We start from the raw sequence: 68,779 nt of genomic DNA, 5'->3' as shown, positions 1-68,779 counted from the left end.
TTCAAAACTTAAAGCCAATTCCAAGCTGCAGACTGTTCTTCCTGCAGAACTCTGCTTTGAGTTCTGCCAGCCTATTGGCTAGTGGAATTCCATTTTTCTTAGAACCATCTTTGTCTCTAGGGAAGTCTTCTTGTTCAGAGTGTGGCTTAAGTGCTGTATAAGATGCCAGTTTTGGGGATAGGCAGCTCAGTGTGAGACAAGGATCTGTTTTATGAAAATTCCTGAGGTATAGACATAGCCAGCCTCCCAGTGAAGTGGGTTGCACAATTTGGAATTCTCAGCCAAGAGTTCTTCACTGTCTTCTCAATTTTTGTATATATATATTCCTAGGAATAATAAATCAAATTAGGTTTAACTGGGGGTATTTTTCTGCCCAATCTTCCTTCCCCCCCTTAGCAGATGACATCAAGCCATGCCCACGATGCAGTGCTTACATTATCAAGATGAATGATGGAAGCTGTAATCATATGACCTGTGCAGTGTGTGGTTGTGAATTCTGTTGGCTTTGTATGAAAGAGATCTCAGACTTGCATTACCTCAGGTGAGATGGGAAATGTGTCCATTGCTTTATCATCTTCTTCTTTTAATGATTTGGGGAAAAGGATGTCAAAGGGACACAGTTGTCTGTCCTCTCATTACAGTATAAGGAAGCTGTAAAAAGTTCTTCTAAAGCACTCCTGTGACCACGCTTTTCTTCAGTTCCAGCAACTTCCAGGGACGATTTTTTTTTTTTTAAAGATTTTTTCTTTATTTATCTGACAGAGATCACAAGTAGGCAGAGAGGCAGGCAGAGAGAGAGGAGGAAGCAGGCTCCCTGCAGAGCAGAAAGCCCGATGTGGGGCTCTATCCCAGGACCCTGGGATCATGACCTGAGCCGAAGGCAGAGGCTTAACCCACTGAACCACCCAGGTGCCCCCAGGGACTATTTTTATTGCCTTCCAGATAGAGTTCAGTTTCCTGAGCATGGCTTTGCCACATTCTGGCCCTAATGTCCTTTTCTAGCTTTTTCCATGTGTTTTTATACATGCTATATTCCAGTAACCTGGGCTTGCTATTTGCTCTGTCTCCTCTGGCTATCTTTCTTGTTCATGTTCTTCCATTTGCCCAGAATGCTTTCTGATCACATCACCCTCCCAGCAACCCCCTTTTATCTCAACCTGTTCAGTTCTTATTTACCCTTCAGGGACCACCCAAATGCCATTTCATCTATGATGTCTTCCCCAGCTTTTTCTGCCTCATTCTTCTGTATTGGCATTCCTTAAATGTTTCATTATAAACATCACTACTTTTACTTCATATACATGTCTAATTTTGCTAAACTGTATAAGTTTATTAAGGTCAGAGTTACCTTTTACAGTTCCTTGCATGTAATGGCTTTACAAAGAATTCAGAGTGAATATTAAAATATTGTCCTGAAGGAGTTAATATTTACAAACAACATTCATTGTGTAGATGAAACATTTTCATTTCCAATATAGCAAACAGTAGTTACTTACACTGTACTGATTATTGGGGACACGGGTGTGTAAGACATGATCCTTTCTTTCAAAATTGCTTATCCTATCTAGTAGAGAACACAGGACAAAGGGAGTGAGCAAAAATGGTTGAACACGGAAGGACGGAGTATAAAAGTAGCCAAACTCAAAGAGAATGAAACTGACATAAAGGGTATGACAAAGTGTTTTTATATATTTCCCCAGGAACATGGTTAACACTATCTATTGGATATGGATAGGACACAAGCCAAGAAACTATTCATATCTGTTCATTAGCTGCAGGGCATAGCACTTTTGAATGAGATGTCAAGTGTGTAGGTTGTGCAGGATCCCAAGTAGTATATGTATTAGTCAAGGAAGCTGCATCAGGGATGCCTGGGTGGCTCCAGTCTTTAAGCTTCTGCCTTCAGCTCAGGTCATGATCTCAGGGTCTTGGGATTGAACCCCATATTGGGTTCCCTGCTCAGCAGGAAGCCTGCTTCTTCCTCTCCCACTCCCCCTGCCTGTGTTCCCTCTCTCGCTGTGTCTCTATCAAATAAATACAATTTTATAAAATTATAATTTCACAGGCTGCACCTCATGACAGCTACTATTTTTTTTTATTTAAATATTTTTTTAAAAAATTATTTGGCAGAGAAAGAGGGATCACAAGTAGGCAGAGAGGCAGGCAGAGAGAGAGAGGGAGGGGGAAGCAGACTCCCCACTGAGCAGAGAGCCCGATGCGGGACCCTGAGATCATGACCTGAGCTGAAGGCGGAGGCTTAACCCACTGAGCCACCCGGGCGCCCCTCAAATAAATAAAATCTTTTAAAAAGCTGCATCACTGTTGGGTTAGGGAGGACAGAGTTCAGTAGCAGAGAAAGGAAAATAGGTTTCAAGCCTGGAAGCCTAGCTTTACAAACAAAAAGTGAAGGGCCCAAAGCTCTAATAATCAGACCTTGTCTTTTTCTCCCTTTCATGTAATATATTCATTTTCTATAACCTCTGGTAACTGTTAATCATTCTTATTGGAAAAGAAGGTTTTTGCTCTTATCAAGCCCTCTGGTGACAACAGCTGCATTTATAATATCGATACTAACTTGAGCACGTGTCCTCTGCAGCCCCTCTGGATGCACATTCTGGGGCAAGAAGCCATGGAGCCGTAAGAAGAAAATCCTTTGGCAGCTGGGAACACTGATTGGTGCTCCAGTGGGGATTTCCCTCATTGCTGGCATTGCCATTCCTGCCATGGTCATCGGCATTCCTGTTTATGTTGGCAGGAAGGTAAGACGTGCTGAGTTCTGTGGGTGTTCTGTCCCCAGGTTTGTTGGTAAAGTTTTGAAGGAAATAGGGAGGAGTTTATATTTCAGAGCTTCCTGAAAACCAGCTGGTTCTTAGATAAAAATAACCTTAATTTCGTAAATGGATTTTCATAAACCCAAGAGATCTAAAAGTTCTTATTATCATCCTGGGCCTGGTTTGTCTCAGTGACTTAAAGGTGAAGTACTTTCCTCACAATCCTGAGTTACTTTGTCTCTCCTTGGATTAACTTTTTCTGTATTAGTTTATGTCACCCTGGTCTGAGTTAGGTTAAAATTTGAGAAAGATAGCCTCTTGGTGGGTAGGGGATATATTTTAATATAGTTAGAATATTCACTTCTCTTTTTCTACCTTGGCAAAAAATTGATACCCTAACCTACTGACCTGGATTTTCTTTCTTATTCTTAGATTCACAGCAGGTATGAGGGAAGGAAAACCTCCAAACATAAGAGGAATTTGGCTATCACAGGAGGAGTGACTTTGTCCGTCATTGCATCGCCAGTTATTGCGGCAGTTAGTGTGGGTAAGCTAGCCCGCACCGCGACTCTTCTCCTTCCTGCCCTCTCTCCCACCACACCCCCTACCTACCCAGCTTTCTGACTGTAGCAGTTTAGCCAGCTGGCCAGATGTATCACCTTGGAGACTCCTACATTTTATGCCAAACCCACCTTGAGGGCTAACTCTTTTAGGCACTATTATTAGGATTATCAGCCACACTAAATTGTCAGAGTTTGGGGTCTTTCAGTCCTAAATTAGTGCTTAGAACTCTCTGGCTCAGAGAAAATGCTAAATTAAAGAATATTACTTTAAGGCCTAGTTTTCACCTTTTATCTTCCTTCCCTATTTGTTGGGGAACCCATAAAATAAAATTACTTTTATTTTGATTTGTTTAATGCCTCACAGTATTTTGGAAGGCATGAGGATTTGTTTTAGAATAAGAATATTATAACTAACATTTATTAAGGCTCTCCATGTACCAGGAGCAGTTCTGAATGTTTTGCATGTATTAATTCATTTAATCCTCATAGCAGTATGGTTGTAATAGAAAGGTGCTATAATTTGCTCAAGGTCACTTAGCTGGTACATGAATCAAGGCAATCTGACTTCAGAGCCTGTGCTCTTAACAGCTAAGTCATTCTGCCTCCACAGCAGTAAGATTTTGGAATTAACATTCTGGGGGGATCCTAAACCCCAGGAATCACTTACTTAATGTTTGAGTATTGATTGGTTCTTGGATTAGCATGTCCGTAGTAAGTAGAAGAGGGAAAGTGAAAGCAGCATATACTCACTGTGGTGGGAACCGTACATACCTTCTCTTTTGATCATTGACAATCCTGGGAAGATACATGAGATTATACAGCTAGTGAATTGGAGCCAGGATTCTAATCCAGGCCTTTTCTAATTCCCAAGTCCAGTCACATTCTGTTAGACCCAGCTGCCTCTTTAGAATAGCCATCGTCTGTCCCTGCCCCCACCCCCCCCACCCCCCCCCCACCCCCAGCCATCTTCTATCTTTCTTTGGCCCTTTATAAAGTGGTTTGTCTGTGCTCAGGCTGGGAAGGAGAATTTAGGGCAGTGACCTGCTGACTTGTTTTCTTCTCCTCCCCCAGGTATTGGCGTCCCCATTATGCTGGCTTATGTCTATGGGGTTGTGCCCATTTCCCTCTGTCGTGGAGGTGGCTGTGGAGTTAGCACAGCAAACGGAAAGGGGGTGAAAATTGAGTTTGATGAAGATGATGGTCCAATCACAGGTAAAGGGAGGTTTTAAATTTCCCTTTGAATTTATGGGGCAGAAAATTCAGTAGATTTGAGCACATTTTACAGCGAGATTGTCATTGGATTACTTTGGATAATGAGCTTTGTAGGGGGTAAAGTATTTTTAGCTTTTCATTTCTTTGTTCCAAAGTTATTAGGTTAATTCCTCTGGTACTTGGCTCTGTGTGGCAGGTACAAACTAGTAGGATTCCAAGTAACTCCAAGTATGCTGGTAATAGTAGTGATAATAATAAAGTCTTATATCTGTACAGTACTTTATAATTTTCAGAGGACTTTACACAGTTATTATCTCACCTGGTTTTTACAATAGCTCTCTGAATAGGGAGGGCAGGGGCTATTATTATCCCCATTTAATGGGAACTTCTTTAAGCTTTTGTCTCAACATCTGTTAAATGGGTTTAAGAGCTTCTGCAGAGCTGGAACTGGAACAAGTCTTCCAGCTTCTTTTTCTGTTTTCGAGACTTCCACTTTGATGTTTGCACTTTACCATATTAACTAAGCTAGGGCACCCAGAGTCCCACAGGTTTTTGAAGCACCCTACTAGAATCAACACCTAATATGACTTAAACATGTTTTGAAATCTTCATGTTTGATTAGATGGCATCTACGGTAAAATGGACAGAATAGTGGACTTGGAATCAATCAAAAGTGTAGATTCGTGGGACCAGGCATGACTTGGACATGTCATTTAGTTCTAAGCTTTTGTTTTCTCCTCTAAAATTAGGACTGTTACTGTGTAGTTATTGGGAAGATTAAATATTAACAATATGTTAAAACACCTGATATGTGGTAGCTGCATATAGTAGCTGTTCATTAAGTGAGTAAATGAGTATTTTTCTGCATGAATATTCTCCACTCTGAAGAACCATTACAGGAAAATAATAGAAAATAATAGACTCTATTTATTTGTCTTATCTTGAATTGAAATGTTTGGTTCCATCCCCAGTGGCTGATGCCTGGCGAGCCCTCAAGAATCCCAGCATTGGGGAAAGCAGCATTGAAGGCTTGACTAGTGTACTGAGCACCAGTGGAAGCCCTACAGATGGACTTAGTGTTATGCAGGGTCCATACAGCGAGACAGCCAGCTTTGCGGCCCTCTCAGGGGGCACTCTGAGTGGTGGCATTCTTTCCAGTGGCAAGGGAAAATATAGCAGGTAAGCAAAGAGATAATTTCTGACAGAACCAGTTGGAATGATAAGAAATAACATACCTGTATTGAGCCATTTCTCTGTGCTAGGCACATCTCCTATATCATCTCATGTTGATGTAGTCATCAGTGGTTTGGTTTTTTGTTGTTGTGTTTTTTGGTTTTAATTTTATAATGAGAAAATAGGCTCAAAACCTATACAACCTTCACTGTTCTTTCCAAACTGCACCACAGTGGCTCCATATAAAGAGCAACCCTGACTTCAGGTCTTCCCTCTACTGCATTAGGTTGCTTGCTTCGGGAAGAGAAAGCATGCATTTTTGTAGAATTCCCAAGGCTGTGCTGCCCATTAGGCTTGTCATTGACTTTCAATTGAACAGCGTTTATACTGTATCTTGTTGGCTAATTAGTGCTGTGATCCTTATTACCTTCTTATTCTTATTCCCATTTGATAGATAAGGAAAATCAATTCTATGAATTTGTGCTGAGAAACTGTTTTAAGTTTTTGTTTTTGTTTCTTTTTAAAGATTTTATTTATTTATTTGACAGAGATTACAAGTAGGCAAGAGAGGCAGGCAGGGAGAGAGAGGAGGAAGCAGGCTGTCCACGAGCAGAGAGCACAATGTGGGCCTCGATCCCAGGACCCTGGGATCATGAAAGCAGAGGCTTTAACCCACTGAGCCACCCAGGCGCCCCAGAGAAACTGTTAAGTTTTATGATTAAAAATGTTACAACTTGCTCAGTCATTTTACCAGTTAGATAAACCAGAATATATTCAGAGGAGTATAACATGTGTTATATGAGAAGCAGTTAGTTGAATAAAGAGAGACCTGCAGGTAGTGCAAAACGAGGTAGGGAAGTAGGAGAAATCGTTGCCTTCAGATATCTGAAGGACTTTGAACAGAAAGAAAGGCTTCTGACTCATGCCAAGAGGTAGATTAAGACAACTTGGCAGAAACTAGAGGGAAACTTAATTTTGTTTCAATATAGAGAATAAAAGAAATCTATATAAAAGTCCAAAGAAGGGTTGGATTACTTTAGAAGATACTGAGCTGCCTCTCCTTGGAAGTGTTTAAAGTAAGACCAGATGGCCATTTGGCTATTAGAAGGAGTCAAGCAACAGATGACAGATGGACTGGATCCCACAACTGAGTGCCTGTCAGTCACCTGGGAGCCTCTTAAAAATAAATTTCATGGTCTTATCCCAGAATTAATAACTTGAATCTCCTGGAGTAGGACCTAGGGGTCTGTGTTTTGAAAAGGTTCCCCAGGTGATTCTGGCAGAGTCGTTGCACAGGCTAGCATCAGGGAAGCACTTAAGTGATGGTGTTTGTGAAAGCTTCTTCCAATTCTGAGATTCTTTGGAAGAGCTAAAACTAGAACCCAGGTCTCTGATTCAACACACTTTGCATTGCACTGCCTCACTTTCTGGGGTCGTGGCACATTTTTGGGTGTCTTGAGGCTGGAGTTGCAGAGTGAAAGTGCAGGCAGTAGGACAGGGGTTGCTCGAATGTGCAGCTGAAGGCTGCTGCTGACCTGTTTGTGTCTCATAACTCTGGTCATCTCTTGTTAGGGGATCCCACCACCACATGCCAGAGAATTCACTGCTGGGCTTTCTTAAAATCATCACCCTTGTAAATAAGCAGACAGACATAATTGGAGACTGACTTGCTGAGACTGCAGCTTAGCCAGTCCAGCTGTTCCAGTTCTGTGAAAGCCTTTTAAAGGAAGTGGATGAGTCAGATGGGTTTGACTATGAAACCTATTAAGAGGAAATACTTAGGTGTGCAGCAAACTGGTGTTAGAGCCAAAGAGGGAAATAGTTACGGGTTCTCACCTTTGACACACCATTGGGAAAGTTTGCTGCTATTGTGGAAGGTGGGATCCTCTATGTCCTTTAATCTTGTAGCCTGGGGGTAATTTTGCTAAGTGTTTTGAGTTCCTGTATGCAAGACACAGAGGGTAAAGTGTGAATGAGATGTGGTCTCTCCTTTTTTTGGAGCTCACAGATGATTGAGAGGAAGATGTATAAATTGATTTAATAAATAGGTAGATGCTGTGGGAGCATTTAACAAGAAATGACTGGTTTGCTGGGAGAGTGAGGGGGATGATACTTCCTTTGTCGTTAAGGACTGAATATGAGTTTGTCACACAGAGAAAAGAAACCTCCACAGAGAGGGAAGAGCATGTGCAAAGTCATGGAAGTAAATAACATATATAGGTGCGTAAGGAAAGAAAGAATTCAGAGTGATTATGATTTGAGACCTGTAGTGAGAGTTGGAACTGGAAGAGAGCTTGGAGGCAGATCAGGAAGCCAGGAGAGGACTGTTAGAGTGATCGGGGCTTTGTCCACATTGGCACTGATCTAGAAGGTGTTGGAGTTGGACTTAGGGCTGCTGGAGAGAGAAACCAAATGCAGTTTTCCAGGCAGGAGATGTTCAGCGCCTAAAGTTAAGTAGCAGCAATGGGGATAGAAAGGAGGGGACGATTTCAGTAGCTATTCAAGAGAGAAACCGTGTGGGCATCTATTTGAGCTATTTGGCAATTAGAGAAGATCAGATCCACTCAATTTGCAAGAGAATAATAGAAGAGATGCGAGCCAGGAAGCAGACTGTCTCGGAATACCCAGGTCTCGTATTAACTTGAACGTCCCCTCTTTACACAGGTTAGAAGTCCAAGCCGATGTCCAAAAGGAAATTTTCCCCAAAGACACAGCCAGTCTTGGTGCAATTAGTGACAACGCAAGTACTCGTGCTATGGCCGGTTCCATAATCAGTTCCTACAACCCACAGGACAGGTATGTGCACAGTCAGAGATGCCCAGGAGAGGTTACAGTTTGTGGTTGGGTCCTAGGCCTTCAGAAGCTCAATGCCTCATGTTAGAGCTGTGTGTACCATGAGATGGGATATATAGTGTGTACCCCAAGTTCCCTGTCAGGTTCTTTTATAGGAGTGTTTGGGATCTCTTGATTGATTCTTCTTGTTAGCACTTGATTTTTAGATGTTTCTTTCTTCCTTTTCTTCCCTCCCCCCCATTTTTTGGGTCTTTTTTGGCTATTGTATAATTATTCTCATGAAACTTGAGCTAGGTTGCTGTTCAGTGATGTCTGTGGGTCGGTGGCTTTTGCTCTCATGTCACCCTTTGCCTGATGTGACTCCTGTCACCTAGTTCTCTTTATTTTTGAGAAGCTGTGTAACTGATAGGGTGTGATTGCAGCACTCCCTCCTGGAGAGGTTCTGGTTTCTTCTAATTGTGACACAGTAGTAAAACACTACAAATCTTCTTTCTCTTTTGTATTTTGAGTAAGATAGTGTGAGGGTCCAACCCTTAGTTGAATTTTGAAAGCTCTTTTTTGCTGTGTAAAGACATTGGCAGAGGTGTGTGTGTTCTTAATCATCAAAAGGAGTCTAGTTCTTCTTCATCTTATTTGAGAGTTAGGTTAACTTTTTATTTTTGCTAAAAGTGAACTTTAGTTTACAGTTTACCTATGTTTTGGACTTCCTAATCCTGAACCCACAAACTGCTTGTACCCACAGGTATAGCATGACCCATACATGACTCAGCAAAGTGGATTTTGTCTCCACAGAGACTGCAACAATATGGAAATCCAAGTGGACATTGAAGCCAAACCAAGCCACTATCAGCTGGTGAGTGGAAGCAGCACAGAGGACTCGCTCCATGTTCACGCTCAGATGGCAGAGAATGAAGAAGAAGGTAGTGGTCGTGGTGGCAGTGGCAGCAATGAAGAGGATCCCTCCTGCAAACACCAAAACTGTGAACAGAAAGACTGCGTGGCCAGCAAAGTTTGGGACATCAGCCTGGCCCAGCCCGAGAGCATCCGCAGTGACCTGGAGAGCTCTGATACACAGTCAGACGATGTGCCAGACATCACCTCAGATGAGTGTGGCTCCCCTCGCTCCCATACGGCAGCCTGCCCCTCAACTCCCAGAGCCCAAGGTGCACCGAGCCCAAGTGCCCATATGAACCTCTCTGCCCCAGCCGAGGGGAAGACTGTCTTGAAGCCAGAAGGTGCAGAAGCCAGAGTATGAAGTGGAATGAATGCTCCTGTTCTGAGAAGCACACTTGTTGTAACTGCATCTTTTGGAATCTTTTTTTGGGGAGGCGGGGATTTATGTATTTTATTTCAAAGATTCTCTGGTCACAGGTTTTCCCCAGGGAAATTCTGAGAAATTTGCAATTTCTTACCAGAAAAAAACATGGAGATTTTTCCCCTTAGTCCTACCCCCCACCCTCTCCCTCCTGTTTTTAGTTTTAATTTATTGGTTAAACTGATGGTGGCAATCCGTGAGGTGTGTCAAAGAGTGTACAGATGTATGTGTGTATATTGTATGTATGCTAACATATTACTGAAGGACACATTTTAATAAAGATTTCTGTCTTAATTCAACTCAATCTCATTTTCCTTGGCTTGGATAGTCCTCCAGAGCCAAGTATTTGAATAGACCACTTACGTTTTTAACAGTCTCTAGACCAGAGTTTTCCCAGTCCCAGGAAAGGATTATATTCTAATTAGACTGCAGTGGAGTCCTTTATGAACCCAGGGCTCCTAGGCTGCCAGGAAGCAAAGGTAGCTTGTTTTGGACTGGGCTATCAGACTAAAGAATTAGCTGAGTCAGCCATGTGGAGAAACCGTAGATTCCAGTGAACCTTGTTTGCCCTCTAGAGGCAGCTGTGTAGTTTTGCTGTTAAAGCTTTATTCTCCTCATTGTAGTCCCTGGTAGAAATGTGCTTTGTTGGGGGGAAAGGAGGTGGCTGTTCCAGTGGCTCTTCAGAGAGATCCTAGGGAATGGTGCAGGGTTACAAGTTGGGGACAGAGTATTCTTACTTGCATAATCACTAAGCAATAACCCAGGTGTTTGTTATATTCTTCAGTACGCATTCCCTGTTCCAAAAATCTTTCTCTGTTTTGCCAATGTAGTTTAAGTAAGGGCCTAAGGAATCTGACTGAAATTTGTAATGAAAGGAGAAAGGAGACATGCCATCAGAATCTCAACCTTTAATTTTATCTGTTCTTATAAATTCATCAGAATTGAGCTAAGTTAGTATTACTTGGGATTTGGGCTCTGTCTAGAATAATGACCTTAGCAAGAAAGCTCATACATAGTGTAGCAGAAAAACTAAAAGATTCATGAAACCTGATGTAAGATTCTAAATCTGGCAGTAATTTTGTGACTGTGAATCAATATCTCTCTCATGCTCCTGATTTCCCACTCTTAAACAGTATTTAAGGAGCTTCCAATGCCAGACTTTTCTAGCACCTTAGCCCTGGGCCCAGAGGAAGAGTTGCAAACATCCTTTCCCTGAGGACCAGATGGCTCTCTGTTTCCTTTCACAGATGCACCTGCTCCTTGTCTTGCTGACCTGTGCTTTACCACAATGAGGAGGATGAGTCTGGACAACAACTTGGAAGATCCTTGTCTCTTGGGCACTGCAGCTAGACTGAGCACATTTCCCTGCACATGGAACAGGAGATGCTCTTAGTGGACTTCGGGTCAGTGGAAGAAAATGCCCTAATGTCCTTGTGTGAAAAAGGGAACCTGTTGGAGAAAAGGGCAGTCACTCTGAAAATCCCTGAAACATAAATAACTCAAGATTACAATTCTCTTGAAGGCTCACCGGAACAGCAGTTAACTTGGATAAAAGCAAAGAAGTCTTTCGGAGGGACAAGAGTTGGCAGCCAAACCTGTGTTGTTATCTCGGCTCCACTTCTTCCCATTGTGAGACTTGCTTCTGATCGGCTTTCACTTAGCCAACATAGGGGAAACAGTCCTTAACTATGGCGTCGTAAAGTGACATGGTGTACTGAAATGCTTTTGGTGAAGACCCGTTGTTTTTTTCCTCCTGCAGGAATAAGAAGAAATAAGGGAGATTATGGGTGTCCTCTAAGAAAAGCCCAGAACTTTAGACCAGAGGCTATGAAAAACTAAGCTTATTCTAATCCTTTGCAACTCTCTTGTTGTAGAGCCTAGAAAATTAGCAAGGATGAAAAAGCCCTTTGGCGCCACCTGGAGGACACCATGAGTAATACATTGGAAAAGTTCTCCCTTTAGAAAGTGGGGAAAGTAACTTCCTCTTTGTACAGCATTCATTCATTTTGAAATGCCGACATTTCAAGTGTGGAATGCAGCAAAGAAGAAAACATGAAATTATCGTCCCCATGGAACTTACACTGTAGTGGGGAAAGCCCATCAGATCTATAGCCTGGATGAGGATAAGTGCACTGAAGAAAACAAAGCGGGGAGAGGGGAGAGAGAATGGTAGATGGTGCTACTTCAGATGGTAGTATAGGCTTTTCATAATTTTATCAGAGTCCTAAGGGGATTGGGAAAGGACCAAGTGAATATCTAGGGGAAGAACATACCAGACAGCAAGAATAGAGTGCAAAGGTTCTTTGGTGGAACATACTTAGTCTGATTAAAACACACGAACACACACACAGCTTAGAGACCTGTATGGCTAGGGATGCAACTCAGAGGCCAGGCAGAAGGTAATCTTCAAAGCCAGACAGATGGGATGCTTGCAGTCAACTTTCAAAGGAGCTAAAACTTGGGGGGTGGGGGGAGGGGCAGGTGGGTCTGGTCACCAGTCCTGCTTGGATGGGCTAATGTAAAGAAATTCATGGATACGGTAAATGGGTACTTACTCACTCTGACCCTCCCTAATATTATTGTACTAGTACTTTTTATTTTTATTTAGTATTTATTGTACTCGAGAGGCTGGAAAGCTAAACATGTCTTAAACTTCCTTAAACCAAGATTCTGAATATAGTTTAAGTTTTGCCAATTAAATGAGCAAACAAGATGTGGAAGAAGAAGGGATCGAGGGATCATCTTCAGCTACTTTGACTGATTGCTACTGCAAGGATATTCCAGGATCTTTCCATAGTGTTTTGAAGGAAGGGCTTCCTGATCCATAAATAACAGTGATGTGTGTTCTTGTCGTCAGCCTGTGGTGGCCTCCTGATGCCTCATGTGGATGGTCGCAGACTTAACAGCTACCAGGGTGGACCAATCAGTTTTTCCTGGAAGTCCAGCCCAGAGCCCACTTGCTCAGGCTTTCCAATGCTTACAGGCACCTATTTTACTTGTACTGAATCATTTTCTACTTAAAATTAGGTAGAGGGGTTTTGCTTCCTACAACTACGGAATGCTGATAACAGTATTTGGTTCCAAAAATGGCTATAGGCAATACGCCCTCAAAGACGGGACTCCTAGATTAGTTATGACTTAGTTGGATTTGAAGGAAATGATAAAATTGCCATTGGGAAGAAGTAGACAAAGATTACTTACATTTATGGTCACTTGAAATGTCTTTCGGAGAACTTTGGCAGATCAAATGGCTGCCACTATCGATCGTCATGTAAGAAATGAGGGCCTAGATGGTGGCGGCTATGCTAAAGAAGTAAAGGAAAGGGGTGGGCGCCATCTGACTTGGTTTCAGCTTCGGTCATGATCTCAGGATCTTGAGATTGAGCCCCACATTGGGTCTGTGCTCAGCTGCAGAGTCTGCTTTGGATTCTCTCTCCCTCTCCCACTGCCCCTCCATTTCTCTCTCTCTCTCTCTCTCTCACGTGTGCACACACACACGGGTGCACTTGTACACATGTGCTCTCAAATAATTTTTTTTTAAGATTATTTATTTATTTATTTGACAGATCACAAGTAGGCAGAGAAGCAGGCAGAGAGAGGAGGAAGCAGGCTCCCAGCTGAGCAGAGAGCCCGATGTGGGGCTCGATCCCAGAACCCTGGGATCGGGACCTGAGCTGAAGGCAGAGGCTTTAACCCACTAAGCCACCCACGTGCCCCTCAAATAAGAATTTTATTTAAGTAAAGGAAAGAAAACCAAAGGCTCAAGCCATGTATGGGAGAGCCCCAGAAGAATTTTTTTTTTTTTTTTTAAGATTTTATTTGAGAAAGATCACAAGTAGAGAGAGAGGAAGAAGCAGAAACAGGCTCCCTGCTGAGCAGAGAGCCCAATGCAGGGCTTGATCCCAGGAGCCTGGGATCATGACCTGAGCAGAGGCAGAGGCTTTAACCCACTGAGCCACCAGGTGCCCCCCAGAAGAATTTCATCTCTTGCAACTGCAAGGCTGATGTACACAAAAATCAGAAGGAGATTCTGGGTTATAGAATTCCAACATAAGTTAAATTCATAGCCTTATCATGTCTCATGTGAAAATCACAGCATTGTTTGGGAGAGAGTGGGACCCTGAAATGAGAAATGGGGACATTTCAATGGATTTGGATAAACTCCAGTGTTCTGAATCCAGATTCCACTTATCTTCTCACCAGCAGAAACAGCCTTTCTTCCCCTCACTGATATGACTGGTCCTGTCTTACTTGGAGACCCTCGGATACTTGTCTTGAAAGGGAAAGACAGTTCTTATGTCCCACCCACTACCCTATATTGCACCAGATCTGTAACTAGAGTCTAATCCCAGTATGTTTTTGGAAGCAAACACAAAGTGTGATCTGAGAGATGTCTTACAGAAGAATTGTCAGGTTTTGTTAATTTGAATCAGCAGAAGCCTGGATCTTAAAATTTTAAATTAGACCAGAAAAAAAGAACATTATTTTCATTTGGGTTGCATTTATTAATATGGAAATTCTAGAGATACTGAATTCAATATGTTGGCTTTAGCAGCTAAGAGTGTTTCTTAGCTAAGAAACACTCTTAGCTGGTCGGTTAGATAAAGCCTGGACTGAACAGTGGTCTACACTCAAATTGAAATGCCATACATTCCTCAGTATGGCATTAGAAGATGAACCCAAAAACGTGAAGATAAAAATATTGATGCAGATTTATCATATGTGTGACTTGCTCATCTAATTTTTCCCTCCAGAATTGCTCAGAGGGTATTTCTTTCCCCAAGGAATTGGAAAGTACACAGATAAGGGAAACACTTTGCCTGGGAAAATGCTGTAGTTTATGTCCTCCATAGGCTGGGAATGAAACTCAGAGATGCTGCTGTTGAAACGGAATCCCCTGTATCAGAGGGGATGATGGGATCCTGGAGTGGCAGGGGGGAAAGGGCAGTACCAAGGCAGCAGAGCCAGGATGATGGTCCTATTTGTTTTGTATAACCCAAAGCAAGACTCCAGATCTGGCAAAAAAAGAGACCTGTTTTGAGTCACCAAAATGGAGAGTTATGAACTCTCACTAAATTCTCAGACCAGCAGAAACAGGGGTGCTTAGTACCCTGGAGGGAGCATCCAACAATATCACCATAACTACAATTGTAAACCTTTTGGTCCTCCCTAAAGGAATCTTAAGGCATTTATCCATGTTCCTGTGCTTAGGGAAATGGAAATATCCAGGCCTTTAGGGAATACTTAGGAACAAGCCCCATGCTAGCAGTAATCCTAAGAAGCCTAAAAGGTCTTTGTGGTCCACTAGTTAGAATAGAGGTTTATGAGGTGTTATGGGTTGAATTGTGTCCTCCAAAATGTACGTGTTGGGAGTCCTAACCCCTAACACCTCAGAACGTGACCTTATTTAGAAAGAAGGGCACTGCAGAAGTAATTGCATTAATAGGTCATATTGGGGTAGGGTAGGTCCTTAGACTAATATGATTGCCTATATGTAAAAGGGTATAAAAAGAAACATTTGGACACAGAGACACAAAAACAGAGAATGCCATGTGAAGGTGAAGCCAGAGATCAGGAGATGCCACAGAGGCTCAACAAACCACCAGAAACTAGAGGAGAAGCCTAGAACAGATTGTACCTCACAGCCCCTCAGAAGGAACCAAACCCACCAACCCACCTTGATTTCAGATTTCTAGCCCAGTCGGTTTGTGGTGTTTAAGCCACCCAGTTTCTGGTACTTGTTATATCTTGCAAACTAATAACATGGGGATCGAGTAATTTAAAAGGAATTTTGGCCCAGATCTATTTCACATATCCATCTTGTGGTTATTTCCCAGTTCCGGAAGGTGCAGTTGTAACAGACATACTTGGCAACTGGCAGAATCTCCGCATTGACTTCTAGAGTTAAAGCTATTGTGGTAAGAAGAACAAACGAAAGCCCCTGGAACTGTCCTTCCCCCGCAGAATCATAATTCAAAAGCAGAAAGTGCATCCCTGAGGGTATGCTGGATATCCCTGCCCCCATCAAAGACTGAGAAATTCAGGAACTGCTTGATCTCTATCTTAGCGACATGTAAAGTATTTGTTTGCCCTGTACAGGACTTGACTTGCAGCTGTTATTTCAGATACAATCTCTTCATGAAGCTGGTCAGCACCTGCCCCAGCACCTCGGACAGTGACCTGGAAGCGGCTTTCTTCTCTAGCACTATGAGCAGGAAGCAGCACACGCAGATGACTTTCACCTGCCAAGGTCAACAGTCCATCTTACTGGCCTGCATCTGGGTCATATGACCTCTCCAGCTCTGTTGAAATCTCATCCGTAGGCACTTAAATCATCTCATTTCCCAGAACACCACTCTTCATGTGATAACATCGTGTTTTGGGACCTAATTCAAGTAGCAAGTGTCTAAATGCCTTGGTAAAACACATGTGTTCTAGAGGCTAGGAGATAATCCCTGTGGAGATTAGGGGCCCTTCCACCTCCATGAAGTTTTTAGGAATCCAGAGCAGTAGCCAGGAGCATGGTAGGTTATCTACAGTGAAAGACAAAACTATTGCACTGTTCACTGGCCACCACTGAGAAAAATCCTGAGAATTCAATCTCTTGATATTGGAGGTAAGCTACCACATTTGGTTATGCTGTGTTGACCTGCTTACCAAGTAACTCATACAGATACTGACTTTGACGGGCCAAGGAAAAGAGAATGGTCACCAGTTGGAAAAGGCTGCAATGTAACCGGTTTGGGTTTTCTGACCCAGGAGGTCTAGTGGTGTCCAAAGTCCCTGGGCAAATGAGTGTACACATACACATACACTCCCAGCAAACTTCCATAAAAGAACCATAGCACTGGGGGATGCCTAGGTGGCTCAGTTAAGCAATTGCCTTCAGCTCAGGTCATGATCCTGGAGCCCCGGGATTGAGTCCCACATTGGGCTCCCAGCTCCATGGGGAGTCTTCTCCTTCTGACCTCCTCCCCTCTCATGCTCTCTCTCTCTCTTTCTCTCTCTCTCTCAATTAATTAAATAAATAAATAGAACCATAGCACTGAGCCTTAAGATTTTGAAGTCATGCTAATTTTTTTTAAAAGATTTTATTTATTCATTTGACAGAGAAATCACAAGTAGATGGAGAGGCAGGCTCTCCGCCGAGCAGAGAGCCCGATGCGGGACTCAATCCCAGGACTCTGAGATCACGACCTGAGCCGAAGGCAGCGGCTTAACCCACTGAGCCACCCAGGCGCCCTAAAGTCATGCTAATTTTGACAATGCCTATTTTTTAAGGTGTTTTTTTAAAAAATTTCATTTATTTGACAGAGAGAGATCACAAGTAGGCAGAGAGGCAGGCAGAGAGAGAGAGAGATGGGAAGCAGGCTCCCTGCTGAGCAGAGAGCCCGATGCGGGGCTCCATCCCAGGACCCTGAGATCATGACCTAAGCGAAGGCAGAGGCTTAAACCCACGGAGCCACCCAGGCATCCCCCCAAAGGCAGACACTAAATGACTGAGCCACCCAGGGTCCCCAACCAATGCCTATCCTTTTAAGAAGCTCATGTTGACTTACTTCTGAGCCCTGTTCCATGCTCTGGGGGTACTAACTACACACTTACTAGCAGATCAGATCTCTCCCATCCCTGAGAACACCGGGATTTTCCTCACTGGAAAAGACACACATTCAAAATATGGATTGCTTCCATGAATGTCAGACCTAATATATTCACAAAGAAACGTTAAATTTCAATTATTATGAAACTAAAGGCATTTCTCCCCCTTTCCATTACTCTAAGTTCGATTGTAAATTTGACTGTGCATTCACAGTGGTTAAAAGGATAGACTCCAGAGTCAGAATGCCTGGATAGACATTTCTAACGCCATCATTTTAAGTAGCTTATGACCTTGGGCATACCATTCAACCTCTTGATCTCATTTTCATCATTTGGGACTGTGAGGATTAAGTGAATACATGTACCAGTGCCTAGCTTGTAGCTAGTGCTACATGTATTAGATAATACTATTTTCATTTACCATCATCCATGTACTTACAAAACCATATTCATCGTGTAGTGTTCCACACACTGCCTCTCATCGGTGAGCTAAGTAATCTAGGGCCAATGCGGCTAAGTCCTGTGGCCCCAGAGAACAGTCAAACGGCTTACTGAAGAACACTGGGAAACAACCTCTTGTGACGGGAAGTTCCATCCCACAGTATGAGGTATATGCTCTGAAACAGTGGCCACTATATGTTCTGCTGCTTGTTTCTGCAACTTTGGTCTTTGCTAGTTGAAAAGTCTCCACACCCAGGGGCGCCTGGGTAGCTCAGGCAGTTGAGCATCTGACTGTTGATTTCGGCTCACATCATGATCAATCTCAGGGTCAGAGGATCAAGCACCCCACATTGGGCTCTACACTGGGCATGGAGCCAGCTTAAGATTCTCTCTCACTCTCCCTCTGCCCCTTCCCTGCTTGTTCTCTCTCTCTCTCCCTCTGTCTCAAAAAAAAAAAAAAAGAGCCTCAGTACCCAGAGGAGAAATACTTCCACCAGCACACACAACGAGTCCTTTGGACCAACATTTTCCCTGGTATTATAAGATATGTTGTTGTTGCTAGCTTGATCGTGTAATCCTTTAGTTGTTGAGGTAGAATTCTGACTCAGCTAGGATGAACATCACCCAGAGGTGGATACATGACTAATGTGACTTTGGATATCTCCTTTTAGGGAGTATGTTTAGATCCCTAAAAGGCCAAACTAGCATAGATATGGCAAACTGGCCATCAGCATCTCTCCCAATCTCTTCCTCATACTGCCAAAGCTGAAAAGTTAAACACTATTTCCCAGAAACCCTTGCGGTTAACATTCTGCACACAAATTAGGGTCTACAAATTGCATCCATTTATATAAGAGTTGGGAGGAGAAAGTCAAGTCAAGGTCACCTCCCAGCTATGTGGTTATTGCTTTGTGTTCCTGGCAACCTTGGGTTACTCTTCAGCAGCATTCTGGGGTGCAGTCATTACTCCATGAGGTTGAAAAGCAGCAGTGATGGGGAGGGAGGAAAGCAAAGGGGGGGGGAGGCGGAGTGGGGGGGCAGGGAGCAGGGCTTCTGAGCCTGAGATTGAAGCCACAAAGGTGTGTGTGTGTTTGTGTTTTAACCATCCCTTCACCATTTTTTAAAAAGATTTTATTTATTTACTTATTTGACAGAGATCACAAGTAGGCAGAGAGGCAGGCAGAGAGAGAGGAGGAAGCAGGCTCCCCGCTGAGCAGAGAGCCCGATATGGGGCTCGATCCCAGGACCCCGGGATCATGACCTGAGCCGAAGGCAGAGGCTTTAACCCACTGAGCTACCCAGGCGCCCCTCCCTTCACCATTTTAAACTGTACAACTCCGCAAAAAATAAACTGTCCAACTCAGGATTTTAAATATATTCATAAAATTGTGCAACCATCACTACTATCTAATTCCAAAACATTTCCATCACCCTCATAGGAATCAGTAGTAGTCAGTTCCAGTTCCCTCATCTCCCCAGCCCAGCTCCGGCAACCACTAATCTATGACCTTGTCTGCTCTGGACATTCTGGACATTCTGTATGAATGGAATCATACAATAGATTACCTTTCGTGTCTGGCCTCTTTCCCTTGACACAAGGTTTACAAGGCCCATCCATGTTGTAGCATGTGTCCAAACATCATTCCTTTATGGCTGCATAATACTCCATTGTATTTTGTCCAGATATACCATATTTTGTTCACCCATTCATCAGTTGATGGACATGTAAATTCTTTCCACTTTTTGGCTACTGTGACCAATGCTGCTATGAATAATGGTGTATGAAAATCTGTTCAAGTCCCCGTTTTCAATTCTTTTGGGTCTATATCCAGACACGGAATTGCTGCATCATATGGAAATTCTATGTTTAATTTTTTAAAAGATTTTATTTACTTATTTGGCAGAGAGAGACACAGCGGGAGAGGGAACACAAGCAGGGAGAGTAGGAGAGGGAGAAGCAGGCTTCCCGCTGAGCAAGGAGCCCAATGTGGGGCTGGATCCCAGGACCCTGGGACCATGACCTGAGCCAAGGGCAGACGCTTAACAACTGAGCCACCCAGGTGCCCCTCTATATTTAACTTTTTGAGGAACCACCATCCTGTTTCCACAGAGGCTATATCATTTTATCCACCAGCAGTATACAAGGGTTTCAGTTCCTCCACATCCCTGCCAATCCTTGATACTATCTATGTTTTGTAGCCATCCCAGTGGGCATGAAGCGGTATGCCGTTACAGTTTGTGCTTCTCTAATGACTAATAATGTTGAGCATCTTTTCCCTTACTCCTTGGCTGTTTGTAGGTTTTATTTGAAGAAATACCTATTCAGATCCCTTGCTTATTTTTAAATTGGGTCATTTGTCTTTTGTATCGAGTCAAAAGAACTTTTTATATATTCTGGTTAAAATTCCCTTAACTGACAAATTCTTTCTTCCATTCCGTGGACTGTCTTTTCCCTTGGTACGTTCTTCAGTACGAGGATTCTAGGGGTGGCCTCCTGACTCATCACCTTCCTGATTGTGGCCAGAGCTGCTCTGGGGTCTTGTTCTAAGAGTCACTCCGGGAGGTTCATCCCAGAACCCGCTCCTCCAGCCCTTCCAACTATTTCTTTCAACATAGGATTTCCTGTATTAAGTCCTTTTCTGCTTGAACTAATTAGGGCCGTTTATGTGTCCTGTGACTGAACCCTGACTGATAAAGAGCATACCTTGAAACCTTTCAGCAAGGATAGGACGTGGCATTTTGCTAGAGCTGATGGGAAACCACGCTATAACAATAATACAATCCTGGAAAGTCAGATTTGGAAGCGTCTTTGAAAATCCACTGGTCCAACCCTTTCATTTGCCAAATGGAGAAGGAAATTGAGATGCAATGAGGAAGACATGCAAGCCATGAGGCTGAGTGCCCACAGTTCCCGCAGCTTCTGCCGCAGCCGGTGAACCTGAGCTGATCTTGCTCCACGACATCTGTGATCTAGGTCACATAAATCCAGCCCTCCCAACCTTCCTGCAGCTGATTGGACACAGGATTTGGGCCCAAGCCAAATGTCGCCATGAACAACCTAGATGTGACAGGAACCAACCACGGGTGTGAGACTGCCCAGTATGGGGGACACGAGTGCTAAAGGACACCCAGAGAACATCACCATGTCATTGTCCCTGTTCTCCAGGGACCTCAGGGGCTGCTGATGTGTCTTCCCTGCCAACCTCACTTCCTCCCTGTCCTGTCCCTCGCCCCCATTACTGAAAGTCAGCTGAGCCTGGCTCTTCCTTGCCCACTTCTTCCTTGGCCACTGGTTTTCTGGGGATCACAGCTAGATTTAAAAAAAAAAAAAAAAAAAAAAAAGCAGGCCACAGATGCAGATCTGGAATTACAGATCTTGTGCTCTTTCAACTTAGACAAGACAGTGCAACATGCGAGTGGGTGCTTCCTGAGTGCTGGGGGAGTGGAAGAGGCTGCTGGCTCGGGGGGAGGGGGGTTGAATTCTGAAGCCTGAGTTGTCATCAGAAAGATCCAGCAAGGGCAGGATAACGGCCCCTCATCTTAGCCCTCACTGGAGATGCTGCTTCTCTTTTCTTCTATGGGTTTGCCATTGCGAGTGGCTTGGGAAAGAGTTCTAGGTCACCTACCGCTTGGCCATTTCTGAGCCCCTGCCTTTGAGGAAGTTCATTCGTTGTTCACTGTATGCAGACAGGGGCCCTGCTCAGACTCTCTGCTTGGACATTGAAACTGACACCCAGAGGCAGACCCAGGCCACAGGGTTGGGAAATCACCGAGTCAAAATGGCACCGGAAACCAAAGATGTGAATGAGGGGAGGATTGGTCTTTCTCTTCTCATAAACCTTTCACTGATGAGAGCCCTGAAAGGAGCAACCAGAGAAGGGGGAAGGGGAGCCCGGAGGGAACAAAACACCGGAAGCCGAGTTGGGGGAGAAGTCCGGGAAGGAAAGCCTGGTGAGCTGACGTGTGGAATGGGTCAAGCTGCCCGAGAACTGGGTTTGTCAGATGGGCAGTAATGGCTAACTTCAGACAGAGCAATTTCAGGAGACAGCAGCAGTAGAGAACGAGTTTCATTCAGCTGAGGTGTGAGTGGACAGGAAGGAGGTAGAGATGGTAGACAATTCTCTCCTAAGAAGGGGAGATATTTTAGGAGAGACTCGTGCATGTTTGGAGTCTCAGGAGGAAACAGGGAGAGAAAGGAAGCGATTTCATGGCTCTCTGCCACTAGAAGCCAGAGAGACAAAATCAGGCACAGGCAGAGGGGTTGGCTGTGGACACAGAAGGGGCCCCTCCCCTCTCAGCTTGGAGGGACATGAAGACAACCATGAGATTTAACGTCCCTCCCAAAGGGGGTAATCTTCACTCTGAGAAGATATACAATGCCTACGACAGAACAGATGGCTGATAAATAAATACCAGGACTTCCTACCCCCCCCCCCCCGCTGTGCCGCTTCAGTCCTCTGAGGCCACATGTGACGTCATTTGGGGCTGTTCCAAGGCTAAAGAACACAGCCAGCGCTGGAGAAATGCAAGGCAATCCCAAACTTTTCTGGAATTTCAGAGGGTAGAGGGTGCTTTCTCCCGAGGCTCCTAAGTTGGGAAGACGTTAAGGAAGTGTGGATCTCTTCCACTATGGGGACACACTTCCTGACACTGAAACCACACAGAGAAAGGCAGAACTGAGAAGTGGAAGGCAAGAGACAGGGACACTGTGGGAAGACACCAGACAACATCGTTTTAGGGCTTGGATCAAACCATGCCTAAAGCCCCTGAACTTTCCCATACCATAATCCAACAAATACTTCCCCTTTCTCAAAAGCCCATTTCTGTTAGGCTTCTGTCACCTATACCTGAAGGAAGAGGGGTGATGACCCCTGACTCACAGAACTGGTAGGATTGAGGTGGGGTACAGACAGTGAGGTTTTCCTCATCCCAGTCCACGAGTCAGCATGCCCTGCAATACCACTGCGCTTGAAACTCAGATCCCGTATCTAACACAGGTGGGAGCTTAGAGACTTGGTAGAAATCTGTCACGAGGTTGTGTGTGTCAGATGTTTTCCCAAGCCTTTCATTTGGAGTCAAAGACACAAATTTTGCAGCCAGAATAATGAATAATAAAAGCTAATATTTCTGAGGCGCCTGGGTGGCTCAGTGGGTTAAAGCCTCTGCCTTCGACCCAGATCATAATCCCAGGGTCCTGGGATCAAGCCCTGCATGGGGCTCTCTGCTCAGCAGGGAGCCTGCTTCCCCCTCTCTCTCTGCCTACTTGTGATCTCTGTCAAATAAATAAATAAAATCTTTAAAAAAAAAAAAAAGCTAATATTTCTGAGGCACCCCTCCTATGCCAGGCTCTAAGAGCTTTACACAAAAGAATTAACCAAATCTTCGCAGTAACACGAAGAAGTAGGTACCACTGTTACTCTCCCATTTTACGTTTGAGAATCTGAGACACACAGCAATTTGCCCAAGGTCACGAAGCTAGACAGGCGAGAGCTACCATTTGAATTCAGGTAGCCTGACCCCTGATGGTGCGTGCCCACGGCTTTGCCAAGACAGACTGCCTGTGGCCAGCACTGGCTGATGGTCACATGCTTTGCAGGATTGAAAAAGCCTGTCTCTTCAGGTCAAAGCTAACGTGAGTGGGAACAAAGGCAGGAAGGCAGGAAACATAACGCCGCCCAAGCCCTTCCTGCCTGTCCCCCGTAACAGGACAGTTCCCCGAGGTACCCAAGGTAAAGAGCCTTCCCCTGGAATGCAGCCTCGTGGTCAGAGCTGACCCCAAGGCAGAGGTGAAGAGAGAGGCCCTGGGCTGAGGATTGGGAGGTCCTGTTGCTGACAGACGCTCCCCCCATACCCCCACCCCCCCTTCCACCCCCATCAAGATTCAGACACCATAGTTCAGGGTTCTTTTGACTTGGTTCTTAGTAGAGTTATCCAAACATGAACACTTAGAAACCTCCCGCATCTTCTAAGGGAGGGGTTTTCCCCCAAGAAACCCAAATCCAGGCACAAGGAAGCCTGCAGTGATCACCCCAGTGCAATGTCTTGGTTCCCAACAACACTAACAGGATGTCTTCAAAATCCTTCTAAGAGGTGGCCATGAAGTTACAAGAATAGGGGAGACCTGGGGCGCCTGGGTGTCTCAGTCATTAAGCGCCTGCCTCTGGCTCAGGTCATGTTCCCAGGGTCCTGGGATGGAGCCCCACATCCGGCTCTCTGCTCAGTGGGAGCCTGCTTCTCCCTCACCCACTCCCCTGGCTTGTGTTCCTTCTCTCTCTTTGTGTCTCTGTCAAATAAATAAAATCTTAAAAAAAAAAAAAAATAGGGGCTACCCCCACTAACAGGGCACAGCCGACAGACTTGGCTTCACTCTACCAAGGCAGGGCATCCTTGCTGTTCTCCCCAAGATGCAACACACACCACTGACCATTGGGTGCTATTTTGTCTCCCCTCCTTTTCCAGGTAGGAGTGTTTATTCAGAATTACCTTGTGTTTCCTCCACCAGTGCACCACGGTATCATGTATGCGGCTGATTCACATTATTGTTTATCTTTAACAATACCTAATAAACATCTAAAACAAAACAAGTGTTTCCCAAACGTCTTGGTCTCAAGATCCCCGGGACGCCTGGGTGGCTCAGTTGGTTAAGCAGCTGCCTTCGGCTCGGGTCATGATCCCAGCGTCCTGGGATCGAGTCCTACATCGGGCTCCTTGCTCCGCGGGGAGCCTGCTTCTCCCTCTGACTCTGCCTGCCACTCTGTCTGCCTCTGCTCGCTCTTGCTCGCTCTCTCTCTGACAAATAAATAAATAAAATCTTAAAAAAAAAAAAAAAAAAAAAGATTCCCTTACACTCTGAAAAATTGAAGACCTGAAAAAGCTTTTGATTATATGGGTTACAATACTGATGTTTGCCATATTTGAATTAAAGTTAAGAGTTTTAGAGACACCTGGGTGGCTTAGTGGGTTAAGTGCCTGCCTTTGGCTCAGGTCATGAACCCAGGGTCGGAGGATCCCTGCTCAGTGGGGAGTCTGCTTCTCCCTCTGCCTACCGCTCCCCCTGCTTGTGCTCTCCCTCGCCCTCTCTAACAAATAGGTAAATAAAAACTTTTTAAAAAACCATAAAAAGGGGTGTCTGGGTGGCTCAGTGGGTTAAACCTCCGCCTTCGGCTCAGGTCATGATCCCAGGGTCTTGGGATCGAGCCCAGCATAGGGCTTTCTGCTCAGCAGGGAGCCTGCTTTCTCCTCTCTCTCTCTCTCTCTGCCTGCCTCTCTGCCTGTGATCTCTGTCTGTCAAATAAACAAATAAAATCCTTAAAAAAAAAAAATGTCTGGTTTCATAAAAGGCAGCTAGACTCCCATATCTGCTTCTTTATTCAATCTGTTGAGATATGTTGTTTTAGTTGAAGTATCTGAACAAAATTCCGCCTCATACAGATATAAAAATGGAAAAAGGAGGATTATTTTTAAAAGCCTATTCAGATAACTGTGGAGATTCCTCTTTTTTTCTTTTTTTTTAAGAGAAGAAAACGAACACAGTCCCCACTACCATAAATCATGTAACCAAGTCTCCCACATTTGAGGAAATGAAAAAGGTCAGCAACACCCAGAGTGCGATGGGTGGGTCTAGAACTGGGAAACGCACCTGCATGATCATGCTTTTCCCCTGCCGGGGAAGTCTGTGGATAGTTCTTTTTGATATTCTATCAAAACTTAACACATGATAGTTCGGTAAAATTTAGTTTCAGGGTGGAACCTGAAACCAGTCAATCTTTCATTAAATTAAAATACATTGGTCCATCTTCCACTTTGAATGCATCTTTTTTTTTTTTTTAAGATTTTATTTATTTATTTGACAGACAAGAGATCACAAGTAGGCAGAGAGGCAGGCGCGGGGGTGGGGGATGGAGGAAGCAGGCTCCCCACTGAGCAGAGAGCCCCATGCAGGGCCGATCCCAGGACCCGGAGATCGTGACCTGAGCCGAAGGGAGAGGCTTTAACCCGCAGAGCCACCCAGGCACCCTTGAATGCATCTTTTATCTAGGAATGATTTTGTAACACTTGGAACATAGGGTTCAGTGAGCTCTTCTCCACAGATCTTCCAAATGTCCACATGTTATTATACAATATTTTTAAAAGTCGTATTTGTTAATGTCACTGTTGATCTTATCAAAGTCTTTAAGTGTTAGGAAGCTATTAAGCTCACAGGGGTGGATACAAATATTCCCAAAGGCTGATTTTCACTCAAAAACTGAAATTTTATTATTATTTTTATTATTTTTTTTAAAGATTTTATTTATTTACTTGACAGAGAGAGATCACAAGTAGGCAGAGAAGCAGGCAGACAGAGAGAGGAGGAAGCAGGCTCCCTGCCGAGCAGAGAGCCCGATGCGGGACTCGATCCCAGGACCCTGAGATCATGACCTGAGCCAAAGGCAGCGGCCTAACCCACTGAGCCACCCAGGCACCCTGAAATTTTATTATTGACAGCAAATATTGTCAATTTTCCCCCTTGAATCGATCAGCTCACTTCTTTTAGAGAAAATGTCCACCAAAAAAAAAAGATATAACTATAGATACAGATTTGCATAATCAAGGTGTGTCTTTCCATCCTTCTTTCGGGTAAAAATGGTGTTGAATTTGCAACGAGCAGCTAGTTCAGCTTGCTGCTCAAATATTACAAGTGTTTTTCCTGGGAAAACCACAGTCCTTAGGCTTTAAGATTTTATTTATTTATTTATTTTTAAAGATTTTATTTATTTATTTGGGAGAGAGAGAGAGAGAGAGCATAAGTGGAGAAAGGTCAGCGGGAGAAGCAGTAGGACTCGATTCCAGGACTCCAGGATCATGACCTGAGCTGAAGGCAGTTGCTTTACCAACTGAGCCACCCAGGCGCCCAAGATTTTATTTATTTATTTGAGACTGAGAGAGCGAGCACAAACAGGGAGAGCAGCAGAAGGAGAGAAAGAAGCAGGCACCCCACTGAGCAAGGACTCCAATGAGGGGCTAGATGCCAGGACCCTGGGATCATGACCTTAAGCTGAAGGCAGACACTTAATCAAGTAACCCACCCAAGTGTCCCTTATCAAGTCATTCTTCAGCAAAACTGCTTTATTTATTTCCTTTGTTGTGCAGACAGGGGAGGAAGGATTACAATGACCACAAGTGTACCTGCAGCCATGCCTCACTTTACCTAAAGGGGCCAGCTGTTCTAACTGCCATGGCTTTCTCACCACCAAAAAAGGCAAAAATAACATCTTGGTATTATAATGAAAATAATTTTGACTTCATGGAACCTCTAAAATGTTCTTGGGGATGCTCAGGGGTTTGGAGACCACACTTTAAGAAGCACTGATTTTTTTTTTTTTTTTAGTAGGCTCCACATCCAGCATGGAACCCAATGCCGGACTTGAACTCACAACCCTGAGATCAAGACCCGAGATGAGATCACGAGTCAGGTGTCTAACCAACCAAGCCACCCAGGTGCCCCACTCTTTCTTCTTTATATCACCTTGGTGCTCTTGTCAAAAAAAAAAAAAAAAAATTGACCACCTGTGTATTTATTTCTGGTTTATTTATTTCTTTATATATGTTTTTACTCTCAAATCTCAAATATTGACCTATATGTCTACCCTTATGCCCAGTATCACGTTGTCTTGATTACTGTAGCTTTGTAGTATATTTTGAAATTGGAAACTATGAACCTTCCAACTTACTTCTTTTTCAAGATTGTTGTGGCTGTTTTGGATCTTTTGCATTTCCATACGAACTTTAAGATCCTCTTGTCAATTTCTGCAAAACAAGGGCAGGGGGAGCTTGGATTTTGATAGGGATTGCAACGAATCTGTAGATCACTGGGGAGAACGGCCGTCCTACCTATATTAAGTCTTACAATCCACGACACCAGAATGGCTCGTCATTTATTGATGTCTTTTCAATTTTCTTTATGTTACTGATTTTAAGCAGAAGAGTGACATAATCTGGTTTATACTTCGGGAAGATGACTCAGGAGTGTGTGGAAAAACAACTGGGGGCCACAGGAGATGCCACATGAACAAGGGGCCAAGAGGACAGCACTTGTTACAGAATCATTAGGAGCTAACTCAGCAGGACTTGATGATTGACTCTGTGTAGAAAGAGGAAAGTGTAAAGAACGACCCCCAGGTTTTTGTCTTGGGTACACGGTGATACTAAGAAAATACTCCAGGAGGGCGCCTGGGTGGCTCAGTGGGTTGGGCCTCTGCCTTCGGCTCGGGTCATGATCTCAGGGTCCTGGGATCGAGTCCCATATCGGGCTCTCTGCTCGGCAGGGAGCCTGCTTTCCTCCTCTCTCTCTCTCTGCCTGCGTCTCTGCCTACTTGTGATCTCTGTCAAATAAATAAATAAAATCTTAAAAAAAGAAAGAAAGAAAGAAAGAAAGAAAGAAAGAAAGAAAGAAAGAAAGAAAGAAAGAAGGAAAGAAAGAAAGAAAGGAAGGAAAGAAAAAAAATACTCCAGGAGCCGTCTGGGAGAAAAGAGGGAATATCAGCTAGGGCATGCTGAGCTTGAGATGACTGGGACACCCGGAAGAAAGGGCAGGAGACTGGATATTTGGGTCTAATGCTCAGGGGACCGTAGTCCGGCTGCAGTGATGTGAGAATTGTCATATAAAAGGAGAGCCAAGAGATGACATGAACCAACCAACGGGAACAATATAGGAAGCAGAAAGGATGCAAAAGATTACCTATATTTCAAGGTAGAGCATAGGGCCCTTGGGTGGCTCCGTCGGTTAAGTGACCCACTCTTGATTTCAGCTCAGGTCATGATCTCGGGAGTCTGAGATCAAGACCTGCCTCAGCTCTGTGCTCGGCCGCAAGTCTACTAGGGATTCTCTTCCTCGCCCTCTGCTCTCCCCCTGAGCGCGCGCTCTCTCTCTCTCTCTCTCTCTCAAATAAATAAATAAATAAATATTTAAAAAAAGAAATAGTGGTGCCTGGGTGGCTCAGAGGGTTAAGCCTCTGCCTTTGGCTCAGGTCATGATCTCAGGGTCCTCAGCAGGCAGCCTGCTTCCCCCGCTCGCTCTCTGCCTGCCTCTCTGCCTAGTTGTGATCTCTGTCAAATAAATAAATGAAATCTTAAAAAAAAAAAAAAAAGGATGGATCTAGAGAGTATAGTGCTAAGTGAAACCAGCCAGTCCGAGAAAGACAAATAGTGGGTGGTACCACTCATATGTGGAATTCAAGAAACAAAACAAAGGAACAAAGAAAAAAAAAGAGACCAGGGCGCCTGGGTGGCTCAGTGGGTTAAGCCTCTGCCTTCAGCTCAGGTCATGGTCCCAGGGTCCTGGGATCGAGTCCCGTATCGGGCTCTCTGCTTGGAAGGGAGCCTGCTTCCTCCTCTCTCTCTGCCTGCCTCTCTGCTGCTTGTGATCTCTGTCTGTCAAATAAATGAATAAAATCTTTAAAAAAAAAAAAAAAAAGAGACCAACCAAAACACAGACTCTTTTTTTCTTTCAAAGATTTTATTTATTTATTTGTCAGAGAGACAGCAGAGAGAGCACAAGCAGGGGGAGCAGCAGGCCGAGGGAGAAGCAGGCTCCCCGCTGAGCAAGGAGCCCCTGGGATCATGACCTGAGACCAAGGCAGCCGTTTAACCACTTAAAGGACTGAGCCACCCAGATGTTCCCAAAACACGGACTCTTGAGGGCAGAGAACAAACCAGCGGTGTCCAGAGGGGAGGTGGGGGGGTCATAGGGGAAATGGGGTGGGGGGGAGATTAAGAGGACACTTACCTTGACAAACACTGAATAACGTACAGAAATGCTGAATCACTATATTGTTCATCTGAAACTAAAAGAACACCGTGTGTTAACTATACCAGGATTAAAATAAAATAAAGTAAAAAAAAAAAAAAAAGAAAGAAAACGTGCCCAAAGGAGACTGAGAAAGAACAAGCAGGGGGAACCAGTGTCCTGCGTGCAGGGGAGCGGCTAACCACGACCAGCCCCACGCTGAACCTCTTCCCTTGGATTCACGGAGTTAGAAGATGCTGGGGAGCTGGAGCCACAGTGCAGTGGGGGAGGGGGAGGGGTGGTTGAGAAGATGGAGGCAGCACAGGATAATTCATTCCAGAAGTTTGGAGGGGAAGGGAAAGGACATGAAAAAGAAGTACCCAGAAATGTAAAGGGAGTAGAGGGGATGTGGATAGAAGAGACTCGGGTGTGTTTCCAGGCTGGTGGGGAGCATTAGCTAAAAGGGGGAGAATTAGAAAGGGCGTGAGGTCCACGTGGAGCCCCAAGGCCTGCCTGGGAGGAGGAGAAAGCTGCTGAGTGGCTTTGAAATAGTGTTTTTCAAATGTGAATGGGCACACCCATCACACTTCTCAAATCTCCCCTCTCCTCCCCAGGTTCAAGTCGAGGCGTCACCCCAGCCACCTTCAGAGGCTCAGCCTTGTGGGGCGGGCTCACCAGACAAGCGGCCAGGAGGGGCTGACTGAACAGAAGGAAAGAGAATGAGCCAGTGGTCTCTGTGAAGTCAGGGGTTGAAGCACTGGGAGGCGGAAGACCCGCAAAGCTGCAGGAGGGGCCCTGGCGGGACCCTTGAGGTTGGGGTTCCAGAGGGGCCCATTTAAGGCGTGGCCCCAGAGAACACAATGGGGTCCCGATGAAGGTCACTGAGGAGGTCAAAGAAGGGTGTCAGAGGGTCATTTACATGGATGATCAGAGCAGTAGATCACCTGACAGAAATTCTGAAACCCAAGTCCCTGCTGGATGGTGGGGGGTGACCAGGAAGGCAAGAGGCCAGGGCGATGAGAAGGGCTGGGAGAGCAGAACCAGGGGCGAGGCGTCTCAGAGGGGGAGAAACTGACCTACGTGCACAGGAGAAAACCCTCCTACGTGTGAGTGTGTCTTGTCTGTGAGGGCAGGGAGGACTGTGGGTCATTCAGATTTCTTCTTTACACTTTCCTGCGATTTCCTCCAAGTTTCCTGCAATGATTTTTTTTTTTTTTTTTGTAGAAATGTAAAAGATAGGGGGGGAAAAATTCAAATAACAAACGCCCCCGTTCACAGCATCTAGAATCCGTCATTGTAAACATCCCCCAGTCCCCTGTGAGGCCCTCCTCCCCTCAGACAAGCAGGATCAGTAGGTTTTTGTGTTTCTTGCACACAAGTATAGACACCTATGGTAGAATTGCGCACGTGTATATGCACACGTCAAACAGACGTAGGTTTGTGCCTGAGTGTTTCATTTACATGGGGAAGTGTTCCAGTAATGGGGTTGGGGGGAGTAATGGTGGGGGGGGAGGAGCAGACAGGACTGAAGCCCTCTCCAGAGGAGTGGCTCAGCAGGGAGGCGGGGCGCCCTGGAAGTCCCAGCCTTCAGTGCTGGGCCACCCCTGGCCGTTAACTGTTCCAGAAAGAGGGGGAGTTACTACTTTTATTTCTCTGGCCAGGTTTCTACGTGCTCTCATGTCTCACAAGTCATTTGCACCTCAGAGATCTAGGAAGCAGGGAGGCAATCATTATCCTCGTTTGACAGGTGGGGAGACTGAGGCCTGAGAATGGCAGAGAGCTGCACCGATGTCACAGTGAATTGGTAGAGGACAAGGGACCAGAGCTTGGCCCAGGTTTCTTCTCCGAAGTGCAGGCCAGTGCACGGAAGGGTGGGGTAGAAGCAAGGAATGCTGGGTGGCTTGGACTTTGGCCACTTGGCAATAAGGAAGAAAATGGAAATAACTTCAGGCAACTAAGGCTGGGGCATGGGAAACTGGGAAGAAACAGATGGGCAATTCACCCTTCTCAGAGGTCTTGGCCAGCAGACCCACCCCTAGAGGCTGGTGCTCCTTTTCCTCCCCCACGGTCTCCTCCCCCACTCAAGAGTTTTCACAAGTACACAAGACTCAGCCCTACTACTGACACACACAATGTGATCTTTTTTTTTTTTTTTAAGATTTTATTTATTTATTTATTGGAGAGAGAGAGCACAAGCAGGGAAAGAAGCTGGCGAAGGAAGAAGCAGGCTCCCCACTGAGCAAGGATCCTGATGTGAGGCTCGATCCCAGGACTTTGGCATCATGGCCTGAGCCAAAGGCAGACCTTAACTGCTTAACCAACTGAGCCACCCAGATGTCCCTGCTGTGTCATCTCTGAAAAGCCTTTTACCTGTCTGGGCCTCGATTTTCTCCTCTTTTAAACAGGGTAATAACCTTGAGCTCAGTATTGTTCCAAGGGTGGAAAGAGAGAACCCTCCTGTATGCATCTGAAAGCAGAGACCTTGAAGAGGCCTGGGTCCCCAGCCTAACTCCCAGAAGGCCCAGATGGTCTCAGTGTCCAGGGAACTGCCTGACACGACTGCACAGTCCACACGCTCAGGTACAGGAGATCTGGCATCCGCTTTGCAGGGACGGATGGGCTGTCCAGCGTGGTCCCTGGGAGGTAGCCTGTGTCCGCAGACAGTTGTTGGTGGAGTGGGGCAGGGCGGTGGCAATGAGGGGGACTTTTCTTGCTCTCTTTGTAACAAAAGCAAGACATGAATCAAGATGCACTGTAGACTCCTACAGTATAGCCCCGTGTAAAACAGCCAAATCTTTCCCTCCCTCTCCTTGGGGGCCACCCCCTCCCTCGGCTGTCACTTTGGTGCTTTGCTTGCTGTTAGGAACGGCTCATCCATAACCATCATTAAAGGCATGCCCGTCTTTTGCACTTTCTGGTGTGTAAGATGAAGACCTAGAAATTGAACTGCTGAGTAGCAGATACAAGTGTTTGACCCCTTCAATGCGGGTAAGTACTGCCCAGCCGCCCTGCAAAAAGGTTGCCTCTGAGGACATAAACATCCAAATGCCAGCCTGGGAGGGGTCAGCGCAAGGGTTTCTTGTCTCCCACCCTGAGAGCCTCTCTCCCTACACTGCCCCTGCTGGGCATGGTCTCCCTTCAGACCACAGAAGCCTGCGGGGAAGCCTGTCTGCTGGGGGTTATCAGACCAGCCTGCCCCACTGTGGCCAACACCCAAGGGGGCTCCCCAGCCCCAGTGTCAGATGGCCACACTCACACCTTTAGCTCTGTGTGCTGACCAGGTGTCTGACACACAGGGCACATGGCTGGCACCAGTACGGGTGTGCAGGAGGGGACACATTCAGTGGACATTCAGTGGACATCTGGTGCTCCACGCAGCAAGCCAGCCCCTGCCCTTAAGGCGCTGCCCAGTGGGGTAGGGGTGCAGACCAGGAACTCATGCTGCCTGGATACCAGGAGAGGGCCTCCCAGAGGCCTGCTCCAGGGGCTGAGAAAGCCCAGGGAGGCAGCCACAGCATGGCCATCCCCGGGCAGGTGGGCACAGAGACCTGAATGGGAATCTGGGGCCCCCCTTAGCCATCACTTCCGGCTGGGTGCTCTTGGGTGGGTCCCCTTCTAGATAGGAGGAGGAAACAGGGGAGGGCAGGGTCCATCCTAGCCCAGTAAAGCGGCTCATTAACCAACAACCAGGATAAGTAAAGCCCACACTGTGTGTTTCTGCAAGGTCTACACTTGGTCTTTGAAGGTACTCTAGAGAATTTCCTAAGTGTTTTCTTAACTCATTTTTTTCTGTATCTCCTTTTGTCTCACGGCCTTAAAGGACAGCAATTGTTATCCCTGATTTTTCAGTGAGAGAACAGAGAACCCCCACTCCCATCCCCGAGACAGAGAAATAAAGCGCCTTGCTCCGCGTGGAGGACCGAAGCCTCCCAGGACTGGTAAAACTAAGCTCCAGGGAGGGAAGGTGATTTGCCTGAGGTCACACAGTCAGTGGGGGGCAGACTCTAGTTCCCCAAGCAGCGCTCTCACACCGCCCCGGCTGCCGCTCCCCGTCTTCTAGAAAGAAGGAGATTCTCAACCTTCACGCTGGGGCTGCCCCGGCCCACCGGGTCACGACAGCCGCAGCCCACACGCACCCGGCCCTCATTCGGAGGACAGCACCTCCTCGGAGCCTCAGTGGTCATCAGTGCAATGGAACCACTGCCGAGGGGTGGGCTCGGGGGTAGGGGGAGACGCCGGCGGCCGGGTGGGTGGGGCCAGCGCCGTGACTCAGCCGGGCGGGCCGGGAAGGGCTGCCCAGCAGGTCCGACCGGCCCGGGATGCAAACGAGCCGCCAGGGCCCTCCCGGGGCTGGGCCGCCCGGGGGGTGACGGGAAGGGAGGCCGGGCGCCGGCCAGCCCGCGGCTCCGGGCCGGACGGAGGCGTGGCGCGGGCAGCGCGGGCGGCGCGGGCGGCGGGCTGGCGCGGAGGCTGCGGACCGGGATGCGAGCGGGGCCCCGCCGGCCACGGCACCCGGAGCCCCGCTGAAGCGGCCGCGGAGAGCCCGCGCGGGAGCCGAGATGTGTCTGCGCCTGGGTGAGCCGCGGCGGGACGGCCCGCGAGGCCCCCCGCCGCCCCGGATCCTCCCGGGGGGCGGAGCGCTGCGGCCGGAGCCCGGAACCCCGGGGTCCGCGCCGCCTTCCCTGCGGGTCGCGTGCCGCTCTCGGCCTCAGTTTCCCCAGCAGGAAGGAGGAGAGAGGAGGGCTGCTGGTTTCTTCTAGAAGTGGAGTAGCGCCTCCGCCCCTCGCCCCCTCTTTCCTGCGGAGCAAGGATCCCCAGGCGGGAGGAGGAGAGTCCCTGGAGGAGGGAGCAGCTTGCCCCGCGCCCAGAGAGCACGAGGGAGAGCGGAGGGATAGAGATGCAGGGCCCAGAGAGTTCTGACCCCGAGGCTCCCTGCCCTTTCCCCTCCTGAGCCTTGCAAAAGGCTCCCACTTTCAAACCTCTGCTCCTCCTGCCAGGTGGGGATGGAAGGGCGTTTAGGAAACAGGAGCCAGACAGAGTGGGGCCGATGTGCCCTCTCCCCTCACCCTCTACCCACAGTGATGCTGGTTTGGGGCATCAGATGGACCTGGGGACTCCCCCGTGCAGTCTCTGTGAACCTCAGTCTCCTCATCTGTAAAATGGGGACGATAACACAACCGCCTAGGACTGCTGTGAGAAGGAAGTGAGCTCCCAGGAGTAAAGTGCTTCCCGCTGTGTCAGCCACATTGCTCAGTACTCTAAGAATGGTCACTTGGAAACAGAGAGCCCAAGACTGCCCTGAGACTGCGTCCAGGGTTCCCGGCAGAGCCCCGCACTGGCACCGTGTCTCCGCTTTGACGGGAGTCTGGGTCCTAGGATGTTGTTGTTGTTCATGAGCCCAACCCTGAGCCAGGTGCTGTCTGGGCTGCCAGGTAGGTGGGTGGATGGAGTGAGGTGGGTCAGGCCCCTGGGATGAAGCTTCCTGTTCGGCTGGCAGCTAATCTCCACAGCAGCATTCCAGTTCCACCGTGCCCGGCAAGCCCATCATCCACCCTCTGCTCCCAGACCTGGTCCAGCTCCAGAGGGCCCTGCAGGCTCCAGGGCTCTCAGAGACAGCTAGGCCAGCCCCTCCCCATTATATATATGGCAAGGTCACACAGAAGGGCTGTGAGCTGGGCCCTACCCTCCCTGCTCCCTAAGGACTGCCTCTTGGCCCAGGGCCCCCAACTAATGACCAACTAATGATCCCTCTTCCCGCCCTTCCTCCCCCCCCCCCCTCTTCCTTATTTTCTTCCTTTCTCTCTCTCTCTCTCTCTTATTATTTTATCTCTTTTAGCTACAGGGCTAATATACAAAATATGATCCAATCCTCTCTGCCACAGCTAGGGAGACTGAGGTCTAAGAAGGGACTCCGATCCCACTGCGAAGAGCTAAGCAAAGAAGGGGGTTGCTTAGTTCAGGCGCCTGGCCAGTCTCCCAGTCTCCCCGAGCTGGCTGGAATGGGGAAGCAGACAGGGCCAGGGGGCTAGCATGGTGTGTGGCCTCGGGGACAAAGCCAGCACACATAAAGGACATTCCAAAGGACAGATATGGAACAGCCTGAGCTGCCCAAGAAAGAGGGTTCTCTATTCCTGGGGTGTGCAAATAGGGCCTGTGCAGCCACTTGGCCACTCAGAAGGAATTTGCATATGCCTCTCTGGTGTTCTTTGACCCCAGCCTCCGCCACCTGCCTTGTCCCTGTCCGGTGCCCCTGCACCAAGAGCTTGCTTTTCTCAGGACCTGCATGGTATGTCCCAGCCACCTTCTCTCCTTCCCCCACTTCCTGTCTCCTGGTGGGACCCTCCTTCTCCACTGTGAGAATGCAGTTATTCTTCCCATTTTAAAGATGAGGAAGTGGATACCCAAAGGCTTGAGCTTTTTGCCCCAAGTCAGTTCAGCCATTGTGAATTCATTCTCTGCTGTGGGCCCATCTCTGTGTTCCGAAGCAAATCCCGAGCAGGACCCGGTTCCTGCTCCACGAACTAGGGGCTCCTTGGGCTAGGACCGTGACTGTCAAACTCACCGGGGTGCTTTATAAAGGGCATGGCCCAGAGCAGGCATCAGTGAATATTTGTGTAAAAACTCCTGAGTGACTAAATCAGTGACTGGGGAGCTTGGCAGAAAGACCATGGATCTGGAGCTAGAGACCCAGGTTCAAGCCATGGCCCTGCCCCTTGGGACCTTGAGCACTCATGTGGACTGTGACGCTTTACTAAATACCACCTGGTGTGCTTTTCCAGCTTTGGAGTTCGGGAGACTCTCAGGAAGGCATTGTGAACTCTTTTCCGGATGAGGAAACTGAGTCTCAAGACAAGTTAATGACCCCGAGTCATACAGAAACGGACTTAGAGCCCAGCATCCATTACTCCTGCCGGGGCGTCAGTCTTCTCCTCCTCCAGAGGCTGTGTCACCCCTCCCCGGACCCTAACATGGCTGTCGTCCACAGGTGGCCTGAGTGTGGGTGACTTCCGGAGGGTGCTGATGAAGACAGGGCTGGTGCTGGTGGTGCTGGGCCATGTGAGCTTCATCGCAGCCGCCCTCCTCCACGGCACCGTGCTGCGCTACGTGGCTAGTCCCCATGACGCGGTGGCCCTGCAGTACTGCGTGGTCAACATCCTGTCTGTCACGTCTGCCATCGTGGTATGGCTGGCCGGGAGGGGGACTGGCGAGAGGGGGGACCAGGGGTTTGAAAGGCCTTTGGTGAGTCCCCACCCCGAGCCTGGGGTTGGGAGCAAGTGGAGGGCCCCACACCTTCTGCTCTGCACCTTAGCCACTGGTCAAGGCTCTCAGCCTCTCTCTCTGCCTCAGCTGCCTTGTCTATAACATGGGGGAGGGAACAGTGTCTACTTAGAGGGTCCCGGTGAGAATTAATGAGTAGCCGATGCCTGTTCCGTGCTCTCTACTGTGAGCTAGGATTAACGTGACAAGAGGAAAGTATTGGGGTGTATGGGTAGCTCAGTGGGTTAAAGCTTCTGCCTTCAGCTCAGGTCATGATCTCAGGATCTTGGGATCGAGCCCCGCATCAGGCTCTCTGCTCAGCAGGGAGCCTGCTTCCTCCTCTCTCTCTGCCTGCCTCTCTGCCTACTGGTGATCTCTGTCTGTCAAATAAATAAATAAAATCTTAAAAAAAAAAAAAAAAGAAAATAAGGGAAGTAGCGAAGGCAGTGCTGGGCAAAAGGAAGGAGCATCAGCTCAGCTTAGGAGGGTCCAGGAGGGATCCCAGAGGCGGAGGCCCCAGAGTTGGGTATTGATGGATGAGTAGGAGTTCAAAGATAGGCTGTAATTACCATAACCCAGATGGGAGGCATGCCAAAGCAGGCAAGTAGGAGAGGAAGCTGGGATGACATTCCAAATGCAGAGAATGGCAGAGGCAAAGGTGTGGAGGTGGGAATGGTTCAGATCTATTCTGGAGACCCGGAAAAAGCCGACTTGGCAGGAACTCAGCATTAGGTTTGGTCTGTAAGATGTGCTCAACGAATGGTGGCCAGGGTTAGGCCCGGATGCCAGTACCTGTTTGAGGAATTCGGGAATGAAGGAGCCCGGTATTCTCAAGGTCAGAAAGGTCTTTCCCACTGTTGGCAGAGGTGGCGGCAGCCTTGGGGCAACAGTCTTATTTCAAAGTCTGGAGTTCCATCTCTGCCACCTCCTGGATGAGGGGCTTATTTCTGTCTCTAAGCCTCTTCTGTCCTCTACAAAGTGAAGGTCATAACGCCTGCTGGCCCCAAGCCTTGGGTGAATGGAGATCACAGGTCCCAGCAAGCAGGACAGCCTCAGTCAGTGGGACAGGGCCAGGCTGCAGAGCTGTGTGCAGTGTCCCCTGGCCTTGTTGCTACTCTGGTTGCCTTCCTCTTGCCCTCCTTAAGGAAGTCAGGGAAAGCAGCGAGGTGAGCCGGGGTCAGGAGATCCACCAGGGATGGGCCCCGGGCCACACCCCTTTGGCTTTGCCCTCATTCTCAGCTAATCCTCCCAGCTTCCCCGCAACACTAGTGCGCAGAGGGGGAGACCACACTGAGGATTCACCCAGAGCCCTGCTGATACAAAGAAACCAACTGGATTTGCGTCTGACACCAAAAGCTAGTGTCCTTTCTGTGAGCTCATACTGCAGCGTGGAGCTTGGCCCCAGCAGGCGGGGGACTGACTTGTGTCTGCTTGGGGAATTAAAGACCTCGCTGGTTCTCTATCACACACCTGACTCCCACCGGCCCAGTGCACAGAATTCTACTCCGTAACATTTCCTTTTTTTTTTTTTTCCATTAAGTAGGGGCCATACCTAACCTGGAGCCCAAAACAGGGCTTGAACTCAGGACCTTGAGATCGAGACCTGAGCTGAAACCACGAGTTGGAGGCTTAACCGACTGAGCCCCCCTGGGCGCCCCTACTCCACAAAGTTTTCTGACTTGTTAAAATAGCAATTTTGTTTTTAGTTCCTTGCCAGTCGAGCTACGTAGTTTCTTCCAGAATCTTTTCCCCTCCAGGGAGATGTGTCGTATATATCCTGTGACATTGCCCCCGCAGCCCTGGGCGACACAGGTGCCTGTTTGAGATACACAACTAGAAGCCGTGGGGAGTCATGGAAGGTTGTAGGCAGGGGGTTACTAGGTGCCAGAAATGTCTCTTCAGGACTGGACTGTGAGGAGGCAGTGGCTTCGTGCAGACAGAGGTAGTGGGGCCAAAGCAGAACTGGGCTGGGGGGCTGGGGTTGGGAGGGCCAGAGTTGGCGTCAGTGGAGTCTTTGTGGAGAGTGGCCCTGACACCCTGCCTACTGTCCTTCCCCGCAGGTCATCACCTCAGGCATTGTAGCCATTGTGCTGTCCCGCTACCTCCCCAGCATCCCCCTGGTATGTGCCTCCTCCTGGGAGGGGCTGTAGGGGTGGCTCAGGGGCAGCAGCTGCCCCCAAGGGCCTCACCTGCCTGGAGGGGGCAAGGCTGACCCCATGGGGGGCAAGCCTGACATCTGTTGACCAGTGGCCTCTCCCATCCAGCGCTGGACAGTGTTTAGCTCGAGCGTGGCCTGTGCCCTTCTGTCTCTGACCTGTGCTCTGGGCCTCTTGGCCTCGATCGCCGTGACTTTTGCCACCCAGGGCCGGGCCCTGCTGGCCGCCTGTACTTTTGGAAGCCCTGAAGTGCTCGTACTGGTGCCTGACTGTCCCTTCGACCCCACACGCATTTACGTGAGTGCTTAGGCCTGGGGTTGGCAGGGGGTGGGGGTAAGGGAGTGGGTGGGGGGGGGCACCCAGGTGCTCATCAGAGGTGGGAGTGGATTCTTAGAGACACCCCCTCTATCCTGCCCCTTGTGCTCCCCCACCCCAGAGCTCCAGCCTGTGCCTCTGGGGCATCTCGCTAGTGTTCTGCATGACAGAGAGCGTGTTTGCTGTGCGCTGCGCCCAGCTTGCCCACCAGCTGCTGGAACTGAGGCCCTGGTGGGGGAAAAGCAGCCACCACATGGTAAGGCCTGCCACCCACTCCATCAGCCCTGACTCCCCGTATTTGTGGGAGCCCTTGCTGGGGAGCCCAGGCTGGTCTGCCCCTACCCCTTGCCTTGAGAAGTGGGGAAAAAAAACTTGGTCACAGCGCTGAAACCTGGCTCCCCCCAACCAAGGGCCAGGATGAATCTTGAGGGGAAGGGGGTATCTGGGCTCAAACTGGGGGTCCTCCAAGGGTATGGCCTGGCTCTTACATGGGAGGGAATAGTGATGCCCCTTTGCCCCTGAGATCCTCGCAGCCCCACCAGCCCCTAGGTGTCCTGGAGGAGCAGACCCAGAGCCTGGCACCCTCTTGTGTCTCCGCAGAGGCAGGAGAGCCCAGAGCCTGTGGAAGGCCGTGACCTGCTGAGCTGCACCAGCTCTGAGCCACTGACCCTCTGAGAGCCGATACCCGGTCCAGGCCCCATGACCACCAGGGCCCTACAACCCAGTCTGCACTGTGGCCAGGCCAGGATTTCTGGAGCAGACCTGAGAGGGCTCGCCGGTCACTCGGGGATCCTGCCGGGGCTTTCCACCCACTCCGGCAGCTACCCAGCCCACTGCACTGAAATGAGACTTTATTCTGAAGTTATTAAAAAGAACAGAGATGCTCCACGTGGATGCATGCAGCCGGGGAAGGGACATGGGACGGGCTGTGCTGCTTTCCCATAAGGGTGCTGTGGTTGGAGCTCTGGGGGTGCCTGCCCATCCGTGGGCCTGTGTGTGTGTGTCTGAGGGAGGAAACATACACAGCGGAATCAGTGGGTCTGTGTTCATCCAAGTGCTGGAAGGCAAGCGGGGGTTCATGGGACCCACAGCTGGGAGGCTGGAACCTCAAGGTTTTCCTGGCCTCCAGGAGAATAAGAGCAGTGGAACAGGAAGGGTTGAGGCCCTCCTGAAGGAAAGGATGGCTCAAGGAAGCTTTTTCCTCAAACCCCCGCCACCTCTGGAATCCTTCTTTCCTTTCCAGATGAAGACAGCCTCCACGCCTGGGAATACTTCCCCCCTCCACCCTGACTGAGAGCTACAAGGGTGGGGTGGGGGTTGGGGAGCTTGCCGGTGGTTGGGGGAGGAGCTTGAGGCTGCGTGGGAGTAGGGGAGGCGTGGGGGTGCGGGGGGGGGGTGTGGTGGGGAGAATGGTCGAAGTTCTGTCTGGGCGAGGGAGGCAGACCCAGCCAGAGCCTGCGTCTCAATCCTTGCCTAAGGGAGATACTGCCTCTGGGATTGACAGTGCTGACCGCTTGCTTGCTTGGGCCTTAGGGGTACTGCGGGGTTCCCTTCTCCAGTGCAGGCCCTGGGGGGTGGGGTGCCCAGTGTGACCCCCAGGCTGGATGGACACAAGGGAAAGGAAGCTGATAGCCGGGAGAGGGCCAGTGAAGGCAGGGAGGAGGGGGAACCTGGGTCCTCTCGCTCAGAACTGGGAGGCGCTGCTGGGGTCGCACTGCAGCAGGCGCACGATGGACGGGTCGCTTTTGGCCCCGCGGATGAACTCCTCCAGGGACAGCTTGCCTGCGGGGCAAGGGGAGCAGTGATGGGGGTCCGCGCAGCGAGGGGAGGCAGAGCAGAGCAGCGGAAGAGGAAGGGGGAGTGGCACCCGCCCCGCCCCGCCCCTGCCCCCTCACCGTCGTTGTTCGTGTCCATTTGGCGGAAGATTTTCTCGGTCCTCTTTTCTGGGGTCGACTCGTCCTCCGGCATCTTCATCACGGACGAAACCATCTTGTAAATGGCCTGAGGGGCGGGAGGAGGAGGCAGGAAATGAGAGGAGCCTGCCCGACCCTCCACCCCCACCCCCACCCCTATCATCCCAAACCGCCCCCAGACACGCAGATTGCAGCTCCTCCTGGGTGAGGTGGAGAGGTGGTCACGGAGAACCGGAAGGGCGGGGGAGGGGGCTTCAGGAAGGACTACCTAGGAAGCCTTCCCAAAAGAGGGGGGCTATTGGAGCGGGTCCCGACCAAGTTCTCTTGGAGCGCCAGGTGGGAAAGGCATTCCTGGCAGAGCAATCTGCACGTACAAAGGAGCGGTGGCGGGAAGCTCTGAGTGCGCACCGAGAATTTGGGGGTGTCTACGTGCAGGGGGACAGGAGAGATGTTGGAGGATATCAGGGCCCAGAGAGCGAAGGGGCTAGAACACCCGGCGCCGCGGGCTCCAGGGTAAGTACCGGCTTAGCACAGCTTTTCTGAAACTTCGGGGCTCTGGGGGGCCCGCGCTCGGGGGGCCCGCAGGGGGCGCTGGGCGGAGTAGGTGACATTGGGCTTCGGTGCCTCTGTGGCCGGCAGGGGGCGCAGGGACGCACCAAGGGCTGGAGGGCCCGGAGCAGCTGGGCTCAGAGCGGGAGGAGACGTTATGCAAATAAACTCAAGTGAGCATCTGCCAGGGGCGGGGACAGCATGCGCTCAGTTGAGCCCAGAACTGCAGCTGCCACGTGCAGGATCTCTGGAGGCAACGCGAAGGAGGGTATTTGTGCTAAATGTACACAGAGCACGTAGGGCTTGGCCTGTGGGATAGGTGGGTCCCAGAGCCCCAGAGCTCAAAAGACCACACCGATGGCCCCAACCTTCCAGCTTTCTGCTACTGACACCTCCGCCATGAAGCCTCCCTTCTCCCATCCCAAAAAACTTCCCTTGCCTTAGATCCAGCTCAGCTTCCCTACTGGTCTCTTCCCTCCGCTGTCCCAGGTCTGTCCCCTGCACTGCCTCTGAAATCTTTCCGAACACAGATCTCCACCACGTCCTCAGCCCAATGGGCCGCCCCCTCCTTCCCATCGCACACACAGGCTTCCCTCCAAGCCCACCGTGCACCCAGCTCCTTCTGGATACTGCCCCACGCTCCTTCTGCTGCTTCCCACTCTTCCTTGGGAGGCAACTTACATGGCACTTCCTTAGGGGGACCTTCTCTGATCCCCACTGGGCCAAGACCCATATGCTGGCCCAGAGTCTCCAGGGCTTTTCCTTTGGGGACACCTCTCTGAAAGTAATTTTGCCTTTGTAGGATTGTTCCTAGTCCCCAGCCTACAGATAAAGATCATGGACATCTAGCTAGTGCCCATATCCTCAGAACTCATCACAGTGCCTGATATCTGGCAGGGACTCCACTGTTTAAAAGTTTAAAAGCCTTTGGCACCTCTCACTGCTCTTTCTACCAAGTCCATACCATTCAGCCCCAGGAACTCAAGGTGCTTGCTGACCTCTCCATCACCAGGCCTCCCCTGGTAGGTGATCCTGCCGCAACCAAACACCACTACTCCTTTCGGGTTTCCCAGGATGGACAGCTTCCGCCTGGAACAGTAACCCTAGCTACCACTTACCCAACACCTGCTGTGCGCCGGATACTTCACACGCATTATTTCTGAACTTCACAACAGCACTGAAAAGCAGGTATCATGATCCCCACTTTCCAGATAAGAAATGGGGGCTTGGAAAGGGGGGTTGATGCCAGAGACTGAATTAGGGGCTGGTAATGACCAGCTGGGACTTTGGAGGAAGATGTGCCTGTAGTGGCATCCTGTTTCCACTCATCACTATATCAGACAAGTCCTTAACCTCTGTGAGCCTCAGTTTATTCATGTCTTCCCCATGGGGACTGCCTCAAGGATTGAAGGAGACAGTTTGTATAGTTGGGATAGTAGCTGGCTAGAGTAGGTGGTCAGTAAACAGAAGCTTCTAGTATCATCATTTGTCATCCACTGCATCTTCAGGTCTTGCCTGCCTTTCAGTCCCCTAGACTCCCAGATGCCACATTTAGCTAGTCTGCGTGGGCTGCTGCACACTTGTTCTCTCCCACTGGAGTAGGGGCCCCAAGAGGCCAAGAGGCAGCATTTTCCCTTGCAGTGTGCCCACCACTGGACCACAGGGCTGGGTCCCGAGAAGGATGGGCAAGTGACTTAGAGAGTGACTATTCCAATCATGACAAGCCTCTCCTGGGCCTCCTAATTAATTGTCTGGAATTGCTGTGCACTCGTTGTTTCACGGGAACTGGCTTGTAATTAATCAGTCACTGGGGTTTGCAGAGTTCTGACTGCACCAGCCGTCTCGGGGCCCATGGCTGCCATAAAGGAAATAAGGGTGTAGGTAGCAGAGGCCAGCCAGGAAGGGATCCTAAGGATGCCCAAGGAATGAGGCTGGCTTGACTGACATCTTGGGCTTGGCACCTCCCGCTGGGCCGAGATTTACCAGTCGTTACCAGTGCAACCACACTAAGTGGTAAAATGTGAAAATCCCTCATGTTGGTTAGTAGCCAATCCCTTGAGTGATCTTCCATCACCCCACCAGCCCCAACCTTTCCACCAGGACCCCCAGAACGTCCCACTAGCCAACAGCTAGAGAGTTCATGCCTGGCCCATGGGGGGTCACAGACAGACATTAAGGCTTTACGCCTAACGATAGGCAGGGAGGGCATAGCATGAGCTAGACGCTTTGCAAGAGAGAAGCCAAAGCGAAAATCCAGGATAGGTTGGATGAGGTGGAAGGGGAAGCAGCAGAGCTGAGGGACCAGAAGGAAAGATTTCAGAGAGGCAAAAGAAAAGGGAGCAAGAGCATGTGCAAAGCTGTGCAGTGGGATTACTCGGGGCATATCCCAAGGATGATGAAAAGGCCATTCTAGCTAGAGTAGAGCAGAGGAGACAACAGTAACTGACAACTTCTAACATTTACGGACCATCTCCTGGAGCCCCCATCCCACTCTGTACCTACAATAGTCTGGTGAAATAGGGAGCTAACACCCCACCACTTGGGTGAAGAAACACAGGCTCAGGCAAAAAGTGAACTAGGAACTGGATAGATAAAACAGAGCCAGAGCCCTGATGAACTTCGATGACAGGCCAAAGGGGTAGGCACTTGGGAAGTTTTCTGAGGGAGAGCTAACCTGTGTTAAACTTAAACTTGTACTAAGAAAGGGCATTCACATCAGGTCCTTAAGTCTCCCTGTGAGGTCAGTATCATCACCCCATTTTACAAATGAGAGATCTAAGGGTTGAAGCCAACTCCAGAACTGGAAGCCAGACCCATTTCTAAGGGCAGCTCGGAGCAGTGGTCAGCTTGAACTTAACGCCACTGACATGCTGTGTGACCTTGAGCAAGTTACTTCACCTCTCTGAGCCTCGTGGAGTTAATGAAAGGAGGCACCAGTCCATGGATATAGACATCTCAGTTAGTACTAGGCTCTTAATGGGCCCTCAGTCAGTTGAAAGGTGGCCGGTATCCAGATAGGAAGTGGATGGGGGAGCCAGGTGGTCTACTCAGGGGCTGTGTGGCCTTGGGTGAATGTCTTTACTTCTCTGACCATCCATTTTCTCCTGCGTAAATGAGGATCAATGAAACATCGCTGGCCTGTACTCTGAAGAAATGTCAAGTTTTGAAAAACAAAGGCTGAGAGGCTGTTACAAATTAAAGGCAACTAAAGAGACATGACAAAGAAATGCAACATGTGATCCTGGACTCGGGTAAAAAGGGCTATAAAGGACATTTGGAGACAGTTGGCAAAATAGGAATATGGTAAGTTAGATAATAGCGTTGTTTCTACATTAAATGTCCTGACTTCGATAATCATATTATGGGTTATGTAAGAGTATGTCCCTGTTCTTAGGAAATACATCCTGATGTAGTCAGGGTTAGAGGGTCACGTTGAGAACATCGGCAAAACATTACACACTTGCGCATGCGCACACACACAATGATAAAGCAAATATGGTTAAAGTTAATTGGTGAATCTGGGTAAAGGATATATGGGAGTTTTCTCAACTTTTCTTGAAACTGGAAATTATTTCCTAATGGTTTTTCAAATGGGCCACAAGAGTAGCACCTGCCACTACCTACCCACGAAGGCCGTTGAGAGGATAAAAAGGGATGGCAGATGCCTGCGGCCAGGCCCTGCACCTGGCATCCTGAGGGGCCCAGGGGCCCACCTGCACAATCTCGAGCATCTCCTCACGGCTGATGTAGCCGTTGCCATCCAGGTCGTACATGCTGAAGGCCCACATGAGCTTCTGCTCCAGGCGGCCACGCGAGGTCACGCTCAGCGCAATGATGAACTCCCGGAAGTCGATGGTGCCATCGCTGTTGGTGTCGAACGTGCGGAAGACGTGCTCGGCGAATTTGGAGGCGTCACCATAAGGGAAGAAGTTGGCGTAGATCTTCTTGAACTCGTCCACGTTGAGGATGCCTGTGGGACAGTCCTTGAGGAAGCCCTTGTACCACTCCTGAAGCTCCAGCTCGGAGAACTCCGTGTTCTCCCGCAGGTCCTGCAGCATCTCCGGCCGCAGCTTGCTGTTCTGCTTGCCCATGGCCGCCAAGCCAAGTCCCACCTGGGTCCCCGAGGGGGTCAAGGGGGAGAGAGGAATGGTCAGGCCCTCTTGGCCCCTTGTCACCACTCCAGGAAGGGCCCCAGACACCAGCCACCCCAACCTCTCATCTAACCCAGGGGAAGAGAGGAGCTGGCCCAGATTCCTCCTCCTGCCTCTGTGACCTGCTCCACACCATGTCCCCTACCTTACACGTTCCCAGGGAACAGACCAGGAGGCAGAGGAAAGGACTCATCTACTGCGGGCCTGCTCAGTGCCAGCCACTGGGCTGTCACAGATGGATACCATTTCACCCTCACCAAGGGAAGTCTGGGGATTAGCCCCGCTTTACAGATGACAAGGCAGGCTCAAGGAAGCAAAGTGACCTGGTTCAGGTCGCACAGGCATGGAGTGACAGAGCCGACTCCCAGAGTTACCCAGAGGGGCAAAAGGCTTTCTCATCCTCCCTCCTCCCTCCTGCTCCTTCACTGCCTCACGTATGCCCGCTTGCTACAAAATACACCTGCAGCCCAGACACTGACTGCACACATGGTCCTGACAAAGGCCACCACAAGGCACCAGAGCCAGACCACCTGGGTTTGAATCCCAGCTCTGCCTTTTACCAGCCAGGTGACCTTAGACAAGCTCCTTATACTCTCTCTGCCCCATCTATAAAGTGAGGGTAACGGTACCTACCTCGTTACTGGGGGGATTAAATGTGTTAATACATGTGAAGCTCTTGGAATGATGCTAAGTGTTAAACAAAAGTGATTTACGTAGACCCAGATGCCACAAGGCTCATGCACGACAATACACAGATGAAAACACACTGACACATATTAGGCTCCACAGCTCAGCAAATCCATACACTGGCTCCCATGCCACTCAAATACCAGCCCACAGCCACCCATGGGTTACCATGTCTCCACACACGACAGCATTCCCTCAGCTCCACAACTCACATGTTCTGACACACGGCACAACAGCTCCCCTACCCTGTGCATCAAGACAGCAGCCCACGACCCCACATGTCTCACACATGCCATCACAAGCCAACTCCCATGCCGACACCTCTCACATGGGCAGCTGCACGTGGGACCCTCAGGCATCCTTGCCATTTTTCTTTTCCCAGAGGTGCTTCCAGGTCCCAGGAGAGGGAGCCGCAGCCCTTCTCAGACCTACTAGGGGGTCTCTTTTCCAGGGAGAGCCTTGGCCAGCCAACCCTCCCCCAATACTTACCTTTTCGTGTAGGAGGTTAGGGTGTGGGGGGCTGAGGGGAAGGCAAGGGAGAGGAGACAGCCAGGCAGTTCTAGCCAGGGATGGAGGGGCACAGACTGCTGAATCCCTCCCCCCAGCTTGGCGCTGGGAGTGAGACAGAGTGAGGGGGGTTCCTTGTGTGTGCATCTGCACGAAGCTCTGAGTGCATGTATTGAGCATGTGTGTGAGTGCTTGTGTTCATGTATGCATGGATGCCCCTGGTTTCTGCATTGCATTTGACTCTCGTTTGTTTCAGTCTATATATGTGCCTGTGACTAGGTATGCACCCATCACAGTAAGAGGGCGATGTGCATACATGGCCATTTGGGGACTTGTGTGTGTCCTCAGCAGTGTGTCACACGCATGTTTTTGTAAGTTGGTGACCCTCCTTTCCAAAGCAGCCTCTTCTGCCCCAGACTGAGGACCCTGTGAACAAGTGTGTGGGAGGGGACTGAGGAAATGCGTGGGGCTGAGGCGGAGGAGTGTGTCCCTTAGTCCCCTCCTCAAGGTCCAAGGAACTGGGTCATCGGGGCGGGGGCAGAGAGATGCACTGAGCAGGAGAGCTCTTCCAGTGCCCCCTCCTCCCTGCCACCCTCAGTGCTGCCCCTCCCAATTGGGAGACTTGGAAACGAAGGTGGTAAGAGATTCTGTCGTCTTCGCAAAGACCCCCTAGTCCCCCAGATGGAAAGGACCCACAGCTCGACCTGAGAAACTCACCCGGGGGACCCTTTCCAAACCTCTCCCCAGCTCTCGCGCGGAGCCCACGCTTCAGAGCGCGGGGAGCGGGGCCCCTCCTGGAGGGGGCGCTCCGAGGCGGCCGGAACGCGACTCCTCCCGGCCGGCCACTCGGCGGTCAGGACCCTGGAGAGCACCGCGCTCCTGCCCCTGGGGAGCCCCCTTCTCCGCCGCGCCCCCGGACGCAGGCTTCCCGGGAGGCGCCGGAGCGGCGGGGTTGGAGAGGCTCGACGGGGACCCCTCCCTCCGGGCTGCCCCTTCCCCGCATCCCCCAGCCCCGGCCGGAGCGGCCCCCACTCACCCAGCGACGCGGAGACACCGACTGCGCAGGGAAGGCGGCGCTGCTGCGGCGCGCGGCGGCAGAGGCGGCCGGAGGGGCGGGCGGGGGGCGGGGGGAGGGACTGCCAGGGAGACGCCCCGCGGCGTTCGCCCAGAGCCCCTCCCCGGAGGGGTCCCCGTTCCTCCCCTTTCCCTCCAGCCCCCGGGGCGGGGGGAGCGGGGCGCTTGACTCCGCCCCCGTCCCTGCCCGGGAGAGGGAAGGGGGACGCCCTCACTTCCCTGGCCCCCTCACGAGGGAGCGCCCGCCGGGGTAAGAGGACAGAGGTCTCCATCTCAGCATCTCGACTCAGGTAGCCCAAATGGGGTCGGGGTGGGAGGGGTCAGTGCCCAGAGACCTCTTTCGGAACCGGGGACAACCCCCGCTCCTCCCGCCTTCCTCCCCCATCCCTACCTGGGCGCGGAGCTGCAGGTCGCTCCGCGGGCGGAATCCGGAGTCTGGGCGGTTCGATAGGCACCCTCCCCGCCCCCGCGCCTCAACTCGGGAACTAACTGAGCTGGGGGCTCTTCCGCGAGGGGGCAGCGCCCACTCTTCCAGTCCCGGAGGTCTTCTGGGGGCCAGGCACGCCCCCTACCCCTCCTCGGCCTTACAGAGCCCCGCCCCCATCTCCTGCCCACCGCCCCATCTCATCTTCGGATTCCTCTCAGAGTGAATCCCACCTCCCAACATTGATCTAAATTGCCCCTCCCATACTCCCCTCCCTCCCCTGCCTCTGGTTATATGTGGGCCTGGGGAGCAAGCATTTCCAGCCTTGGGGGGGGCAGTGTTCTGAAGTGCGAAGGCACCTCAGCCGTACACAGGACAGCCCTTCTTGGGAGTCATTGACACCCCCCCCCCAATTGCAGCTCCTCCTGCCAGGGTGGGGGTTGCATCCTCCCTCCCCCAGCTTCTGCAATAACCCCCACATCCTGAGCTTGAATTTTGTCCTTTATCTTTAGGAGGTGGTCCTTATTGTCCCCTGTTCACAAATGAGCAACCTGAGGTTGAGAGGGGCTGCATGATTTTTCCCATGTCTCACAGCTGGTGAGTGGAAGGCTTGGACTTGAATCCACATGCCCTCATCCATTCAGTGCACATTCACCAAGCACTATTTCTGTGCCCAGCTTTGTTCTAGGCAGGGGGGTTACAGAAGTGGGCAATAAACAATGGACAAAATATACAAGTCAATCCTATGATGTATTAGATAAACGTTTGGGGAAAAGTTGAGGGGGTGTTCAGAGGCTGGGATCCTGGTTGTGCTTAGGACCATTCCAAGGACTTCAGATTTTGAGATGGGAAGCTCTTGGGGCTTTGAGCAGAATGAGGGTCTGAGTTTCAGGTCAGGCTGACTCAGGCGTGTTGCCAAGAACAGACTTAAGGAGTGGGAGGCAGGGTAGGAGCAGGGGGTCACTTCTGGGTGAGAGAGATGGGTCTGGTTCCTTTGAAGGTGAGCCCACAGCATCTACCTTCTGACTGGACAGCTCTTTCCAGTTCGGAAACAGCTGCTGGGAGGGCCCTGGCTCTCCAGGGCTCAATCCAAAGCTCCACCTCCAGGTCCCAGACCAAGCAGTTTAGGTGACCAAATCTAGTCTTAGTCCTTTGGCTTGAGCATGGGGAGGTCTCAGCTGGAAGAGCTGGGGAGCTGGGGGCGGTGGGGGGGGGGGCATCAGTTCCTCTGTGTGCCTTGGCTCTGGTGTTGGGACCCCCAGTGGAGGCGTGAGAGACGCCAGACATGCGTGGGTGATCCCCAGCTGCCTCCTGCCTGAGGACCTGGGGGCAGGGAAAGACTTGCCACTCAGTCCCCACCCCACGCCCTTGGAGTGACAAGCTCCCGCCATCCTCCCCACTAGGCCTGGAGAGCTTTCCCTGTTTGGATTTAGGTGACAGGATAGCCCTGCATTCTCTGCCTGGGCTTCCCCTCCCACTCTTCCTCCTTCCTCTCTCTCTCTGGCCTGAAGCCAGAGAATCTTCCCAGCCTGGTCTGGATCCTCCTCTCCATCCTCGTGAGGCCTCAGTTTTCCCTCACAAGGAGCTGCTCAGCCACTGTCTCTGCTTTCTCCCACTTCCCCACCCCAGCTCCATGTCCAGGCTGACTTCTTGGCTTAGCCCCTCAGAGGCCTTCCATCCCCACTGTTTTTCTTCCCTGTGAGGGCAACTTTGATGCCCTGCCCTCAGGACCTGCCTTCTGAATTCTGTCTCCTAAAGGCAGGACCATGACTTCTCTCCCTGGAGGCCTCACCTCCCATGACTTTCCCTGAACCTGGAATGAGTAGGGTAGATCTGGGGGCAGAGCTGGATTCGGGTAGTCTCTGCATTACTTCTCATCAGCCACCTTTCCCTTCTTGGGGGCCTAGAAAGCACTGGGAGGTCCCCTGAGCCAAAGCGGAAGGCTTAGGGCTTCCCCACACTGCACACCAAAGGCCCTTGACCCCCAACACCTAGTGCCCTGGGATGTAGTCCAGAAAGGGGGCCAGAGGGGCAGCTGTCAGGAGGCCTGCCTGGGCCCTTCACTCCTGGATGCCCTGGAACAAGTCTCTTCTGTTTTGGAGCAGGAATATTAGACAAATGACCTACGTGTCTTGATATCCCCGGTTGAAACTCCTGACCGCAGTACTAACAAGACAGGGCTCCCTTACTGCCTTACAGACCCCTCACAGGCCTGAAATTCTGGGCATGAGCAGAGAGGAGGCCCTAGTGGCTCTGGAACTCTGTAGGTTTGAAAAGCTTTATGAAGGTCTGTTCTGGGGGTCAGGCTGGAGGTGTCCTTGCCAACGATGCTCACCTCCCTCCCACTCCAAACTGAGGCATCTAGGAGGGAGGGAGAGGCACACCTTCAGGTAGGTGTTGAGTGGGGTCATTGAGAGGACTGAGCAATGGGCAGGACCCATGGGGGCTGGAAGAAAGTGCAAGTCCCAGGGGAGGGATGTCCCCAGGGCCAGAGGAATGGGGCTACAGTTGAGAAACCAGAGCTGGCTACCCTCCTCTAGCACTAAAGAAGGATGTCAGAATGAGGCAAGTGGGGGGTGAATGGAGAGGGGACTGCCTATCTCTTGAGCACCTACTGTATGCAGGGTACTTTTCAACTATCATCTCCTTTGATCTGAACTAATCCTCAGGGCTCAGAGGCCTCAGGTCACTTGCTAGAGGTCAGACAACAAGAAAGTAACGATGCCAGAACTTGAACCTAGTTGCATGTGACTCCGGAGCCTGGGCTCTCCTCTAGAAGCCTCTCTGGGAGGTAGATCAAGGCAGCCCCTCCCCAATCCCTCAGAGGCACAGCCCCCACCACCCCCCCTTAGGTCCCAAACGGTTTGGAAAATCCTGATGGGAGCAGATGGTAGGGACAGATGGAAGGAAAAGCATCTCAGGGCTGAATTACACAAACAAACATTGATAAAGTGATTAAACCTCAAGCCACCCCTTTCCAAAGGGCCCTGCCCACCCTAGACTGGAGCACCATGGACCCAGAGGTGGGGCCTCGGGCTCTCCGGATGCCCCAGTCTCAGCCCAGCGGATCCCAGCTTCTGCCCACCCCGCCCTTCTCACCGCCGCTGCCGGGGACCACCCCCGGACCAGAGCCCAGGGCGGCAGAGCTGCCAAGAGCACAGCCCGGGAGGGGGAGGGGGCGGGTCTCGCTGTTCCCAAGGGAGCTGGGCCCTGAAGAACAGAATGGGGGTGGAGGGGGTGTTGGGAAAGTCCTGCGAGCTGGGACTGCAGACTTGAAATCAGGGTGGGGTGGGGCCCCTCCAGCAGGCCTCCCTAGACAGATAGAACTCAGAGAGCCACTGGGCCATGCTGACCCACCTCCCAATCCCCACAATGGAGGGGGGCAAGGCCCTTCACCTCTGGAAGGTTCGGTTGGTTCCTTCATCTCTACAGTAGAAACAATATTATTAATGGCCCCCTGAAAGGGCCTTGTGAGGATTAAGTGACAGGAAGCCTATAGGGGCTAGGACACTGGGCTGCACATACTTAATGTCTGCTCCAAGTAGCAGACTGGTGTTGGGGAATCAGGAAGGTGGGCGCTGGTTGGAAATGGCTCCTCCGCAGAGCAGAAGTCTGGGCTTGAAGATCCTGCCTGCAGAGCCCCTGAGGCAGCTGGGCTCTGCGGCAGCCCTCCCCGCTGCGGTGCCCCCAGGAAAACACCAGATCCCTCCTGGGTAAAAGCCGCTGATCTCTCTGCCCAGTTCAGAATTCAGGACCCCAGAGGTCCCCCTTTGCTGGTCCCTCGGTGTGAACTTACAGAGGGAAACAGACTGGGTTCAGATCTTGATGGGGCTCTTTCCCAGCTTTGGGAACGTTGACAAAAACAACCCCACTCGCTCTGGCTTCTTCTCAGGAACGCCGCCGGTATTTCCAGCCGCTTCCCGGACTTGCTGTCAGAAGCCCAGAGGCACCTCAGACTCAAGTTAGCCAGCATCCAATTCATGGCCCTCCACCCAGCCTGCCAGAGCCTGGGTGCCGTCCAGGAACCCCTCCCTCCTCTTCATCCCACAGCCCCTTCCTTCCCAAGTCAGAGGTCCACCCAAGGCTCAGGCCTGCCCTGCCCCACTCCCTCCTCTGGTGGCCCTGTATTGTCACCTGGTCCTTTTCCAGCTCCCCAGCCTTTGGTTTCTCCACACCTAATCCCCTTCTTCCCCGCTTAATAAACTTCCATGGCTCCCCACGGCCGACCAGAGGAACTGGGCATTGGAGACGCTCTATGACATGCACAACCCTTGCCTCCACTTCAGCTCCTACTCTCCACCTTCCTCTGATGACCCCTCTGAGGTCCAGCGCCTCCTCGACAGATGGCCAGGATCTCCCCTACACTGAAGAAGGGATCTGGAGCCAAGCTGGGGGGAACGGGGCTCCCTGACCCCCAGCTCCATGCATGTGGGTTTTAACATAGGTGGGGGTGAGGTGAAGTGATGCAGGCAGCTAGGGTCACATCCCAGCACCCCCCATACCCCCTCCTCTTTCCCTCTTCCCTCTGCTGGTGAAAGCAACTCTTAGCTGGAAGGATCTCAGACCCGATGACTTGCCTTAGGTCCCCCATCCCTTTTGCGCCCTCCTCAAATGCGAAGCGACCCTTTCTGTGCCACTTTTTCTAGCAAATAAGCATTTGGATATTTCTTAACATTTTCATTGCATTACACATTCTGTCTGCTCCTACAGCTCCTCCCGGTGTATCTCTGACTGTTTGAAAATGGTTCCTGAGGTTACCGCAAATGGAACGGTCACTCTTGGAAGTAGGATAAAGGGCAGGAGGTTGAGTGTTCACTTGTAACTGTATACACAATTCTGTGTCCATGTCTACAACCCGCATGCGCGCACTCAACCTCATTTGAGTCTTGAGTCAAAATCTAAAGGGTCAAACATTTTAGGTTTTTTTATTTCAGTCATCTCTACGCTCCATGTGGGGCTCGAACTCATGACCCCAAGATCGAGAGTCTCAAGCTCTTCTGACTGAGTCAGCCAGGTATTCCCCAAAACAATTTTTTAAAAAAGTCCTTCCTAAACTGGGATCTGTTTCTGCCTGGGAGGTTGCCCAGAGCCCATGGCCTCCTGAGGACTACCCCCTGCCCCTCCCAAACCAGAAGAGTGGATTGAATCCCCAGTCATCTCAGCCTCCGTGACCCAAGGGATTGCTCATGTGCTGCAGGGCTGGGACCCCCAGGAGTGGGGGCAGCCCTGATTCCAGCACAGCCAGCTGTGTTCTCCTGGAGTTTCCATTCTCCTGGGAGCTGCCTCCTTCCTAGAGCTGCTCTGAGGAGCCCACAAGACATCGGAGAGTAGTGCATGGGAAGGAGGCCCCCCAGGACACTGCAGGGTACAGGGGTGCACAGTCATGCAGCCTGGAGGGCGGGTGCTCCCGGGGAGAGGAAAGGGGATATCCTAGCTCAAGGCTTCTGTTGGAACTTCCTATTGTCCCCATTTTATAGACAAAGAAGCAGAGACACAGAGATGGAGTTCCCTGCTTCAGCCTATGCATGGGATTAGAGCCAGATCCAAGACAGGACCCTGCTCTATTTCTGGAGCTCTTTCCAGTGGGCCAGGATGCCTTGGAGAAGTGTGGGCTTCCCAGAGGGTTCCAAGGGACCCAGAGTCCCACAGCCCAACCTCCAGAGGCTGACTTTGCCATGTCTCAGGAGCCTGGTGCTCCCGATCTGTCTCCCTTACTGGGAAGACTGGGTCAGTTCTCCTTTCTGGCACCTTGGGCTCTCCTGAGGCTGGGGATTGCCTCTTGGTTTCCATAGAAATGGTGACCAGAGGGGTCTCCAGAATCAGTGCAGGGATGCTGCACAGGGACCAGCAAGTCTACACGTGCCCTGGGAATCCCTGGGATGGACAGCCCTAGCTACAAGCACACAGACACACGCATACTCATGCATACGCTTGCACGTACATGCACACCCAATGCACACGTGTGCACACCCACGCCCACTGAGAGCACACACGCACACCTCTGCACATGGAGTCCCAGGCAGGCGCACTCACAAGGTGCCCGCTAACCGAGAAACACATCTGGACATGATCATAACTGACATCACCCACTCCCAGAGCCACCCTGGTTCCCTCAGGCATAAGATGGGGCGGGAGGAAATGAGGCACTTCCACTTGATAATACCCACCGCTACATTTATAGATACTATGTGCCCGGGGCTGCATTTTCTTTTCCCCCTGTATAACATTTATACTCCCCACAATGCCACTCTGAGATAGGCACCCAGTAAGGAAACAGGCTCCCAGAGGTGGGGGTGCCAAGCCAGGGTTTGAGTCCAGGATTATCTGGCTCCTGCCTCCACCCAAGACCTGTTGGTGCCAGACCCATGAGGGCCTGCCTGGGACCAGGGTTCTTGGACTTGTGGCTCTGGGACATATGATTCCCTCTCCAGCCCCAGCCATTCTGGAGACCAGGGGTGGAGGAGGTGGTGAGGGGAGGTCCAAGGGACATCAGGGGCTTTCCTTCTGCCTACATCTCCCAGTCAGCAACAAGACCCACTGGGAATCTCTTGCTGGTGAAGCCCACTGAGTTCACTTGTAAGCTGCCCGAGCTTCCAGCAAACGCAGGAATCCAGGTGCTGAGGTCCTGGCCCTAACTTTCACCCTAGGAAGTGAGGGATCCGGAGTTCAGAGGCCAGGCCAGCCAGGTGACCCTGAGCAAGGAGTTGGGCAAGGGGGGGAGGGTCATTGTCCAGGAGGGAGATTTCAGCAAGAGGATACTCTGACAGTCCAAATGGGCTGCTGAAGGAGATGGTGAGCTCCCCATCACTGCAGGCATCCCAGATCTGTAGATGCTGCGGCTCCCTGCTTAGGAAACTGAAAATAAACAGTGACTGAGTCTTGCATCATTATCACATCATTGACTTTGTCATAGCCACCCCTGATTGGGTACCTTTTGCGTCAGGCACTTTAAGGTATGACTACCGCTACTGCTAATAAAAATAGCAGCCGCTATATATTCAGCGCTTATGTGGTTGCTCTTCACTGTCTCCTCCCAGAGACCTGAGAGGCGGGTGCTATTGTTAAGCCCACTTACAGATGAGGAAACTGAGGTTCAGAAAGGTCAGTGACGCGTGCACGGTGCAAGGACTTCAAGACCTACGTTCTGCCTGGCTGCTGAGTCTCTGGTCTGCCCATCTGGCAGTTGGCCTCCTGGACCAGCGACCACCCCCTCTCCCTCAACCCCCCTACCCCCTGTGCCCAGTCAAGGCCAGGCATTCCTGGAGCCTTTCCTATTCTGGGCAATTTTGGCTTCACTATGGCCACGGAGGCGCCCTCTGCTGGCCATTCCTGGCTCTGCAGAACCATGTTCCTTTGAGGTCAAGGGAGGCCCTCTAGTACCTGGGATGTGAGAGGTGGGCAGGCCATCCAGCCTTGGCCCCTGACTTCAATTAGCAACAATCGCGCCCCGGATAAACCTTATTGGCTACGATGCTGCTACTGCGCAAAGCTGGCCCCTGACTTCAGATGGTGGTACCTGACGTCACCCAGCTGATCAAGGTTGAGCTGAGGTTGGAGTCTTAGGGCCATCTGATTCCCAGGCTCTTGTCCTTCCGCCCCTCCCTGGTAGGAAGGAGGTTTTACTCCAGCTGCCTTCACTTCCTGCTGCAGCCCTCTCCACATCTGGGCTTATAACCAGGTCCTCTGGCCCCATTGCTCTTGAAGGATCTCGAGGAACCCTAGTTTGTAGCTAAGAATCTGTCTACAAGAGTACAATGGGCCCCGGGGTTTCAGGCAATTTGAGGCATGGAGCTATCTATCATTGACCAACTGTGTGAGGTTGGGCAAGATTCTTAACCTCTCTGGGTGCTGTCCAATGGAAGTCGGTTCCTTTGTAGATTCTGAAAAACTGAAGAGATGCAAGGAGGTCTCTTCTGCCCAATCAGAAAGCCTCTACTGGACCCTGACAGCACACCAGCTCACATCACCCCACCCAGCCATTCCGGACCCAGCACTCCAGCTTTTTCATAGCCCCTGGGAGTCCTGGAAGGGATTTTACTTAGTCATTAGCTCACTGTTTATCACCTGCCTCTCCCACTGGAATGTAAAATCCAGGAGGGCAGGAATTTCATCAGCTTGGTTGGGGCTATGTCCCCAGGACTTGTGGCATCAATAAAGCCCTCCGTAGCCCAACTTCTCTTGCAGTCTGGAACAGCCTTTCAAATCCACGGCTGTTTTTCCTGCTCTCATCATCACAGCCCAGAGCTTGCAGCAACCCCTCCCACCCCTCCCTGCCATCCTCCTCTGACTCCCCTTCCTAGCCCCTCTCCTGCCAAAGATTCCTTTTTTCCTTCTGCCCCTTTCCCCTCCTATGACTAATTCCCACCTGACTCTCAGTACTAGTTAAGCTCAGGCATCACCTCCTCCCAGAAGGCCTCCCTGCTTTCCTTTTAAATTAATGCTCCCTTCTGACCTCTTTGGATCCCTGGTGCCTCCAGGTCCAGAGGGTCGTTTCTCTCTGTTTTAAACATATCTCTCTTCTCTACCATGGGAACTCTTCAGGAGCTGGGACTGATTTTGTTCATCACTATGTCTTCAGTACCCAGGCACTCAGGAAATATTGAGCTGGGCTGGTGTCATCAGTGCCATGATGGAGACTTCGGGGATTGGACAGGTCAGACCAGTGTCTCCCAGGGCAAGCCACTTTCTCACTTGGAGCCTCAGTTTCCTCATCTATAAAATGGGTATAACAATCCTGACTCCTCAGCCGCTTCTCTCAAGTATGTAATGTGCCAGCACATGGAGAACATTTGATGAGGGGTAGTGGTGTGTAGTCTTGGGCCAGTCTTAGTCTCTGCCTCTGTAAACCGCAAGCCCCCAGATGCCCTACAGGAAAGGAAAATGCATATTTTTTTAGTGAATCCTGGGTCAGGATCCCCACCCGAAGGAACCCCCCAGAGGTGAGGGGAGGAGGTAGGCAGGCAGCCTGGGTTAAACGTGGTAGTTCACTAGCTGTGTGATCCAGGGCAAGTTCTCACATCTCTCTGAATCTCAGCTTCCTGATCTGGAATGGGAGCTAATAACACGTGCCAGCCTAAGACTCCGAATAACAGGGACAAAAAGTCAAGTTCTTGGTAGGTGCTTGATTATTTATATACCCAAAGCATTCTCCTGCCCTTCTCATTCTTCCTGTGACTGGGGGTGTGTGTATCTAGGGAATTCCTTAGACAGGGCCACGAGGATCTAGGCTATGAAGGGGAGCCTTCCCATTCTAAATGGTTGCCTGGGGTCTGGCCTGGGCACCTGCAGCCTGAGTGAGGTACTGGGACTCTGGGTAGGTCTGGGCACTCCAGCCGGCCCCCTAGGAGATGTCTGTGGAGTCATCCAAAGAGAAACCAGTGCAGCCTGGGACGACAGAGGTCCATCGCTCAATCCCTGCCTAGATCCTCACTCATGCATTTATTCATTCTCCCGCTGCGGTATTTCCAGAATGTTGCACGAAGCCGGGTACATAATAGGTGCTCAATAGATATATGTCGGAAGAGCAAATTTATTCCATATATTCAACACACATTTATTGAGTGCCTACTGCTTGTAGCCCTGTGCTAAGAGCTGGTGTACAAATGGTGCCCACACAGCAACGGGTCCTGAAGTCCTCCCGAGATCATCAGGGGCTCCAAATCCTCCCAACTCTAACGGCCTCCTAACCAGCTTCCACTGATTGCCGGACTCCAGGCATCAAAGGCTTTCCCCAGAATTGTGGTCATGCCCAAGCACCCCGTGCATCCTGGGGCCCGGGAAGGTTGCACCCCCACAGGCACGACTCTTCGAATCCTCCTTGTCTTTCATTCCCCTCCTCCAACCACTATCCCCCTCCCTCTCAAAGCCTTAGACGCTGCCATCACCCCACCCCCAGTGCCCTACATCTACCCGGGATTATACCCGGAGAGGCCAGCAGGTGGCGCCCCCTTTCCCCCGCGCTAGACTGGCCTCCAGACCCCACCAGGACCCTCTCTCTTCTCTCTTTTGTCCCCTGGCGGGGACAGGAGTAGACTCTGTGACCTCTAACTGACCCCTCTCCTGCCTGCTGGCTCCTGCGATGAGGCCTGAGGAGGCTCCAGCTGCTCCTGCAGGCCCCGGGATGTCTTTTCCTGCCTGCTGGGGTTGGAGCGGGGGGTCCCTAAGGGCCAAGCTGCAGCTGGTGGGGCGGGGCCGGGCGGGGTGGGGCTGAAGGCAGCTGCCGGGTGAAGAGAGAGACAGGAGAGAGAAGTGCTTTGGTTCCTTGGCTCCGGCCCCAAAGAGGTGGTGGTCCCAAATGAGCCTCACCCCAGCACAAGGTATGTGGCTGGGGAAGCCGATGGGGCTGGGGGTTTCAGCCCGCGGAGCAGAACAGGCCTGGCCATACGGAAGGGCTTTCAGTAAGAACTCCAAAGACCCCTCCCATCCTAACCTTTCCAAGGTGACCCATAAAACTTGGAGGGGGGCGGTCAATGCAGGGAGTCCTGGAGTGGGCATTGGGAGAGGAGGGCTCCACGGCTGCTCCTGAACCCCTGTGTGAATTTCAGGGAGTTCTTTCCATCTCTGAACCTAGGTTTATCAATCTCAAATGTGTGCGAGCGAGATCTGGAGGACATTCTGTGGGATATCTTTGCAAAGTTGTCCCTTTTCAAAAAGGATTAGCCCTTCCAGGAGCTTCTGGAAGACCAAAAGGCCCTTAAAGACCCAAAGGAATGTCCCCTAGTGATGGAATTTCAGATTGGGGGGAGGGGCTTATTTGGAGATGTGGGGGCCTCTCCTTGCGGGGGGGGGGGGGGGGGGTGCTGGGGGGGTGGGTGCTGGGGCCCTGGTCTGTGCCTCCCTGGGCATGGCATCCTCGTTTCTCTGACTGGGACTCAGGGTGGAGAGTGCCACAAGGTGCGGGGCTGCCTTTGCCCGCTGCTGTTGTGGAGGTCCCCTCCTTAGGGAGAGGGTGGCAGGTACAGGGAAAGGGCAGCTCTGTGCCTCTTGAAGAACAGAAAACGGGTGTGTGAGATGAGGTAGGGACAGCAGTAGGCATATGGTGGCCCCAAGGTAGTGAGGAAGGAACCATCCCTGCCCTTTATTGGCTGTGGTGACTTGCCCAGTTTCCAAAGCCCCTTAGAGTCGTTAGCTCCTCCCCAGCTGGTGGCACTCAGGGCGGCCAGAAGGGTGAGGGAGGGGGTCCCCGAGCCACTCTTCCCTCACCCCTCTTGGGAAGAGATTGTTCCAGCTTGTTCTCTGGCTGGGGAGCAGCTGGCACAGGCAAGTTCTAGGATCTCAGGCATGGTGGGGTGGGAGAGTTCACTCTGGGTGGGGAGACAATGGAGTCAAGCACACGCGTGGGAGTCAGATCAGCCTGTGTTCAAATCCTGGCTCTGCTGTGGGTCCTTGGGCAAGTCAAGTGACCTCTCCGAGCTGCAGTCTCCTGTATGAAACGGGGGGGGGGGGGGGGGGGGGTCACAAAGCACCTCCTAAGCGGTTCTGGGAGAAGCGGCACGATGCAAGGCAAGCTATTGGCACAACGTTTGGCACCTAGTGGGTGCGGGTTGTTATTCTCATGGAGACAAAAGTAGAGGCCCAAGGAAGGGGAAGGACCGGCGGGGGTCACAGAGCTAGGTTTCCAGTGAGTCTGAGCACCCTCTTCCCGGCCGCACTTACTGTATACACCCCTGCACTTACTCGGCACTCCAGTCTCGCTCCCATCCCCCGCTGTGACACTCCCCTCTGCTCACGTCTGTCCCGGGCCCGGAAAGGCCTCGGGTGTGGGGTGGGGTAGGGGGTGAGGACCCCCAGGCCGAGGGAGGACGGTGGGGAACGGGGGACACTGATACGTGTCTGGGGGCGCGCGTCCTCCCTCTCCCAGGGGAAGGGCAGGGCTGGGGCCGGGTCGGGGACGGGTGATGGCGGGGGACTGGGGCGGCCGGCGGGCCGGGAGGGGGCGGGCGTGGGGGGCGCCCTCCGCCCTCACCCCGCCCCGCGCCTCTCCCCGCAGCGGGGGCGCCCCGCCCCCCGGGCGCCCGACGTGGACGCGGCCGCCGCGGCCGCCGCCGCCACCGCCGCCGCCGCCACTGCCGCCGCGCGGGAGTCGCTGTCCGCGGAGCCGACATGCAGGCGGCGCGGGGCGGCGCGGGGCGGCCGGGCCGGGCGGGCAGCGGGCGGGAGCGCCAGCGCCAGCGGCCGCCGGGCGCGGGAGCCGCGTCCCCCTGCGCCGCCCCGGGCCGGCCGGCCAGAGGAGCCGCCATGCGCCCCGGGCCGCCCCGCGCCGCTCTCCGCCTGTGGCTGGGCTGCGTCTGCCTCGTGCTGGTGCAGGCGGGTAAGGGGGCCCGGGTTGGGGGGCTCGACGCGGGGCAGGCGGGCGGGCGGGCGGGAGTCCTCGGGCCCCCTTCCTGCTCCCCGCCCCCCAACCTGGCCCCGGCCTCTCCCCCACCTCTGGACTCCCAGGCCTGTCCTCCAGCTCCCGATCCCCGGCCGGCCACCCCAGCCTTGGGGTCTAGGGTCTTGCGATCCCTTAGTCCCGTCATCCCCTGGCCCTGACCGGAGGCCTTTGCCTCAGGTGACTGAGCTGAACTCCCTTCTCTGGCCTGGGGAGCAGCTGAGGACACCAGTCCCCCCACCTTGGGCCTCCCTCCCTGTCCTCAAAGCCCTGAAGGAGAACTCTGCGGGTCAGAGCAGGATGGGGTCCTGGTGTGCGTGAGCAAGTGTGAGGGGGATGGGGACAGGCACCCTAGGACTGGGGTGGGTGGGGTGGACCCCTGAGCCTGCTGCAGTCAGGGTCAGGCCTGCCCCGAGAACCGGCCTCATTCTCACCCAGCCCAGCCTCTCCTGAGGCTCTATATCTGTCCCTTTAGCTTCTGGCGCCTCTCTCATGGCTCCCTCTACCCATCTCTCTGTGGCTCAGTGCTTTCTGTCTCTCTCTCTCTCGGCTTCCTCTCTATGTCTGTCTCTGATAGCCCACTTGTCTGTTTTCTAGTTCTGTGTCTGCCGCCACCTGTCTGTGTCCCTCTGTCTCTGTCTCCACAGATGGCTTTGTCACCCCAGGCCCAGCCCCTGGGGCCTCAGGTCCACTCCCGTATGGGCCAAAGGGTGCTGCTCAGGGCTAGGTCTTCCCCTGACCGCACTCGCCTGTTGGGAGACTTAGATACACACTGTGTGACTCCAGGGCCCCTCTCCTAGAGAGGTTCTTCCTGCCCTGACCTCCACCGTCCCTGTCACCCTCCCTCTACTCCTTTTTCGACTGACTCTTTCAATCCTCTTCCCAAGTCAAGACCCTGCCTACCCTACGTACTCCTGCCTCTCCCCTGGGAGAACCTGCTCTGAGTGACCCCATCTTCCCCTATCACCTCCCCACCTGCCTCTCGGGGCTGGCAGAGTATGGAGATGCAGCTCGCATAGACCCCTCCCCAGGCTGCATTCTGTCTGCTTTACTGGGATACCAGGGATTCTTCTCTTGATCCTCACTCTGAACCCAGGGCTCACCCTAGCCTGGTTCTTCTTGACTTCTGGGTCTTTCTCCTTCCCTCAAGGTCACTCACCTGACAGTGTGGTATTATATAAAGAGCACTAGGCTGGGAGTCCTTTTGACTGCTTTTCATCAGGCTGACTTTCAGCACCTGCAACCTTGGCCCCCACCATCCCCCCGCTCTGTGCCTGTCCCACCCCTTCCCACCCTTCCATTCGCTTGGACCCCTGATAGGGCCAGTGAGACCAATGGAGGCTCCCACCCTGGATACCAGGAGCCTGGGGCCTCTTGGGCCTCACTGTTCAGGCACTAATGAACTGAGGCCCGTGTGCCAACCTCTGCCACTCTGTGGCCTTTCCCAGGTCCCCACTTAGGAGACCGTGGGCCTGGGCCTCCCAGCAGGAGGTGCTCAGGCTCAGGTGCCTTCCCACCCCCAGACAGCCCCTCGGCCCCCGTGAATGTCACTGTCAGGCACCTCAAGGCCAACTCCGCAGTGGTGAGCTGGGACGTCCTGGAGGATGAGGTCGTCATTGGATTTGCCATCTCTCAGCAGGTAACCCTTGAGGGACTGGGAGGGAAGGACACATCCAGACAGTAGCAGGGGATGGGGAGGCGGGTGTGCAGAAATGGAAAGGAAAAAGAAATAAAGGAGCAAGAGAAGACAGGCAGAAGAATTGCACATGTGGCTTGGAATGGGGACCCTAGCGGGAAATGGATTGGTGAGGCAGGTTCTTGGACCTTTGACTGGAAACTGGGCACCGAAAGTCCGGTTTTGATCTCACGCAGACCTGAGTGTGGGACCCAGTGCAAGTTCTCACTGGAGAGACGGCCTTAGGCAGCTTTTCTAAGTTTTCTGCACCCGCACCGTCTCCCTCTCTGTCAAACGGATCTAGCAGTGGTCCTAGCCGCCTGCAGAGATGAGGGGTGTGAGGAAACTTTAGCTCCATAGTCAGCTGAGCCCTGGGCGCCGCCAGGAGGGGGGGCCCAGTGGGGTTGGTGGCCGGGCGCCACCGACAGCGGGCCTGGCACTTGCCTTGGCAGAAGAAGGACGTGCGGATGCTACGCTTCATTCAGGAAGTGAACACCACCACCCGCTCATGCGCCCTCTGGGACCTGGAGGAGGACACCGAGTACATTGTGCACGTGCAGGCCATCTCCATTCAGGGCCAGAGTCCGGCCAGCGAGCCCGTGCTCTTCAAGACCCCACGCGAGGCAGAGAAGATGGCATCCAAGAACAAAGGCAGGCCCCGGCCCTGCTGGGGGGGCTGGCTGGGGTGAGGGGTGGTCAGGGGCAGAGCAGTGGGTGGCTTGAGGAAAGCAGCAGCCTCCGCCACCTCCCAGGACCCCCGACCCCTGGCGCCTACTAAAGCAGTACCTGAGAGAGAGGAGGTCACCCTAGTGTCCTACCGTGAGGGTATCAGCTTCCAGCTTTGGGTCAAGCCCTGTTGCCGCCGCTGCAAGTAGCCATCAGCATGTACTAGAATCTCTTGTTAGGTGTCCAGGCACCTATAGAGATAAGCGCTTAAGATCCTGGGCCCGGCCCTAGAACAGAGGCTGGGGACGAAAAGAGCCTCGGGCCAGTGTCTCTCTCTCCCCACAGATGAGGTGACCATGAAGGAGATGGGGAGCAGCCAACAGCTGCGGACCGGCGAGGTGCTCATCATCGTCGTGGTCCTGTTCATGTGGGCTGGTGAGTGCCTCCCGTCCATGCCTCACTTGGCCTCTGCAGAACGGAAGTCCCAGGCCAGGCCCCTTCTCTCCCAGAAGCAGAGGCAGCTGAGACGTGATGGAAGTCTCGAAGTCCTGCTCTGGGGACCAGATGGGACCCATTCGCTGGCTTACCTCTCCCGAGAAGCTTAGCGGATTGAGAGCTAGCTGCCTTGGAGGTCAGGTTGTTTGAGCATTTGCCCTTCCCTCCCTTGGGAGTAGTTCGGGCTCCTGGGACGGACACACCCGAAGCCACTTTGCCTTCCGGCCATGGCTGTGGCAGCCATGCCTCCTTCTGGGGTGTCGGGCCTCCAGGGGCTCAGGGTTGGGACAGCCTCATAACCTACTCCTCCTAGCCGGGTCCTGAGTCCGCCTCCTTAGGATCTCCCTAGTCCATCCGTGAGCGTGGCACTGCTTGTCTCTCCCTGTGGCTCCTCTTAGATGAGGTCATTGGGCTCATGTCTCTCCCTTTTGCCACTTGTCTGTGAGCTACCCGAGGATAAAGAACACATTTCATCTCGGTTCTTAACTCAGCCAGCATTTTCTGAAGGGCCACTCCGTTCCAGATAATAGTACTAGTCACGACTAAGCCCGGGGCTTGCAGAAACTGGGCCTGGGAGAAGCCAAGTCCCTACTTGACTATAATTCAGTGTGATGAGTGCCTCCTATGTGGGCAGGGGAGAGGGATTTAATTCTAGGGCTAGCAGGAGAAATTAGGAAAAACACAGAAAGGAGGAAAAATGGGGATTGAGCTTTGAAGGATGAATAGGAGTTCACCAGGCAGCCAAAAAAAAAGGAACAGGGTTCTATTGACACGGTGTATAAGAAACAAATTCAGTTCAGTCTGACTCAGCGGAGCTGTGAACGGAGAGAAAGTAGAAAGGGGACAGTCAAGGATGGCGAGTCTCTAAAGTTGGCTGGAGTCCGTTTTGAGAGACTTGAACACCATGCCAAAGCTGTCTTAGCATGGCGGTTGAAGGACAGCCTGTATTGTAGAAGCATTTGGAAAAAACGTTCTGTAAGCACATTGAAAAGCAGGCACCTGTAGAAAAAGAAAAAAGGTAAAAAAACCAAAGGATTGTACAAAAGAGGTTTGTGGTGCGTTATCATTTATATCATTATAAATATATAATTATATAATGATATAGAATTATAAAATATATAATTTTTATATAATTCTATATCATTATGTATATTTATAATGATATAGAATTATAAAACATATAATTCTATATCATTATATATCATTATAAATACATAGTATTAATACAATCGTAACAATATAAACATGGTAGACTAACCCAAGACTGTGATACGCTTCTGTTAGGATGACGGGAAAGGAAGTTGGGGGAGATGTTAGCCTGTATCTACCGTGGTGGAAAAGTCAAAAGACAGGACCTAAAACATGTAGATCAGGAAAGAGCACTATACATAAAGCAGAGGTAAAATGGAGACGACTCCTAGAGGCATTGGAGCTGGCTTCCTTCATCGCATTTGACTTTCAAGAACTATCACGCTCCCATGTTAGTAGCTTGCTAACCATGAGCATTTAGCAGAGCGCAGACCCTGGAGTGCACATACGGGCCCCCCCACTGTGGGACTTCAAGTAGGTTCCTGGGCTCTCTGCATCGGTGTCCTCACTGGTAGCCCGGTGACGGTAACGAGAGGCGCCCTCCTGGCGCTCCTCAGGCTCGGCAGCATCAGCCGTGACCGTGCCCGGGCTCAGCGGATGTTACTGTGTCTATTCCGCTAACTGGAACGGAGAGCTGTCAGGGGTGCAGGGGTTTAGCGAAGGAAAGGGGGAGATGGATCAGATGTGCGTCGTGGGAAGCTCAACCCAGCAGCAGCGAAAGCGATGGCTGCTGGGGGAATAGGGAGACACAGGAGCCAGAGGCGGGCCGTTGCAGCAGTGCAGGACAGAGGCCATCTGGAGCTCAGTGTCTACCAGGTGCTCAGAAGGTGCCAGCAGGAATGAAGGAGGTGGCCGGGATTCGAGCTCTGGCCTCTCACTGCTCTCCCTGTCCCCCCACCCCCACCCTGCCATCATCCCCCAGGCGTCATTGCCCTCTTCTGCCGCCAGTATGACATTATCAAGGACAATGAACCCAATAACAACAAGGAGAAAACCAAGAGCGCATCAGAAACCAGCACACCAGAGCACCAAGGGGGAGGTCTCCTCCGCAGCAAGGTGAGGGCAGATCTTGGGCCGGGTGGGCGGCCCTAGGGCTGCAGCAGGGGACAGCTCAGCACCAGGAGCGGCTGCGGCTGGGCAGAGCCGAGCTCGGCCACTGCCCCTGTGACATAGGGACACTGCACGTGGATTTTGGACCTTTTCCTTTTGCCGGGTACCGGGGCCAGGGTGGTTAACAAAATGCAGTGCGTGGGGAGGGTGGAATGCTTGGTTGGTGTGGGACAGTATGAATAGGGGGTTCTGGGCTCATTTCTGCCCCTGCCGTGTTGCGTGACCTTGAGCAGGTGCCTCACTTTCATTTCCTCTTCTGCAAAACAGATATGAGAACCTTGTCAGTGCTTGCTCTGAGCCGCTCGGAAGAAACGCTAGAAAAGTGGGAGGATCTCATGGTTCTGACGATGATTAGCCAACAAACAAACATCTGGCCCTCTCCACATTTCCTCCTCCTTCCATCTCCTCACACCCCCTGGCTTACTGTCCTCTCTCTTGGCTTCTTTCTGGCGCATTTTCCTGAAGCCTCTTAGTAACCCCCATCTCCAGAAGCACGTCGACAGTCAGGGGCCGAGGCCGCGCTCAGAGGCAGGTCTACAGGATGGGAGAGAAGCAGCCAGCGGGATGGCTCTGCTGGGGGTGAAACCGGGGGCCAGGGGGGTCGAGGCCCCGGCACCCAGTCTTGGCCGCTGAGTGAGGCCGAAGGCTGGGTTTGAGAAGGCAGAGAGACGAGACACGCAGACAGGGCTACTCCCTTCCTTCCACGTGGGACGAAAGCCTGGCTTTTTAGGTGGCAGCCCTTCCTTCTTGTGTCCTCCCGTTACTTCCAACTTTGCAAGAAGTCTATTCGATTAGCCCTGGCTGCTTCTCTCATTTTTTTCCTCCCAGTTTCCCAACAAGCCCTCAGTGAGCATCATTGAAGCATGACTGCCTGTCTGCAGGGAGAAGGATTTCATTTTTCTTCTCTGCTGGTCTCCAGGTCCATGGGCACAGGGACAGGGAGGACTGCGGTGGGGGGAGGCCCAGCTAGCTGCACTGTTCTCCCTCTTCCCCATACTAGTCTTGGTGAAGGAGGCTGAACTACAAACCCAAATTCTGCAAAAAATAAACAAGCCACAAAACTAAAAGGCCTGGCCCCATTCTGGAAAAGGCAAAGCTGCATGAGACACAGCCTTCTTTCTGCCTCCTCGCCTCTCCTGGACTGGCTTCCTCTTCAAGAAAATGCACAAAGCTCCTGGGAGATGACAAGCACCTGGACTGACTCCAGCTGTGTCTTTCAGACCGAGAGCCATCGCAGAAGCCATGGGGCAGGGTCATGGCTGCCAGCAAGCTTTTTCTGGATCCAGCCATCACGGACTTGTTTGTGGTGCGATGCACAACTCGGCGAGTGTGTGAGATGTTCTGTTTTGTCTCTTTTGGAAAACATGACTGAAGGGCTTCACTCCAGAGGGCAAAGGAATGCTCCAAGCTGATTGCCTGCAGCCTCCATCTTCTTTGGCCCTTATTCGACTGTTAAGACGAAGTGGGAAAGAGACCTGGGAGCAGTTACTGGCCCCATTTCTTAAGGATGAGTCTCTTGGAGTTGGAACAATGCTGGGTTATGCAACTGAAAAGGTATGTCCATGTGGGACATCCTGGGGGCTACTGAGTCACCTGCTCTGGAGTGGAAGGTGCTGGAAGACAGGCCTGAGCCATCACCGTGGAAATCAGAGCAGCCCTGGCCTCTGGGGTCTCCGTATCTTGCCATCTCATCCAGGGTTCTGGGAAAGCTACCCAGGGTCCTCATGTCCTTCCCTAGAGCCTGAGTGGTGTGAGGTGTCCAGTCTCTCTCTCCACTGCCCCTTTCTGGTAAACAAAACAAAACAAAACAAAATGGTGCTTGATAAGGGAAGGCAGACTCTTCCCTCGGACTGACAAGTGATGGCTGCTGAACGCCTGCATGGGAAGAGCTGGACCTCTGTGTCTTCCGTTGGTGGCTAAGGACAGGCGTGTGGGAGGACTGCGCCTAGCACAAGCCTGGCACACAGTAGGCGCTCAGGGAATACCTGTTGAACTGAATGTTAAGAGCAGTGGCCCCCAGCCAGAGAGCTGAAAGCCATCACCCAATGACCGCCCCTTCCTTCCGGTCTACAAGAGCTCTCCCGGCTAGGTCAGCCACCACTCTATTTGGCCCCGACGTGGCAGCACAGGGAGGGAGGAGAGACAGGATAAAAGGCAGATGTCAGCAATACTAAGGGCTTCCTCATGGAAGGGCATGAGGCTCCACTCATTGTCTTGTGACTTCCATCCCTGCTGAATGGGGCTGCAAGGCCAAGGCTCCTTAGTGGAGAGGTCCTTACCTCTGATCCAGTTAGAGCAATAACCTCTTTTTAAATGTAAAATAAAAGACAAATGAAAAGGCACATCCTTGTCTTCTGGTAAATGCCCAAATGTTGCCCTCTTTTTCTGGCAATTGGCAGCAAGTCAGGATGTGTGGAGGAGGGAGTCAGTTCTCTCTCCATTTTGGCCTGCAGCTTCTTAGGGACATGCCTGCCAGCCAAGCTGGAGCTGGAAGGGAAATCTCGAACAGATGGGGGTGCACGTGTAGGAGGAGAAAATAGCTCCTCCATCGTCCTATTACCGAGGCCCCCAAATCCAAGCTCAGGCTGCCTCGCTGCACAGGTATGCGGGCTGGTGCTCAGTTTTTAGAACGAAGGGTTTTCCCCTCTGGGTGGGGCTGGGTGTTTTCCCTGACCAAAGGAATGCAGTTTTGGTTTCTCCCCAGGGTGAG

General features: G+C 51.4%; 4 protein-coding genes across 13 annotated transcripts in view; 3 read left to right on the top strand and 1 right to left on the bottom strand.

The window, feature by feature from the left end:
* RNF19B (ring finger protein 19B) overlaps window positions 1-14,548 on the top strand; it is a 26,088-nt gene extending 11,540 nt beyond the window's left edge. Inside the window, exons 3-11 of one of the 8 annotated variants that reach the window (XR_014299410.1) lie at window positions 397-541; window positions 2,597-2,759; window positions 3,204-3,318; window positions 4,406-4,546; window positions 5,518-5,725; window positions 8,384-8,515; window positions 9,305-9,806; window positions 11,075-11,230; window positions 11,350-14,548. Coding sequence is in view for 7 of the 8 variants with exons in the window: in XM_082685661.1 (XP_082541787.1) it covers window positions 397-541; window positions 2,597-2,759; window positions 3,204-3,318; window positions 4,406-4,546; window positions 5,518-5,725; window positions 8,384-8,515; window positions 9,305-9,767 (1,367 nt within the window). In the remaining variant the exon portion in view is untranslated. Of the gene's footprint in view, window positions 1-396; window positions 542-2,596; window positions 2,760-3,203; window positions 3,319-4,405; window positions 4,547-5,517; window positions 5,726-8,383; window positions 8,516-9,254; window positions 10,127-11,074 lie in introns of those variants that run through there. The other 7 variants (XM_082685663.1, XM_082685661.1, XM_082685666.1 and 4 more) reach the window with 7 other exon arrangements.
* Window positions 14,549-33,955: 19,407 nt separating this feature from the next.
* TMEM54 (transmembrane protein 54) lies at window positions 33,956-40,245 on the top strand. Of its 2 annotated transcripts, XM_082687680.1 has the most exons (6): window positions 33,958-34,206; window positions 36,617-36,810; window positions 38,949-39,008; window positions 39,153-39,341; window positions 39,481-39,615; window positions 39,960-40,245. In XM_082687680.1, the coding sequence occupies exons 1-6, from the start codon at window positions 34,191-34,193 to the stop codon at window positions 40,032-40,034; spliced, it is 669 nt and encodes a 222-aa protein (XP_082543806.1). In that variant the 5' UTR covers window positions 33,958-34,190; the 3' UTR covers window positions 40,035-40,245. The 2 variants fall into 2 exon arrangements, with proteins under 2 accessions (XP_082543807.1, XP_082543806.1); XM_082687681.1 differs by lacking the exon at window positions 39,481-39,615 and having other exon boundaries at window positions 33,956-34,206.
* On the bottom strand, window positions 40,194-48,708 carry HPCA (hippocalcin). Of its 2 annotated transcripts, none has more exons than XM_082687683.1 (4): window positions 48,632-48,708; window positions 45,535-45,933; window positions 41,255-41,360; window positions 40,194-41,141 (listed from the first exon to the last, which is right to left on the bottom strand). In XM_082687683.1, the coding sequence occupies exons 2-4, from the start codon at window positions 45,910-45,912 to the stop codon at window positions 41,044-41,046; spliced, it is 582 nt and encodes a 193-aa protein (XP_082543809.1). In that variant the 5' UTR covers window positions 45,913-45,933; window positions 48,632-48,708; the 3' UTR covers window positions 40,194-41,043. The 2 variants fall into 2 exon arrangements, with proteins under 2 accessions (XP_082543809.1, XP_082543808.1); XM_082687682.1 differs by lacking the exon at window positions 48,632-48,708 and adding an exon at window positions 48,203-48,283.
* A 10,235-nt stretch (window positions 48,709-58,943) lies between these two features.
* FNDC5 (fibronectin type III domain containing 5) lies at window positions 58,944-68,411 on the top strand. The gene is made up of 7 exons (XM_082685768.1): window positions 58,944-58,980; window positions 60,654-60,974; window positions 62,558-62,673; window positions 63,162-63,360; window positions 63,721-63,810; window positions 65,882-66,015; window positions 66,337-68,411. The coding sequence occupies exons 1-7, from the start codon at window positions 58,959-58,961 to the stop codon at window positions 66,340-66,342; spliced, it is 888 nt and encodes a 295-aa protein (XP_082541894.1). The 5' UTR covers window positions 58,944-58,958; the 3' UTR covers window positions 66,343-68,411.
* The last annotated feature ends 368 nt before the right edge of the window (window positions 68,412-68,779 follow it).

The sequence above is a fragment of the Mustela nivalis genome, assembly GCF_964662115.1.
Source record: "Mustela nivalis genome assembly, chromosome: 10".
Lineage (NCBI taxonomy): Eukaryota > Metazoa > Chordata > Mammalia > Carnivora > Mustelidae > Mustela > Mustela nivalis.
This window is presented reverse-complemented; position numbering and strand designations above follow the sequence as displayed.

Bases quoted from the DNA above. Each gene is read 5' to 3' on its own strand.
- TMEM54 (XM_082687680.1), top strand. The intron at 36,811-38,948 runs GTATGGCTGGCC...CCTTCCCCGCAG, and splicing joins CTGTCACGTCTGCCATCGTG to GTCATCACCTCAGGCATTGT. The intron at 39,009-39,152 runs GTATGTGCCTCC...TCTCCCATCCAG, and splicing joins ACCTCCCCAGCATCCCCCTG to CGCTGGACAGTGTTTAGCTC.
- HPCA (XM_082687683.1), bottom strand. From the start codon at position 45,912: ATGGGCAAGCAGAACAGCAAGCTGCGGCCGGAGATGCTGCAGGACCTG. The intron at 41,361-45,534 runs GTGGGCCCCTGG...CCCGCCCCTCAG, and splicing joins AGATGCTCGAGATTGTGCAG to GCCATTTACAAGATGGTTTC. The intron at 41,142-41,254 runs GTGAGGGGGCAG...CTTGCCCCGCAG, and splicing joins AATGGACACGAACAACGACG to GCAAGCTGTCCCTGGAGGAG.
- FNDC5 (XM_082685768.1), top strand. From the start codon at position 58,959: ATGAGCCTCACCCCAGCACAAG. The intron at 58,981-60,653 runs GTATGTGGCTGG...CTCTCCCCGCAG, and splicing joins GAGCCTCACCCCAGCACAAG to CGGGGGCGCCCCGCCCCCCG. The intron at 63,811-65,881 runs GTGAGTGCCTCC...ATCATCCCCCAG, and splicing joins GGTCCTGTTCATGTGGGCTG to GCGTCATTGCCCTCTTCTGC.